The 72089-nt window shown below is 45.0% G+C and overlaps 1 protein-coding gene and 2 long non-coding RNA genes across 4 annotated transcripts; 1 reads left to right on the forward strand and 2 right to left on the reverse strand.

The window, feature by feature from the left end:
- Positions 1 to 7917: 7917 nt before the first annotated feature.
- LOC142153235 (E3 ubiquitin-protein ligase TRIM11-like) lies at positions 7918 to 41353 on the forward strand. 2 transcript variants are annotated; one of them, XM_075210626.1, is made up of 3 exons: positions 7918 to 7954; positions 32803 to 33027; positions 38684 to 41353. In XM_075210626.1, the coding sequence occupies exon 3, from the start codon at positions 38686 to 38688 to the stop codon at positions 40252 to 40254; it is 1569 nt and encodes a 522-aa protein (XP_075066727.1). In that variant the 5' UTR covers positions 7918 to 7954; positions 32803 to 33027; positions 38684 to 38685; the 3' UTR covers positions 40255 to 41353. The 2 variants fall into 2 exon arrangements, with proteins under 2 accessions (XP_075066727.1, XP_075066728.1); XM_075210627.1 differs by lacking the exons at positions 7918 to 7954; positions 38684 to 41353 and adding an exon at positions 22368 to 23379 and having other exon boundaries at positions 32803 to 33026.
- A 19884-nt stretch (positions 41354 to 61237) lies between these two features.
- LOC142150315 (uncharacterized) lies at positions 61238 to 62458 on the reverse strand. The gene is made up of 3 exons (XR_012691077.1): positions 62404 to 62458; positions 61982 to 62039; positions 61238 to 61272 (listed from the first exon to the last, which is right to left on the reverse strand). It is a non-coding gene; the product is annotated as an uncharacterized LOC142150315 (long non-coding RNA).
- Positions 62459 to 63731: 1273 nt separating this feature from the next.
- LOC142150316 (uncharacterized) lies at positions 63732 to 66801 on the reverse strand. The gene is made up of 3 exons (XR_012691078.1): positions 66715 to 66801; positions 65899 to 65949; positions 63732 to 63809 (listed from the first exon to the last, which is right to left on the reverse strand). It is a non-coding gene; the product is annotated as an uncharacterized LOC142150316 (long non-coding RNA).
- Between the last annotated feature and the right edge of the window lie 5288 nt (positions 66802 to 72089).

The raw sequence follows: 72089 nt of genomic DNA on the forward strand, positions 1-72089 counted from the left end.
CAGACTGTCCTACCTGTTCTTGTCACTTTCACCACCTTTAGTTGCGGCTTGTCTGGATCCTGGATTGTTGGGGACCCTATTTGAAAAAAAATGGGTGTATTTAGAAAATTGCAACCAGCCCGACGTTAAATCAATAGGACCCACGATTAATACTTAGGTCCAACATTAAAGTAATAATATTCCCATTTAATAAATAAACTAATTTCCCTCCTTCAAAACAGCCCCAGCAATAGATTAATAGCATATACGATTAATAAATATACCTATTTCCCGCAACCGTCACTCCCATTAAATAATTCATATTCACATTTAATAAATAGACCTCATGCTCCTCAAACTCAGCCCCACATTCAATTAATAGCCCCCAAGCCACCCCATCTTAAATTAATAGTCCCTACTATAAAACTAAATTGCCCCACCATCACTCCACAAACAAAATTGCACCCATTAGTTAGCCACCACCTACCACCCACACATTACAATGCCCCTTCATCACCATGCTGTGCCTCCTTATGATCACACTGCGCCCTCCATGCTGTTTATGCTTCCCCCTTCATCACAATGTGCCATGTTGCTTTTGCTCTCCCCTTCACCTGGCCCCCCTTGATCACCCTCTGCCATGCTGCTTTGGCCCCAATTCATCCCCTTCACCACACTCTGCCATGCTGCTTAGGCCACCCTTCACCACACTCTGCTATGCTGCTTTGGCCCCCTTCACACTCTGCCATGTTGCTTTGACCCCCTTCACACTCTGCCATGTTGCTTTGGTCCCCCTTCACACTCTGCCATGCTGCCTTGGCCCCCCTTCACACTCTGCCATGCTGCTTTGGCCACATTAACACTCTACCATGTTGCTTTGGCCCCCTTCACACTCTGCCATGTTGCTTTGGCCCCATTCACACTCTGCCATGTTGCTTTGGTCCCCCTTCACACTCTGCCATGTTGGTTTGGCCCCCCTTCACACTCTGCCATGCTGCTTTTGGCCCCATTCACACTCTGCCATGCTGCCTTTGCTCCTCCTTCACTCTCTGCCTTGCTAGATGGGACAATCTAACAATATCTTGGACAGGCAGAATCTGTTAAAATGAATGTCCTACCTCGTCTCTTGTACCTTTTCCAAACTCTCCCTCTTAAGGTACCCACCAATACCTTCAAATGTCTTCAACAACTGGCCACCAAATTTGTTTGGTTGGCAAGAAACACCATAATCCAAATGTACGTGCTGCATAAACCCATTCAGGAGGGTGGCTTTGGGTATGCCTCATTTTCTTAAATATTGTAGATAGAGTAACACACCTTACTCAATGTGTTATTTTACATTTGCTCCGTATTGTGAGAGTCTGGGTCGATATTAAAGCCGGTCTTTCCTAATCTTATTCACCCTCTACCCTCCTCTGGCTTAATCCGCAACATAGACCACCTCTAACTTCCTTACCCCCCTCCTTGACATTCTCCATACCAATGTGGTCCCAACCCACCCTCTCCTGTGACCTTATTCCTAATTCCTGGCGTATGACTCCTCTGTGGAAAACCCCTCAATTTCCAAGAGGCCTCACACCGCCTTGGTTTCCAGAATGGACGTGTCTTAATATCCCCTCCTTTTGCTTTTATCAATATCTACGAACCAGACATCTCTGATACCGTTCTTCGCTCCCACCCTGATATCCGCCAGTCTTCCTCACTAGTGTCCTTTTACTCACAATGGTCCCCATCCCGAGTCTAATCTCTAGTTTTATCATCTCCTTTTACAACACCAGCGCTCTACCAAGATCCCTCACAAACCTATAAGTAGTAAGATATAGCAGTAAGATATGAGGGAAACACTCGACCATGAGGATTGGGAGACTATCAGACTTCACATGGGCACTCTGTCTCACATTTGGTGGAACTGGCCGAATTTAATTTCCGCCTGGAGGAAAATCCACCATTTGATTGCCTCCATCACTGATAACCAAACACCCACAAAGGGGTTAAGTTCGGCGCTCTCAGGGATGGTCAATATGTAATAATAAAGATTTTTCACTGATGTAATCATTCCAGATTCTCTTTCCTATTCTCTGCTACCCCGCAATGTTCCCAATGTTTCCGCAGATACCCATTAGTTGATTTCTCATATTCTCAGTTCCACTCAATGCCAAATCGCATTATTTTGGAAGAACCCAGCACCGCCTCTTGTCATTTCCATTATTAACCAGACCTGGCAAGTTTATTGTATGGAACTTTTCTCTAGTGTCGTCCAACACACCCCTAATAAATTTCCCAGCACCCGGAGCCCGTGGACTGAGTCCATTGGAACCATTCCTGCTCTACAGGATTAATAATATCAGACAGTGACCTCTTTCTCCCCTCCTTTTGTACTTCTCCTTCTTTACTTTCGTCTCATAATGCATTAACCCCCTGCACCCTATTTTTTTCATTTTTGCATATTACATACCTGCATTGTATCCTGTTTAAATAAACTAGTCTGTTGTTAATTATTTGATGTTGAGGTGCACTTTGTTGCTCTTCGAACCTATGTTGTTATTACCCCCCCCCCATATTCCCCTTCTCTTTTTCTGTATCCCTACCCCTCTTTTCCTTAACTGCATATACACCTATGAAAAACAATAAAATTATTTTTTAAAAAAGAGACGGAGGAGTCTTTGTATGTGGAGTCTGAGAATAGATGAGTTGGATTCTACTATATATCACACTGAACCATGGCTCCCCATCCTATTAGATTTTCCACCATTAATGTGACTTCGACACAGTCCGAGCATGCTCATTATATGACCTCTGTTTTTATTTCAGCACAATTGAAGCTGATTTTATATTAAGAGACCAGGGTAGGTTGACTTACTGACCTCCACAAAGAGAAAACACGAGTGAAGCAGGGATGCACCTATCGGTCTTTTGCGGCTGAGCCATGTAGCGGTTGGCAGTACTTTCCTTTCCAGTATGGTAATTGTCCAGCCGGTTATATAGTTGGAAGTAGGTAGGTGAACGGTTTTGGATGTCAACCTGAAGGGTCATGACTTGAAACTTATTAATGTCTATTAATGTCCATAAACTAAAAGGGTCTCTTAAGGGAGATAAAGTATTTCCTTTTTATGGGCCAACAGATAGTTTTAGTAGTGATTTTAACACCATCATTAGGCCGAAAGATATGAGGACTACCCTGGGCTGTGATTTCAATTTTTTAGTTAGAATGGTAAGACAGGCAGGACTGGTGGATGTATATGTTCGTCATTCTGCAGACCACAAGGGTTTCACCTATTATAGAGCTAGGTGTAGTTCTAAGCTATATAGGTTTTTGGTTAAAGAGACTTTGGCACCTATGCTGAAGGCTATGGTGTTCTCACGTTTGTCTCTGTGTGACCTCGAAAGCCTCGGAAACCCATCAGAAGATCAGGGGCCTTTGGCGCTTGAACTCAAAACTTCTAAAGTAGGATGAGATTAGACCGTTCCTCATGTACTTCTTTCAATTGCAGGACTCCCTTTTAGAGGTGGGTGGGAGTAAGTCTGAGTAGAGGGAGATATGTAGGAAGAGAATTACACCTACTCTGCCTTGAGAGAGAAACTTGGTTTCCTGATCTCTGAGCAGGGAGATGGTGGGAAATTTCCCGGGTGACGGTCTTCAGACGAAGGAACGTCAGTATGACTGGTATGCTTCCTTGGTTCTGGAAAGGGATTATGGTCAGTACCACTCGCCTGATCCCTACCAGAGCAGCAGGAAAATGGTCATCTCTAAGCGAGAAATCAGAGATCTGTTGGATGAGTAGGTGCTCTCCATGATGAGCATCCTCGGTGTTGTCAGATCCTTTATCCTCTAAGACAAGGAGCTTAACAGAGACAAGATGGAAAGGTTTCTGATGGAGCCTCCAGGTTTGGATAGCCTTCCTGTTTCAATTGATTGCTTTCAATTGATCACTAGGCACAACCTGGACGCTATCGACCCTACCTCTTTCTCCTCCTCCATTGAAACTCTCCTATCACCCCTTCCCTCTCTCGCCTGTCCCGACCAGGCGTCCTCTCTCTATAACCTCTCCCTCACTACTGCCCTTGACGCGGTCGCCCCGGCCTCCTCTATCCGCCGACGCCGCCTTATCCCCCAACCATGGCACTCCAAACTCACCCGCTTCCTCCAAAAGTGCTCTCGCACTGCCGAACGCCTCTGGAGAAAATCTCGTTCCCTAGCTGACTTCCTTCACTTCAAATTCATCCTCTCCTCTTTCTGCTCTGCCCTCTCCCTCGCTAAACAAACCTTCTTTAAGTCCCTCATTTCTTCTCAGTCCTCCCATCCCCGCCGCCTCTTTGCAACCTTTAACTCCCTACTCTCTCCCCCCCCCCTCTGTCCCGCCCTCCCTCTCCGCTTCTGACTTCGCCACCTTTTTCTCATCCAAAATTGAGGCCATCAGACTGAACACCTCCTCCTCCCCTTCCCCCGCCACCCTCATTGCTTCACCTCCCCCCAACAACCAACTCTGGTGTTCCTTTTGCCCCACTACAGGTGATGAAGTCAGCTCCCTTATTCTCTCCTCCCCACCCTCTACCTGTCCTCTCGACCCCATCCCCTCTCACCTCCTTCGCTCTCTCTCTCCCACTGCCTGTTCTTACCTCGCTCACCTCTTCAACTTATCACTCTCCTCTGGTTTTGTCCCCTCCTCTTTTAAACACGCTCTTATCTCCCCTATCTTGAAAAACCCCAATCTCGACCCCACCTCTCTTGCTAACTATCGCCCTGTCTCACTACTCCCCTTCGCCTCCAAACTTCTCGAGCGGATTGTCTGCAGCCGCCTCGACAAACATCTCTCTGACTATTCCCTCCTTGACCCTCTACAATCCGGCTACCGTCCCCTCCACTCCACCGAAACTGCCCTGGCCAAGGTTACTAATGATCTCCTAACGGCCAAGTCCAAGGGTCACTTCTCTATACTTATTCTCCTCGACCTCTCCGCAGCCTTTGACACAGTGGACCACCCCCTCCTGCTGCAAACCCTTCTCTCTCTTGGCCTCTCTGGATCTGTCCTTGCCTGGTTCACCTCATACCTTGCTAACCGCTCCTTCTCTGTATCTACATCTGGCTCCTCCTCCTCCCCCCACCCTCTCCCTGTTGGAGTCCCGCAGGGCTCTGTTCTCGGTCCTTTACTCTTCTCGCTCTATACTTCCTCACTTGGCGCTCTCATCTCCTCCTTTGGTCTTCAGTATCACCTCTATGCTGACGACATCCAACTCTACATCTCTTCACCTGATCTTTCCCCCACCCTCCTCGCTCAGGTATCTGACTGCCTCTCCGCCATCTCCTCCTGGATGTCGGAGCGCTTTCTCAAAATCAACATTTCCAAAACTGAACTCATTGTCTTTCCTCCTCCCAACCACCCATCCCACCATGACCTCTCCATTGTCGTTAACAACACTACCATCTCCTCCGTCACCCAACTCCGCTGCTTGGGTGTCACCCTTGACTCCTCTCTCTCTTTTGCCCCCCACATTCATTCCCTTGCCCAAGCCTGTTGCTTCCAACTTCGCAACATCGCCCGCATCCGTCCCTTTCTCTCTCAGGAGGCCACCAAAACCATCATACACGCACTCATCATCTCCCGCCTGGATTACTGCAACCTCCTCCTCACCGGCCTCCCCCACTCTCGTCTCTCCCCCCTCCGCTCTATTCTCAACGCGGCCGCAAGACTCATCTACCTCTCACGCCGCTCCTCCTCTTCCTCCCCTCTCTGCCTTGCCCTTCACTGGCTCCCCTTCCCCTACAGAATTCTTTTCAAACTCCTCACCACCACTTACAAGGCGCTCTCCCACTCTACTGCCCCTTATATCTCCAACCTCCTCTCCATTCACACTCCCGCCCGCTCCCTGCGCTCGGCCAATGACCGTCGCCTCTCCTCCACTCTGATCACCTCTTCCCATTCCAGAATCCAGGACTTTTCCCGTGCAGCCCCCCTTCACTGGAATGACCTCCCTCGCTCAAACCGCCTCTCTCCCACTCTGTGCTCCTTCAAACGTGCACTCAAAACTCACCTCTTTCTCAAAGCCTACCAACCATCCACTTAACCCCTTTCTCCTCCGCTCATTCTCCCCTCTCTCCCATTGCCTCAACCGGCTCCTCTTGTGCCTGGTCTGTCAACCCTCCCTTAGGATGTAAGCTCGAATGAGCAGGGCCCTCTTCCCTCCTGTCTCCTCACCTGTTCTTCTGCTCCATGCTTATTGCAGCAGCCTGCCTGGAGTTTCTGAAGTATTGGTATTTTTGTTTATTGTTCTGTACTGTTTCACCCTGTATTGTCTACTGTTTGTACTGTGTACGGCGCTGCGGAAATCTTGTGGCGCCTAACAAATAAAGGATAATAATAATAATAATAATAATTGCTTCCTTACACTTCATATATGATTATTTCGTCATGTTTTCAATGGGAAAAGAAGATGTTTTTGTTAAACTTCTGGAAGACATGAATCAATCTGATACCGCAATTGCATTTAGAAATAATTACTTGTCCTTGGAAACTTACTACCTAGATGTTAAAATCAAAAGTCAGGTCAATACTATCATCACATCTACAGAAAGTAACACACTTCTAGGATCCCAGAGTGTTCCCAAATTTTCAGGTTAGTAAGGATAAGTAGTGACCGTAATTTAAATAATGAACAGCTGGACATTGTAGTTCAAAATTCATTCCTAGGACATACCCTGCGAAACAGCTCCAGGAGCAAAAATCCAAGATGTTAAAATACTAAGGAATAAGTTATTATTTGGTAGTAAATAAGATAAAGGACACAATTGCATCCGCTGGGCAAACAATTATACTACAGCTAGCCCAATTATACAGAAAGCCAGTGGAGGCCTGGGGTTATCACGGATAGAGACCTAGCATGCTTTAAAAATAAGACTCCCATGGTCTGTTTCAGAAGAGGGAGAGACATCAGAGATTTAGTTGCACACACGAATATAACAGCATTTAATAGCCTCAAGGAGAATTTTGATTTTACCAAGAAACCACCTGGATGTTACAAGTGTCTGAATGGCGAGATTTGCCGTTATTGAGAGACTGATTATCCAATAGGCTGACTAGGCTGCCCTCGCAAGGCTTTTGGGGCAGGAAGGTGGGCACAAAATTGTGACTGGGAGAGGTATAAACTGAAATATATTTTAAAATATCAGACAATAGTTTTCTCTAAAGTACAAAGAAAACATGAAAGAAAAATGTAGTAAGGTTTTAATGTTGACATATTCCCATGGCAAAGGCTGAAGACAGTGAGTAATCCCTGGGGCGGGCGTTTGAGGATAAGTGAGTAGGAAAGACAAGGATGGTGACAGATACAGGCGTAACAGCCCCTCCCCCTTAACGTCTCCACCCCCAGTAGCGCTCGTTCCCTTCTCCATTCCGCTACATAGTTCTGATTTCAATGAAAATAAAATGAGTGATAAAGATTGACGTGACTCTTGTTAAAGGCGAGTGGAGCGGAGTTTTGAAAAACACGGGAACATAAACATTGTTGGGGGGTGAAGGAAGCCGGATTTTAAATTAAGTTAGTTTTTGCCCACCGCATATTAGCCTGGCATGAAATAAAACCCTAGGGCGGCCTGAGCCCTTAATCAGTCCCTGCATCCAAATACGGAAATAGTCTCAAACATTTTGTCACCATACAAGTTGTACTATACATCATCCTATGTCCAGGCGGAATCTATTATGTAGGTACCAGACAGTATAAAAAACACAGAGCTAATACAACAGAGGGATCGAATGAGACCAAGGTGATATAAACGCTGAGGGGGCAGTCAGAAGAAAAAGTACAGGCATACCAGGAGTTAACTTATCTGGGTTGTGGTAGAAACCTGAGTTATCCAATCAGTAGAGCCGGAAGGGGAGGGGTTTAGTTTTCCAGAGAAGGCTTATAACATATAGGAAAAGGATGTGACTTCCTCTTGCCGGATAGACTTGTTCAAGTGAGTAGATGCTCTGCTGTCCTGGTGAGTATTGCTATAAAGAATCTGTTTTTTCACTGCATTATACCATGCCTTACTGTTTTTTGACTGTTTGATACTGTTATATGCTGTGTTTTGCTGTTTTTTGTAGCTGTTTATTCTGTGTGCTTTGTCATTCTGTGTCTGTGTTTTTCTTTCCCCTTATTTTTATTTAGTTCCTCTGGTTTTGTCCCTGTTCCCTTCTCCATTCCTTCCTTGTCCTATTTTTCCTTCTCCGGGTTCCCTTAGTGTTATTTTCCCTTCTTTCCCTCCCCCCCTTTATTCTTTTTTTTCCCCTGTGCTCCACCATGCTCCGGGCCAAGCGTGTCCGCGTCCCCCTTCGCGGCTGCCATCCGCCCTGCTCCCCTTTCTAAGCGGCGGGCCCAGCTCCGGGACTCGCCGCAGGATGTTCCTGCTACTCCCCCCCCCTCCGCGGTATCGGGTAGGCAGGGTCCCTCTGCCGCCGTAGCGGCGGCGGAAAAAGCTTCTGCGCATGCGCGGTGGCGAGCGCACGGACACGGACACGCGCTTCTGGCCGCGCATGCGCAGTCCGGTGTGGAGGTTCCGGCGGCCATCTTAGTAGCGGGCGCTCCCGGAGCGGCCGCCTTTCCTCCCACTGTCACCAACGCACTGGGGGTCTCTGTTGATCCTCCCCCCGCCGGGGACCCGGTGGTCCTTAGTGCGGAGGGGGGAGATGCTGCAGGCTCTGCAGTTTCACAGGAGGGGTCTGTTGAGGTGTCAGAACCCCCTCCTTCCCACATATCTCTGGGCTGTCAGCTATCTCCGGCTGCAGTTTTATCCCAGGCAATCACAGCTAGTTCCCTGGTCTGTTCCCCCCCTCCAGCAGCTAGTGTCCCTACCCCCCTTGCCCCCCCTCCTGTCATGTCCAGCCCTGTTCAAGTTCCCCTTTCTTCACCATACCAGTCCCAGCAGTTCCTCCTCCCTACTTTCCCTTCCCCTGCCCTCCCTGGGGCATCCTTTCCTCCTGGGATTTCTATCCCTGCATTCCCCCCCCCCCCTTTTTCCCGTTACCCTAGTCCCATTTCTTTTCCTTTTCATGTTCCTCCTACAAGTGCGGCAGTTTCTGCTACACAGTGTTTCACTACAGTTTGTACGACGGGGTCGGGCATTCCTTATGCGGGGGGTCCCATGTCTTTTCCCCCTAGGTGCAACCCTGAGGCCGCTGTAGGGCCCGCAGCGATGCCTGCCCCTCCTGGGGCTGGGTTTTACCCTCCATGGGCAATGAGATATGGGCCGGGTCAGGTGCCTTGGCAAGGGGTTAGTCCGGACAGGGGGCCACAAGGTCAAGGGTTTCAGGTTTTTCCTTTTCCATTCTCATACCCACCTTGGGGATTCTTCCCATCTTATTTTCCCCCTCCATCTGCTTATGGGCCGTATTTCTCTGGTCCCGGCTTTCCGGGAAATGTTGTCACCCCAAGTGCTTCTTCCACAGGGGCCGTCAACCTCGGGGCGGCAGGATTGGAGGGTCCTCAGGTTCCCGTTTCCTCACCGTCAGTGCTGCTAGGGCATAACGACGTGCGGCTGATGACTGGGGGGCTGGTTTCGGGGCAGGGTTCAGCATCCTCCCCGGCGGGCCCTCGGGTTGTTCCTTGCATGCCGACGCCAAGTACACGGAGTCGGCAGACCGGTGCGGTAATGGCATCTAGCCAGAGTTTTAGACATCAGAGTTTAGCACTGCCGGTGAGCGGGGGAGCCGGGGGTCCTAGGCCGGAGGGTTCTTCTTCTGTTTCCCCGTCTGCAGGTTTGCCGGGGCGTGTGAGATCGGGTCGGAGATCTGGGCGCGCTTCTTCTGCGGAAGCCGCATCATCGGCCACGGTGGGCCCATCATCTAGTGTGGAAGGAGGTGGCCGTGTGTTACAACTCTGCCTGTTATTTGTACCTAGCAGCAGTACCTTATTCCACCAGAGGTGCTGCTGTTCTGTCCTAGACTCTTCTGCATGCCTGAAGGAGTTAATCTCCTTACCTGAGACCTAATTGGAACTGCACCTGTGGCACTGCTTTAAGTACCTGCCTCAAGCTGTGCTCTGAGCAGTTCATCCTTGTTTACCTGGCTGCTGCTTGTGTTCCCGTTTGTTCCTGCTCAGTTCCCCTTCTCTGCCTTTGGATTGATCTTGCTGTGTATGACCTTGGACCGTGTACTGGACTCTGCTGTATTGCTTATGACCTCGATCTCTGCCTGTTTCCTGAATTTGTTGTTTGCCGCCAGCCCTGACCATTTTGCCTGGACTTCACCACCGCTGTATGCTATTTCACAATATCCCTGGACTCTATCTACTTTCCTGAACAGCCTTGTGCCTTCTGGACTGGGGTAAAAACTTATATACCGGTTTATGAAAACCTGCATGTTCCTGGAACCATTCATTTCTGTGTACCTTCCTGCCATACCTGTTCATTATACCTGTTTATGAAAACCTGCATGTTCCTGGAACTGAATCCTTGTTTATATATTTTGCTGGAATAAAGACATTTGTATTATCCTTCCGTGGCTGCTTGCTGAGGTTACTAGGAATCATAACATGATGAACTGCCATACTATTTAGGCCTGCTGATTGCACGCCCTCTGCTTAGTCCTGTGATTCCTAGTATTTTTGTATTTGAACTGGGACAGTAAAACCAGCCCACAAAACAGCTTTGGAGTCAGGTGAAAGTTTTGTTTTATTCTGGGACCTTTTTCTGCAATCAAGTTTTCATTTGTGTTTGCAACATGTCTGTTTCACCAGTCTTGGAATTGCCACTGCTACAAACTTTACAGATGGACATTATATTGCTACGTTCCCAGCTGGCTAAATTTTCCACTTTGCTTTTGGACCCGCTAAGGAGACTGTCAGATTCTGTCTCTCCTAATTCAGAAGCTGCTGATCTGTCTAAATCCACCTTCTCTGCTGATGAACCTGTGCAAACAGCACCTCTTAAAAATACATCTACAAATTTGCTGTTTTCTATGAACTATGGGGTAACAAATTCCCAGTACACAGGTGGTCCACGCCCCCATCTGACCGAAGAGGAACGGCGGCGTAGGATAACATACAAGTTATGTCTCTACTGTGCCAGCAATGCACATTTCTTGCAGGACTGTCCTGTCCGTAGACCACGTCAGCCTACTGAACCATCTCCTGTTATTTCCTCTCCGCATTCCAAAATTATTTATACTCCACCATTTCTGTTCTCTGGGAAGAGACCCAATCTGCCAGCTCCAGCCTCTGTCTCCTGTGCCGAGGTGCCAGCCTCTGTATCCAGCTCTGAGGTCACATCATCTGCCTCCAGCTCTGAGGTCACATCATCTGCCTCCAGCTCTGAGTCTGAAGTCACATCATCTGCCTCCAGCTCTGAGTCTGAGGTCACATCATCTGCCTCCAGCTCTGAGGTCACATCATCTGCCTCCAGCTCTGAGTCTGAAGTCACATCATCTGCCTCCAGCTCTGAGTCTGAGGTCACATCATCTGCCTCCAGCTCTGAGTCTGAGGTCACATCATCTGCCTCCAGCTCTGAGTCTGAGGTCACATCATCTGCCTCCAGCTCTGAGGTCACATCATCTGCCTCCAGCTCTGAGGTCACATCATCTGCCTCCAGCTCTGAGGTCACATCATCTGCCTCCAGCTCTGAGGTCACATCATCTGCCTCCAGCTCTGAGGTCACATCATCTGCCTCCAGCTCTGAGGTCACATCATCTGCCTCCAGCTCTGAGGTCACATCATCTGCCTCCAGCTCTGAGGTCACATCATCTGCCTCCAGCTTTGAGTCTCCTGCTGCTGTGTCCGGTCCTGAGTCTCCTGCTGCTGTGTCCGGTCCTGAGTCTCCTGCTGCTGTGTCCGGTCCTGAGTCTCCTGCTGCTGTGTCCGGTCCTGAGTCTCCTGCTGCTGTGTCCGGTCCTGAGTCTCCTGCTGCTGTGTCCGGTCCTGAGTCTCCTGCTGCTGTGTCCGGTCCTGAGTCTCCTGCTGCTGTGTCCGGTCCTGAGTCTCCTGCTGCTGTGTCCGGTCCTGAGTCCGCTGTGTCCGGTCCTGAGTCCGCTGTGTCCGGTCCTGAGTCCGCTGTGTCCGGTCCTGAGTCCGCTGTGTCCGGTCCTGAGTCCGCTGTGTCCGGTCCTGAGTCCGCTGTGTCCGGTCCTGAGTCCGCTGTGTCCGGTCCTGAGTCCGCTGCCTCTACTCCTGAGTCTTCAGCGCTGCCTCTACTCCCGAGTCTTACAGTCTGCTCCAGAGGGGGCGCTGCCCTTACAGTCTGCTCCAGAGGGGGCGCTGCCCTTACAGTCTGCTCCAGAGGGGGCGCTGCCCTTACAGTCTGCTCCAGAGGGGGCGCTGCCCTTACAGTCCGCTCCAGAGGGGGCGCTGCCCTTACAGTCCGCTCCAGAGGGGGCGCTGCCCTTACAGTCCGCTCCAGAGGGGGCGCTGCCCTTACAGTCCGCTCCAGAGGGGGCGCTGCCCTTACAGTCCGCTCCAGAGGGGGCGCTGCCCTTACAGTCCGCTCCAGAGGGGGCGCTGCCCTTACAGTCCGCTCCAGAGGGGGCGCTGACCTTACAGTCCGTTCCCGAGTTGCCTGTCCATGCGGTCCAGCCCGAGTTGCCTGTCCATGCGGTCCAGCCCGAGTTGCCTGTCCACGCGGTTCAGCCCGAGTTGCCTGTCCACGCGGTTCAGCCCGAGTTACCACTTGGTGCTGTCTGCTCTGAGGCATCTCACAGTGCTGTCTGCTCTGAGGCATCTCACAGTGCTGTCTGCTCTGAGGCTTCTCACAGTGCTGTCTGCTCTGAGGCATCTCACAGTGCTGTCTGCTCTAAGGCATCTCACAGTGCTGTCTGCTCTGAGGCATCTCACAGTGCTGTCTGCTCTGAGGCATCTCACAGTGCTGTCTGCTCTGAGGCATCTCACAGTGCTATCCAGTGGGAGTGCTATGCCCAATCCAGGCTTCCCGTCAACTGTACTCAGCTTGCCGTCCCAGTCGGGGACCCCTGCCCTGCCGTCCCAGCTATGGACTCTCCAGAGTCTGCCATTGAGTCTGAACGCTCAAAAGCTGCTTCTGAATCTTCAGACCCTCCTCCAGCCTTCTTTGATGGAGACATCAAACAGTTTGTTACAGTACTCGAACTTTCCATGAAACAGTTTCAAGAATGTCCAGATTATTTTGTTGACCAATTTAACCAAGTGGGTTCAATCATTATGTGTTTTAGAGGGGAGCCACAAACCTGGGCCTTCTTATTACTAAAATCTGATGACCCCATTATTCATAATACCATGGACTTTATTAATGCTGTTTGTCAGAAGTACACTCCATCCACAGTCGAGTCATCTGATCACGATTTTTCTGTTCCCATTCCAGCCTGTGCGTCAGCTCCTGCTCTTGTCCATAAGACCTCTATGAATGTGTCTTCCATCAGACAGTCTAGGTCACCTAGGGAGAAGGTTAGCAAGAACGGGAAAAACCTTGCTTTGCCACTTCAGTCACAACAAACACCAACCTTGGTGACTGGCTTTTTGGGCATATCACCATCCTCTAATAGAATAAAAGGTCCTATCCCGACCCTTGGCTGGGACTCAGACTCTGAAAGTGAGTTCATTGAAGACGCTAGAGACTTAGTGGACGAACTTGGCAATTCTTCTTTTTCTTTTGAGGAATTGGGTCTTCTCTGTACTCCTTTGGAGAAGAGCCCAATTGTGTCTTCAGGAAGATCCCATAAAAAGAAAAAGAAGAGGAGGAAAACCTGAAGGGAGCTTGTATGGAGCATCTGGAATCTGCTCCTTAAAGGGGGGGCTATGTTACAACTCTGCCTGTTATTTGTACCTAGCAGCAGTACCTTATTCCACCAGAGGTGCTGCTGTTCTGTCCTAGACTCTTCTGCATGCCTGAAGGAGTTAATCTCCTTACCTGAGACCTAATTGGAACTGCACCTGTGGCACTGCTTTAAGTACCTGCCTCAAGCTGTGCTCTGAGCAGTTCATCCTTGTTTACCTGGCTGCTGCTTGTGTTCCCGTTTGTTCCTGCTCAGTTCCCCTTCTCTGCCTTTGGATTGATCTTGCTGTGTATGACCTTGGACCGTGTACTGGACTCTGCTGTATTGCTTATGACCTCGATCTCTGCCTGTTTCCTGGATTTGTTGTTTGCCGCCAGCCCTGACCATTTTGTCTGGACTTCACCACCGCTGTATGCTATTTCACAATATCCCTGGACTCTATCTACTTTCCTGAACAGCCTTGTGCCTTCTGGACTGGGGTAAAAACTTATATACCGGTTTATGAAAACCTGCATGTTCCTGGAACCATTCATTTCTGTGTACCTTCCTGCCATACCTGTTCATTATACCTGTTTATGAAAACCTGCATGTTCCTGGAACTGAATCCTTGTTTATATATTTTGCTGGAATAAAGACATTTGTATTATCCTTCCGTGGCTGCTTGCTGAGGTTACTAGGAATCATAACACCGTGTAATCGGTGAGCATGCCAGCGGGGGTTCTGGTTCTAGCTCCGATTTCAGTTCTTCAGCCTCGGAGAGTAAGGTTCCGGCCAGGTCTGAGAGTGCAGACGCAAAGTTGGTGAGGCTACTGAGAAGGAAGTTGCATAGTTCCCGCCGTAGGGCGGAGGTTGGAGGCGGGGAGCCTCGGGAGGACAGTGGTACCTCGGGAGGTGATGTTGTGCGCTGTGCTAATACAGCGGTCCTGCGGGATATCAGGAGCAGTGTGCGCAGTAAGATACGCGCTGGTTGTTTTGTGGACATGTTTGCCATCACAAAGAGGGCTAAGGATGGCTTAATAGCAGCACGGTCACGCTCTGGCGTGGGAGAGGAAGCATACAGGAATTTTCAGAGTTGGTTGGAGGGCTTCCTAGTTTTTGCTGCATGTTATCTTGAAACCAGGCCAGCTGAGCACATGAACGTGATTAAGTACATTTACTTAATACAAGGAATGTTTACCCGATCCAGGGGTATTATGTGGAGGCGGTACGATGAGGCCTTTCGGAGGAAGCAGGATGGAATATCATTAATGGATTTCGGGTGTAAGGATGTGGAGGTGTGTTTGGATGTCACACAGCCGAGGGTGGCTGGTAATGACGTGGGTGTGGCAAGACAGAGGCAGGCCCCGGTGCGGTTTGGTCAGCCCTTTCGAGGGAGGTGTTTCGCTTTCAACGGAGGCCAATGTGAGAGAGGTGCGGCCTGCAGATTCAGGCATGTATGTTCGGCATGCGGTGGGGGTCACCCAAGGAGAGAGTGCCCCAGGAGGAGCGGTCCTGCCGCTACGGATAGACCCACCACTGGAGGCGCGGCTCGGTAAGGCGGCATCGCCCATTGTATTGGTTGAGCTTAGGAAATGGTTGGGTTGGTACCATGACAAGAGGGCTGCTGAGTTTTTATGGAATGGTTTCAATGATGGGTTCATATTGCCGGTGACAGGTGTGGTGCAGACTGGTACGCCCCGGAATTTGAAATCGGCTACGGAATTGCCAATGGTAGTGCACGAGAAAGTGTGTTAAGAGGTGTCTTTGGGAAGAATGTGTGGCCCCTTTTCGGTTCCCCCAGTACAGGATTTAGTTCTTTCCCCAGTGGGGGTGGTGTCACGGGCACTAGGAGTCTTTACCCAGAATGTCACCAGATGATGGACTTACCAGAGTAATACAGTTGGTAATATGGTTCTCTGGTAGCAGGGTGACAACGGAACAGGAGAAACAGCAGATGGTGAGAGAATGCTCGAGGAAAGTCTATGACTAGCAGCAACTGGTAATGAGTAGATGAATGTACACGAGGAACCAGATGGACAAGGAAACGGGAGGAGAGTCAGTGGTCTGCGTATAGCAAGTTGTACCACTGCTATAGTGAAGTGGAATGTCCAGGAGTAGCGAGGAGGTAGTGAGAGTCAGCGGTCTGCGTATAGCAAGTTGTACCGCTGTCTAGGTGAAGGAATGGAATCCAGGTGAAGGTAGGTAACAGGGAAGTCAGTGGTCTGCGTATAGCAAGTTGTACCACTGCTTATGTGAGAGGATACTTGAAACTGGTGTCACAGGGAACAGGAGTCAGTGGTTTGCGTCAGCAAGTTGTACCACTGCTATATATATGTGAGGAGGGGCACGAGGAGATGAATGTAATGCAGAGTATACACGGGGCACACTGAACTTGATCCCACGATGATATCCACAATACAGAGATAACTGACCAGCACTGCTTAAGTATACAAAGTCACAATAACAATCCAGGCAATGGGAAACAAAGTCAATGGTAATAATAGCCTCAGTGGATAGGCTCCGGAGGAGAACACAACTCAGTCCAGAAGGATATGCAATACACAAGCAAAGTCAATGGGAAGTATGCATACCGCGGTTCAGGAGAGCAGGCTGTCAGAGAGACGTGCAGGGATACCTGAACGGCTGAAGACCGGCAGGAGGAGAGACCACTGGAGGGTGGAAGCGGTAATCAGGTTGGTGCAGCGCACGGCAGGTAATCCAGAATGAACGAAGCAATACTCCGGAAGCAGTAGAAAGTGGAACTGGAAACATGAAGAACACGGGAGAGTTGAGGCGGTCTGGTATCCAGTAGTAGAGATGGAAGCAGTGGAGCGCTGACACGATGAACACAGGAGAGTTGAAGTGAACAGGAACTCTGTAGAAGCAACGGAGGCAGTGGGTAGGAATCAGCTGAGTGCAGACACGATGAACACAGGAGAGTTGAAGTGAACAGGAACTCTGTAGAAGTAACAGAGACAGCGGATAGGAATCAGCTGAGTGCAGACACGATGAACACAGGAGAGTTGAAGTGGTCTGGAAACCACAATAGCAGTAAACAGGAATCAGCAGGAGCTGAATACACGAGGAACACAGGAACACCTTCAGAGGCTCATGGGGAATGAGACTCCAAGATCAGGCAACCAGGTAATGATCACAGGTGGTTTAAATAGGGAGGGTTGCCTGATCATCCAATCAATAAAAAGCAACAGGTACTGAAGGCTTGAAAGGGCTGCACATGCGCAGACCCTCAGGATGGCGGACGGCCACGGTTCCTGAATACACGGGAAGTGGTACTCACAGTCCGGTGAGTGACAGTGGGGAAGTTTCGGTTAATCCAGCATTTATCTCACCCACAGGGTGCATCGGTGAATGATGCGATTGCGGAGTCTGAATGTTCAGTTGGTTACCAGTCGTTTGAGGATGCATTGGCATTGGTTCAGGGATGTGGCGCGGGGGCGCTGTTAGCAAAGTTGGACATTGAGTCTGCGTTTAGGTTGTTGCCTTTGCATCCTTCTTCATTTCGGTACATGGGTTTTCGGTTGTCAGATGGGTATTACATGGATAAATGTCTACCTATGGGATGTTCAGTGTCATGTGCGTTTTTTGAATGTTTTAGCACTTTTCTCCATTGGTGTGTAGTGGCCGGGTCGGGGCACCAGAGTGTGGCCCACTACCTTGATGATTTTCTGTTTATTGGCCCAGCGGGTTCAACAGTATGTCAGGACTTGTTGTTTTCTGCTCAGGCGTTGTTTAGGTTGATGGGAGTTCCGGTAGCAGCGGACAAGTCAGAAGGCCCGACTGTGAGGTTGTCATACCTAGGTATTGAGATTGACACGGTCGCCGGTTGTTGTAGGCTTCCAGCAGAAAAGGTTGCTAAGTTGAGTGGTATTATTGATACGGTTCAGGATGAGTGTAAAGTACAGTTGAGACAGGTGCAGTCACTGCTTGGTCTCTTTAATTTTGCCTGTAGAGTCATTCCCATGGGGAATGTGTTTTGTCGAAAGCTGGAGAGGGCTACGGCTGGTGTTACAAAGGCAAAGCATTTTATGAGAATGTCCAAAGAGATTAGGGATGATTTAGCTATGTGGCGTTTGTTCTTAGAGAGTTTTAATGGAGTTTGTTTGTGGCCTCTGCCTGGCGCCAATAACGTGGAGTTGCAATTGTTCACAGATGCTGCTGGGTCTTCCGGGTTTGGGGCTTATATGGATGGGAAGTGGTGCGCAGCAGCTTGGCCAGGTACTTGGCGTCAGGAGGGTCTCACAAGGAATCTCTTGCTGTTGGAGTTGTTCCCCATCATTGTGGCTATCGAGTTATGGGGTGTTTGTCTGCATAATAGGAATATATCTTTCTGGTGCGACAACTTGGGGGTAGTCCATGCTATTAATAACCAGAGGGCCACCTCCCTGCCGGCTCTGAGGCTATTGAGACATTTGGTTTTTAGGTGTCTGACTCTCAACATTACTTTCAGGGCAAGGCATGTACCTGGGGTGGATAACGGGATTGCGGATGCTTTGTCTAGGTTTGATTGGAATAAGTTTCGTTTGTTAGCTCCGCATGCTGATGTGTCTGGTATTTCATGCCCCGATTTTGTCTGGCAGATTATAAGGCCGACGTAGAGGATCTTGCTAAGCGGTCAGTTGCACCTGGGACGTTGAAGAAATATCGGGAAGCTTGGTCGTCCTGGGAGGGTTTTTGTGGATTTGATGAGGCTAGAGGTAAGACGGGGCGACAGCGCATGCTCGCGTTTGTGTGGCATTGTTTTCAGGCGGGCAGATCTAAAACATATATGATGTCCGTTTTGGCTGGTATTTCGTTTTTTATGCAGATTTCAGGTAGTCGGGATGTTACCAAACAGGCATTGGTGCGTAAGGTTTTAAGAGGTTGGGCTAGAATTTCCCCTCCGTTAGTAGATAAACGCAGACCTATTGATAAGAGAATGTTAGTGAACTTGGTGAATGTTATCATGGTTGTGGCGACGGATGAGTTTGAGGCAGCCTTGTTTCGGCTGGCGTTTGTTATGGCTTTTTTCGGGGCTTTTAGAATAGGCGAGTTGGTAGCCTCGTCTAGGACGGCTGTTGATTCAGGTTTGCTTTACAGGAATGTTGTGGTTCAGGAGGAGAGTATTGCTTGTAAAATTCATAGATCAAAGACTGATTCGTTGGGTAGAGGGAAGTGGGTCACTTTGCAGCGGAACCAGGATATAGCGGTTTGTCCAGTGGAATTGACGAGATTGTACAGGGATAGGTCTCCTGCTCCCGGTGTTAATTGGCTTAGACATAGTGACGGTTTTCCCCTTATGAAGTTTCAATTTTCAGCAGTATTCAAAAGTTGCGTGGTTAAGCTTGGATTGAGTGCAGCGGACTATGGGACGCATTCATTTAGGATAGGGGCAGCTACGGTAGCAGCAGAAGAAGGAGTGTCTGAGCAGAGCATTATGGCTTTGGGTAGATGGAGGTCTAAGTGTTTTAAACGGTACATTAGGCCAGCTGTGGCGCTCTAGGCTTAGACAGTGAGAGGTAGTAAGGCTGACCCATGACGTTGCGTTGCTTACCTTGTTGAAAGGGAGCGCGGAGGGTTTTGCCATTTCTTTTCTCCGGGGGCCTGATTGGCTGTGGCACCCCGGGGTTTCCGGTTTTACCTTTGCATGGGTCACCCTGCGTTATGCGCGAATGTGGCAATTTTTTGTTTTCCGTATTAATTATATTAAGTTTGGTCATCTAATTTACATGCATTATTACTTCATGTTGCAGGTGCACGTCAGGATGGGAGGAATATTTGGCTAGTCCGCCATTCATTTGTTTTTTGGGCTGGTAAGAGCGGCCCTGCTCATGATTTGAGCAAATTTCCCCGAGCAGAGTCAATAAGATGGATAGGCGTTAGGGGTATGCGTTGGGCATCTCTGTTGAAGATACTAAAAGACACCGAGAGTAGATTTGGGCGCCCTTCAGAACTAATTATTCACCTTGGGGGGAACGACTTGGGTAAGTGGTCCAGTTTAGAGCTCATTGAACAGATAAGAGCTGATGTCGGGGCCATTAAATTTCACTGGCCAACAGTTCACCTTATATGGTCCGATATTATCCCTAGGCGCAATTGGAGAGGGGCGGATAAACCAGCTCGGATTGAGAAAGCTCGTGGGAAGGTAAATCGGGCGGTTCGGAAGATCTTTCAGGAAATAGGTGGTGACTGCATTAGTTATCCTTCCATAAGGGCTGTGTTGACGCAGTACTATAGGCCCGATGGTGTACATTTGTCTGATTTGGGTATGGCATACTTTTATAGAGCAGATATTTGGTTTTCTTGTTTGGCTATGAGAGGTCAGTTGGTGGTGGGCTGCGGTTCCTGGTGGGGAACCTTAGCTGTGGCGGTAAGCAGCCCAATCAGCGGCCATTTTGTTACATTGAAGGCGTAGTAGGCACTCTTCTCTTAAAGGGATTGGGCAATTACTTAAAATAGCCCTTCGGGGTTAATGGGCTCCGCTTAGGCGGGCGGGCCTAAGCTAATGTGCCAAATGGGGGAGTTTGGCATTTTACGCCTAGCCGGGTCCAATTTAGTTTGGACGGAATTTACAACTGGTAGGTGTGGCCTGGATGCTGATTGGTCTGTTTATATTGGCCACCAATTTTTCCCCAGCAGGTTCGCCTCTAATAAATTCCTGACCTTTCAAACGCCAATTCAAGTCTCCGTGTCGTTATTTTAGTTTGTTAAGTTAACTCTGGTAAAGGTTAAAGATGGTATTGTATGTGGTCCACTATAAGCGGTTTATTCATCAGTCTTCCATTAAGCCCAATGAGCAATCTGCAATGGGCATTATATGATGAGCGTTATAAGTTTCATGCTACATATATTTTTCTATCTTCACCCCTATGGAGCAGACAAGCTGCAAGTGTCCCTCTGTCTGTGTATATAATAATACGAGGGGACCTCCAGAACGGACATTGTATATTTACTGTGGTGAATGTGTTTATATGGTGCCGTCTGATTCATAATCGGGGCGTGGTCTCTTTAACTCTATAGAGACACTATTTCTATGTCTGGGTGCTGGTTGGTTGCCCACATTGCTTCTAGGTTACCCGGGTGATGCTGGAAGTGACGCTGTAGCCGCGCTAATTGTGTCTTTCCACGTTCACATGTGGTAGTTCAGGGTTTTGTATAAAAGCGGATAAATAATATATTTGATTTATATTCCTGATGAAAGCTTGCTAGACATTCTGAACCATTGTATCTAATTACTGTAGTGTTAAAACACTATATATATATATATATATATATATATATATATATATATATATATATACACAGATATATGTATGTCCTACTACGCTTTTGTTATGCACATCTAGTTGCTATCCAATAACGATTGTCGATTACCGAAATGTGTTATCAAAGCACAATGTTATTTAATAGCAGAATAACAATTTGAATAAAATAAATACAGCCGTTACTTATCGCAGGCGCCCTGGATCCAGTGTACGGTCATTCAGGTCTGAAGGCTGTGGTCAAGTAGACTGTCCACTAGGTCCAGAGCCCCTGTTTATATACAGTCAGTGAATACAGTAAAACAATGCAGATGATGTTGCTTGCTTCTATAGGTCCAGGCTTCAGGAGGGTCCAGTGTAATGCAGGTCATAGGCCAGTTTAAACAAAAATATTCAAAGGTGGGGGTCAGCTCTCCAGGGGATGCACTCCGATTTTCCCGCCAAGAATCCAGTTTAAACTAGTCCATTTACATTACACAGACAATATCATTTTACACATTTATTCCCTATCATCGCTAACTAGAGTATGCAATGTGCAATCCCTACGGCGAATGAACCGGACAACTGCGGATAAATAGGGGATTAAAATGATACTAAAAATGACATGTTTTCTGTAACCTGAACCTTTGATTTCACTAACATGTATATAACTTATAATATTAACCGTAAACATTGCTACATTTTGACATAAATAACTATGTGTTGCAACTACAATTAATGTGTACTAATTACAAATGTGTATGTTCGTGTGAATGCGTATAAATGTGTAAAACCTGTTATTGCCACGTGCTGCGGCTGGATAAGCTTCTTCACGCCGTAGCGTGCTGTACGCATAATTTTCAGATAAAGACGATCAAGTTGTTAGATATTAATTGAAATTACTTTATCCAATTAGCTGACTTCGACACTTTATATAGCAATTTCTGCAACACGATGGTGTTAGGGGGTCCCCAAACTATCCTACACTCGCCAACCAATAAACATGATATATTTTGTCATAGATCAACCAGTTTCTAGAAATGTCAGAGAGGAAGATATATTAAAGAACAATAGTGGTAGATTGTTCCTACTTACATAGCCCTAGCAATATAAGACTGTTTGCTACATGATCAGGAATGAAAGAAATGCATTGTTATTTATGCCTTCATCAATATTTTAACAACAAAATAAATAACTGTATTTTTCATAAAGTACCTGAGTAATTCCTGCAAAATTAATAATTTTTGTTAGCTTATTAAGTGACCTTTACAGTTTCTAAAATAAGTACATTTTTCTGCATGATGTCCCTTATGTATTAGCTGTGTCCCTTAGTATAACTGAGCCTATAGATATAATATGAGTGACAACCTCAGCCTCGCCCTGTGTGGAGAATGTGAAACACACCCACTGGTGTCTGAGTGTCAGAGAGTTTCACTTTCATTTCTCTCTTCTGCTGTCAGCGATGGCGTCTGCTGATCTGAGACAGGAGCTGAAGTGTTCCATCTGCCTGAACATTTATACAGATCCTGTAACACTGAGATGTGGACACAACTTCTGCCGGGTCTGTATTGATCGTGTGCTGGATACACAGGAGGGGTCTGGAGTTTATACCTGTCCTGAATGCAGAGCAGAGTGTCAGGAGCGTCCTGCACTGCAGAGGAACATAACTCTGTGTAACATAGTGGGGAGATTTCTTTCTACTCGGCCAGATCAGGAGGAGACTGAGATCTTCTGTACTTACTGTATTCACTCTCCTGTACCAGCTGCTAAATCCTGTCTGCATTGTGAGGCTTCTCTTTGTGATAATCACCTGAGAGTACACAGCAAGTCAGCAGAACACGTCTTATGTGATCCCACCACTTCCCTGGGGAACAGGAAATGCTCCGTCCATAAGGAGCTCTTGAAATATTACTGCACTCAGGACGCAGCCTGTATCTGTGTATCCTGTAATTTGGCCGGAGAACATCGGGGACACCGTGTGGAGATGCTGGATGAGGCCTCTGAGAAGAAGAAGGAGAAACTGGAAAATGTTCTTCAGAAACTGACCATAAAGAGAGAGGAGACTGAGAAAAGAGTCCAGAGACTGCAGAAACGCAGAAGAGAAGATCAGGATAAAGCAGCTGGTGTAACAGAGACAGTCACTGCCCTGTTTAGAGACATCAGGAGACAGCTGGAAGACCTAGAGAAGAGAGTTCTGAGTGAGATCTCCAGGCAGGAAGAGAGCGTTTCACTCTCAGTCTCTGATCTGATTCAGCAGCTGGAAATAAAGAAGGACGAGCTGTCCAGGAAGATGCGTCACATTGAGGAGCTGTGTAATATGTCTGATCCAGTGACTGTCTTACAGGAACCAGACACAGGTGACTTGTGTGATACTGAGGACAGAGAGAGACATGATGACCAGGTCCATGATGTAGGAGATCTGGATGTGGGTCTCATCTCAAGGAAATTACACACATTATCTGATATAATAACAGGTATAAATGTTTTCTTCTATATGCAGGAAGCTACAGATATATTACTAGATGTAAACACAGCTGGTAATAATATACACATATCAGATGACAGGAAAACTGCATCCAGATTCGAAAAAACCCAGAATCATCCAGAAACACCAGAGAGATTTCAGTATAATCAGGTAATAAGCACCAGAAGCTTTTCCTCAGGGCGACATTACTGGGAAGTGGAGATCAGTAACTCAGTGAGCTGGAGGGTAGGAATGTGTTATCCCAGTATAAACAGGAGAGGAGATCAGTCACACATTGGAGATAATAACAAGTCCTGGTGTTTGTGTGGGAGGTATAATAATCAGTATACAGTGATACATGAAAGGAAAGTGATCCAGTTACCTGACAATATTCCCTGTGATACAGTGAGGATATATCTGGATTATGAGGCTGGACAGATGTCCTTTTATTCTCTGTGTGACCCGATCAGACACTTACACACCTTCACTGCCGCCTTCACTGAGCCCCTTCATGCTGCATTATGGGTAGGGAGAGGTTGTATAAAGATATCTGGGGGAGTCAGGAAATTGGAGAAATGATCATAAGAAATCTGCCCAGAGACTGGTGACATCAAAGGGAGGGTAAATGGATTGGTGGAACATTATCCAATAGAATGAAGCAGTGGGTGGAGGTACAGCTGAGCCCCTCCTCCTTTGTAACCAGGTGACCAGTGTGTCTGGAGTTGTTCCTTTGTTGGTATGTTAGAAACTTTAATTATAAATATATAAATATACATGTATGCATCTCTGATTCACTGATAGCTGTGATTGGCTGCAGTAACTGTCAGTCAGTGTATATCCTATTACAGTAGTCATCCTATTGGCTGATAGCGGTATCCAGGGGCAAGGAAACAAAAATTTTCAAGGGGGGGGGCTAAAGGCCGAGGATCACTATAGTGCTTGGAGCCCCTTTTTCTCGCGCTTGGTATCTCGTTTTACGACAGTTGTGACTGTAGATATACAATCCTATGTTAATTTTTGTCAGTGTTTCAGGGATTTATTTTACTACAAAAGTTTATTCATACATTATTAAATAAATATTATTTTTAATATTAATTACCAATTAGTACAATCACTGTTAGAAAGATAAATTCAATTGTTCAACATAAAAATTTACATGTTTCATAGTCATTAACCTAGTTTTTATTCAGATTTCGTTGACAGCATAATCTTATTTGATTGGAGGTATTTTTAAATCTATAGTCACCGCCTCACTGGTTATGTTATGTGTTATAGATTTAAATTGCTTTATCTCACGTTTGTTACTGGACGCACCGTACAAAATTCTGGGTAAAAGTAAAGTGAATAGTTGTTCATCATTAATGCATGTTATATATTAAATGTTTATGAACGGAACACTTTTGAATAAACAAATTAATCAATCAATCTGTATTAAATCTATACTAAGTCAATTTATATTACAGAACATTTGGTGCTTATACTAAGACAATATATAATTACATTTTTTTTCACAAAGTTTAAAACAGATACCGTGACATCATAAAGTAGCATGAAGGACCCACTCCTACACTTTGCCAAAAATACATTTCCTCTCTTCATTTCTGGTTGCAAACTGTCTCAATACATCGTACAAGTTCAGGGCAGTTGTGTGTCCTCGATGAACAGGAAGTATCAGGATCTGCGTTAGGTGTTTCTGTGTCATGTTAGACCTCAGATACGTTTTCAGACTGTGACGTGCGCTAGAGGTGCGCTCCGATGTCACAGCTGAAGTGGGCACAGTCATGGTGAAGGGTGTAGTACGAGTTATCGATGATGTAAACACCGACAGTGTTTATTCCTACATAATTATTACGATAGTGAACAGAGCGACATAGAAAAAATAACTACTTACCTGTAAAGAGACACAGAGGAAATCCGATGTGAGGAGAGGGCGACACTTCCAAATTACGTCACTTACATGTGCAGCTTTTTTTTTGTTTATTTAAAGTGGCAATGCACGGACCCATTGAATTATGGTAATATTAATTGGATTCCTAACCCTAACCCTTGACCCTTAACCCCTAACCTGCTGCCTAACCCTAACCTCTAACGTAAAGGTAATACTTACATGGGTCCGTGCATTGCCACTTTAAAATCTGAAATTTACAAGTCGCAGTTGTAAGTGACGTCATTTGGATGTGTAGCCCTCTCCTCATATCGGATTTCCTCTGTGTCTCTTTACAGGTAAGTAGTTATTTTTGCTATGTCGCTCTGTTCACTATTGTAATAATTATGTAGGAGTAAACACTGTCGGTGTTATATCATCAATAACTCGATTACCACTGATGATGAGCACAAAGAGCAATACCACCTGCTGAAGAAGGGCTTTAGTTGTGTGTCAGACTCCTTACTGAACTATTCAGTGAAACCACTGCAGGAGGTGGGTGCTTCACCGGGCATATTTTTCAACAGCTAGAGTTGAGTATGCATACTCGCATTATCAAAATCTTCAGCGAATAGGCCCAGTGTCTCAATGAAACTACATCTCCCACAAGGCTACTGTGAGAAGGGTCTGTGGGTGGGGAGACTGAAAAACCCCAGAGCAGAGGGGGAGGGAGATAAAGAGCATCCTGAGAGATCACTGGGTTGGTGGTCTGGGCAGAGAGAACAGACAGTTTGCAGGAGGAGGTTTGCATGCACCTCTGAAGAAGGACATTTTGCAAGTCAGCCATTTTGGAGGGAATCAAGTTCAGACCATGGGACCCACACTGGTGAAGATAGATGGGTGGGCAAGTAAACGTGCACATAGTTTTTGTTTAATCATCATTTGAGCTTTTAACACAATGTGATCCCTCTGGTGTTAAATTAAAGTTGTAGAACTACATGTCCCAGGATTCTGCAAGGATACAAGCTGAGGATTTTACATTTGTTGCTACAGGAAGGTTGCATTCTTTGCTGCAAGTGATTTGGTTAAATATTTTATTCCAGTTAGTCCTGATATTACTATAGGTATAGTTAAAGCACAGTAGCAATGTAATCTATAAATTGTAAACAATTTATTATTACTTAAACAAATACAATTCAATTATTTTAAAATGGATTTTTAAATTGATGCTCGGCTGCTGAGCACAGGTAACTTTCCTCGGTGAACAGATCTAATTTTACCAAAAGCTCACCTTCATCTGGTGTTTCCACTACATGGAGATCATCATCAGGCTGAGGGTCTGACTCAGAGCTTTCGTGTCTTACATTAATGGAACTGACTCGTGGTCGCTTTGATGATGATTCAGTACTTAGACCGCCCAAAAAATCTTTAATCCTTTTCTGTGCCGTGACTTAGTCATAGATGGCTGCTACTAACAGGCTGGGACTCCGTGGAGAGGACCTGAGATGGACGGGGTGGCCACTCTACTGCCTGCATGATCCATGTCACCAACAGTGGCTGCAGTGTAGTGCAACGAGGTATTGGGGGAGAGGGGAGGTTTGGAGGCTGATCAGAAGAAACTTTCTGGCTGTCACAACAGACAGAGAGAGAGATACTATGGTCAACTTGTTAGCAGCCAATGAACCTACCAGTATGTCTGTGGAGTGTGTGAGGAAACCAGAGCACCCAGAGGAAACCCACGCAAACACGGGGAGAACATACAAATTCCTGACAGATAAGGCCATGGTTGGGAATTGATTGAACTCCTGACCCAAGTGCTGTAAGGCAGAAGTGCTAAGCACTTAGCCACTGTGCTGCCATAAATGTGTATATGTTTATCTATCTATCGATCTATTCCTAAATATCAAACAGATGGGGGCGCTTCCTTAGTGCATTAACCAAGGTAAAAGATTTAATTTAAAAGACAAAGTTTACACATACCAGATGAACAGGTCATTCAAGCATTGATCAATCAGCTGACTCCTCTATTTTCTAACAGCGGACATCATATAAGAAGTTGTTCGTCTGTAGAAATGGATCCACAGCCGCCTCTACGCGTTTCACCTTATCAGACTTCATCAGGATAAAAAGAAATCTAGTAAATTCAAATGCTCGTTTGTTACTACTTTTAATGCAGCAAGTCATAAGATCACTAGAATCCTGGAAAAGCATTGGTTGGTATTGAAACTTGACCCATTATTATCAGACTTATTACCTATTAAACCTCAAATTATTTTTAAGAGACCTTAAACACTGAGAACATTTCTAGCTCCTTCCCATCTAAGAGAGGTATCTATTAAACATAATAATTGGTTGATCCTGGCTAAGGGTTTCTCTCCTTGTGGGCATAGTAATGCTTACACGTATGTGCATAAAGAGCACAAAACATTCTCAGACGCATCTGCAATAAAAGTGAGGACTATTCAGTCCCTGGTGAACTGTAACACCTCCTTTGTGGTGTACTTACTAGAATGCTGGTGTGGAAATGCACTATGGAAGCCCCCCCCCATCTGATTCATATTTAGGAATTGATCTACCGGTGGAGATGGGGCTGTGGAAGGGGAGGAGGCGCAGATTACTTGCTGCTGGTGCTGATGCTGTTCGTGAGAGAATACCAGTTATCACGGACAATACCAAGTACTTTTTATAATCATTATTGCACCTTGGATAGAGGTACAGACAGGAATTGGATTGTCTGAGCGCAGTTTTTTTTATATATATAATTGTTTGTAATCGGCTTAATCATCCTAAACTCCTTATCTGTGTCTTGCAGCTATGTGGTATAAAGCATATTGTGTGAGACACGGGGGGAGAACATGTATGTGTGTGTATAACATTGTGCTGTAAGAGGCTGTGATATGTTTCTTCAGTGTTAGACTGGGGCATGAAGGGCCCACCGGGGGACTGCAACGCTAGGGGCCCACCAGAGGGGGTGTGGCCAGCCATCATAGAGGCGAGACCAGACACTAGAGGGGGATTGGTCAGTCCACGAAGGACAGCTAGCTCTATAGTGTAGTATATAAAGAATGCAGTGTATATATAAAGAATACACAGTCTTGACCTGCCCCTTAAAATGGGCAGAACAGTCACCAAAAATTCCCACTATACTCAGAACATTTAACAGACTGTCCTACCTGTTCTTGTCACTTTCACCACCTTTAGTTGCGGCTTGTCTGGATCCTGGATTGTTGGGGACCCTATTTGAAAAAAAATGGGTGTATTTAGAAAATTGCAACCAGCCCTGGCGTTAAATCAATAGGACCCACGATTAATACTTAGGCCCAACATTAAAGTAATAGTATTCCCATTTAATAAATAAACTAATTTCCCTCCTTCAAAACAGCCCCAGCAATAGATTAATAGCATTTACTTTTAATAAATATACCTATTTCCCGCAACCGTCACTGCCATTAAATAATTCATATTCACATTTAATAAATAGACCTCATGCTCCTCAAACTCAGCCCCACATTAAATTAATAGCCCCCAAGCCACCCCATCTTAAATTAATAGTCCCCACTATAAAACTAAACTGCCCCACCATCACTCCACAAACAAAATAGCACCCATTAGTTAGCCACCACCTACCACCCACACATTACAATGCCCCTTCATCACCATGCTGTGCCTCCTTATGATCACACTGCGCCCTCCATGCTGTTTATGCTCCCCCTTCATCACACTGTGCCATGCTGCTTTTGCTCCCCCCTTCTCCTGGCCCCCCTTGATCACCCTGTGCCATGCTGCTTTGGTCCCCCTTCATCACCCTGTGCCATGCTGCTTTGGCCCCCATTCATCCACTTCATCACACTCTGCCATGCTGCTTTGGCCCCCCTTCACACTCTGCCATGCTGCTTTGTCCCCCCTACACACTCTGCTATGCTGCTTTGGCACCATTCACCCTATGCCATGTTGCTTTGGCCCCATTCACACTCTGCCATGCTGCTTTGGCCCCCCTACACACTCTGCTATGCTGCTTTGGCACCATTCACCCTATGCCATGTTGCTTTGGCCCCATTCACACTCTGCCATGCTGCTTTGGCCCCCCTTCACACTCTGCCATGCTGCTTTGGCCCCATTCACACTCTGCCATGCTGCCTTTGCTCCCCCTTCTCTCTCTGCCTTGCTAGATGGGACAAACTCACAATATCATGGAAAGGCTGAATCTGTTAAAATGATTGCCCTACCACCTTTCTTGTACCTTTTCCAAACTCTCCATCTTAAGGTACCCACCAATACCTTCAAATGTCTTCAACAGCTGGTCACCAAATTTGTTTGGTTGGCAAGAAACCCCAGAATCCTTGGCTTTGGGTATCCCTCATTTTCTTAAATATTGTAGATAGAGTTACACACCTTACTCAATGTGTTCTTTTATATTCGCCCCGTATTGTGAGAATTTGGGTCAATATCAAAGCCGGTCTTTCTTAATCTCATTCACCCTCTACCTGGCTTAATCCGCAACATAGACCACCTCTAACTTCCTTACCCCCCTCCTTGACATTCTCCATACCAATTTGGTCCCAAACCACCCGCTCCTATGACCTTATCCCTAATTCCTGGCGTATGACTGTGGAAAACCCCTCAATTTCCAAGAGGCCTCACACCGCCTTAGTTTCCAGAATGGACGAGTCTCCATATCCCCTCCTCCTGCTTTTATCAATATCTACAAATTAGACATCTCTATGATACCGTTCTTCGCTCCCACCCTGATATCCACCAATCTTCCTCACTAGTGTCCTTTTGTTCACAAAGGTCCCCATCCCGAGTCTAATCTCTACTTTTATCATCCCTTTTTACAACACCAACGCTCTACCAAGAACCCTCACAAACCTATATGGCAGTAAGATATGGGGGAAACACTCGACCCTGAGGATTGGGAGACTATCAGATTTCACGTGGGCACTCTGTCTCACATTTGGTAGCACTGCCCAAAATTAATTTCCGCCTGGAGGAAAATTCACCATTTGATCACTGATGTAATCTTCCCAGATTCTCTTTCCTATTCTGTTACCCCGCAATATCCCCGATGTTTCCGCACATAGCCAGTAGTTGATTACTCATATTCTCAATTCCACTAAATACCAAATCACATTATTTTGGAAGAACCGAGAACCGCCTCAAGTCCTTTCCATTATTAACCAGACCTGGCAAGTTTATCATATGGAATTTATCACTAGTGTCTTCCAACACACCCCTAATAAACTTCCCAGCACCTGGAGGCCGTGGACTGCGTACTTTGGGACCGTTCCTGCTCTGAAGGATTAATAATATCAGACAGTGACCTCTTTCTCCCCTCCTTTTGTACTTCTAATTCTTTTCTTTCATCTCACAATGCGTTACCCCCTGCGTCTTATTTTTTCGTTATTGAACATTACTTACCTGCATTGTATCCTGTTTAAATAAACTTGTCTGTTGTTAATTATATGATGTTGAGGTGCATTGTGTTGCTCTTCGAACCTATGTTGTCTTTTTATTGCCCCCCCCCCATGTTTCCCTTCTCTTTTTCTGTATTACTACCCCTCTTTTCCTTAACTGCATTTACACCTTTGAAAACCAATAAAAAAAATGTTTTTTTAAAAAGAGACAGAGGAGTCTTTGGATGTGGAGTCAGAGAATAGTTGACTTGGGTTCTACTATATATCACCCTGAACCATGGCTCCCCAACCTATTAGATTTTCCACCATTAATGTGACTTCGACACAGTCCGAGAGGCCACAGCTGATTTTATATTAAGAGACCAGGGTAGGTTGACTTACTGACGTCCACAAAGCAAAAACACGAGTGAAGGAGGGGTCCACCTATCGATCTTTTGTGGCTGAGCCATGTAGCGGTTGGCAGTACTTTCCTTTCCAGTATGGTAAATGTCCAGCCGGTTATATAGTTGGAAGTAGGTAGGTGAACGGTTTTGGATGTCAACCTGAAGGGTCATGACTTGAAACTTATTAATGTCTATGGTCCACAAACTACATGGGATAGGAAGGATCTCTTCAGGGAGATAAAGTCTTTCCTTTATAGGTCAGATTGTCAGATCACTTTTCCTCTCTGGCAACAGCTTAACAGAGACAAGATGTTAAAAATACCAAAGAAGAAGTTATTATTTGGTAGTAAATTAGATAAAGGGGGCCGTGGTTTGGACGTTATCGATGCAGGACGCGTGTCTGATGAGCTCCGGTGATATTGGGCTTAAATAAAGTGTATTTGAGTTATTTAAGCGCCACAAAGCACAGGTGGAGTGTTTCCATTGTCCCTGAACATCGAGGGCTCTTTCCGGACACAGGCTTTTGGATGTGACTGGCGGGACGACGGGCTTACTGCAGCGGTGAAGTGACTTGGAGCCTGTTTCCTATCACAGGCACAGCATTATTGAAGCTCCGTCTCTGTCCCCCGATAGGTCTTCCTACAAATTTCTATACTATGCAACTGAGAACTCTTGGTGACCTTTGGACTGTCTTATTCCACTTGGACGTTCTCTACAGAGGGGCTCATTCCCGTTCCTGTATCCCTCTTTTCTGGCTAGGCTAGAGAGCTTGGATATCTAAACCAAGTATCAGGTCAACAATAGCCTTATATGCTGACTGTTTTTTTTTGTAGTCACTCAAGCCCTTTATTGTCAGAATATAAATCTCAATGTGACACCACATCAAGCGGATATGATAGTTCAGTGTTCCTGTTGGTGACTCAGATCTCTTTGGTTTACACTCGCTGGAGGTCCTACTAACCATGAGACTTGCTAAGTTGTTACTGTTATTGTTATTGCCATTACTACTTCTACTGGTCTGTTTAGGCCATTGCAATTTTCTGATATACTGATAAGATGACTCTGTTAGTCACTGTCGTTTACCCCCCCTTTACCCCCCACCGCTGGAAGGAGCCCGAGAGATGGTTGTGGCTCCTCCACACCAGTCTCCCTGGAGCGGTTTGATGGTATACTATCTGTTGTGTTTTTCTTTGTTTGTTTGTTGGTGTCTGTTAGTGTTGTGTTTTCCCCATGTGGCTTTCCTACCCCTCTCCCCCCCCCCTTCCCACTAATCTCAACTCATATAATGTTTTACTTATTTGCAAGGTTCAAGGTCATCTATTGCTTACAAATGCCAACCCAACTGCTCAGTAATGAGAGTGACAGAAGTGCGTTTCTGAGATACTCAGAGCCACCATGACAGATAAATTTAAATTAGTTTCAATTAATGCCAAGGGTCTTAAACTCCCTGAAAAAAGATCACGGGCGTTGAGAGAAATGAGACATCTGGGAGCAGATGTTTTTTTTTTTTTCAAGAAACCCATTTTAAGCAGGGATCTGCCCCACGGCTCTCAGATGGCTTCTACCCTTCCTCATATTTTAGTAACAATAGAGAGGGCAAGACTCTGGGAGTGGCCACCCTGTTCTCTAAGAGATTACCCTTCTCAGACTTTCAGAAAATTCGTCTCGCAGAAGGAAGAGCACTTCTGATAAAATGTCGGTTATTTGATGTAACATATACTTTTGTGAACTTATATCTGCCTAACCAAGGTCAACCACTGTTTATTTCACAGGTCTTAGATAAAGTCGCAGAATATGCGGAGGGAATTCTGATTGTGGGAGGCGATCTCAATTGGACCCTTCAACCAGAAATTGATACCTCCAATGGCCGGACGGGGGTGCGCAGATCGCAACATTGTAAGGTTAGACGTACACTTCATGAACACCAACTGGTCGACACATGGCGCCTGCAACACCCAGGGTAGAGGGACTATTCCTTTTTCTCTCTCCCCCATGAGGTATACTCACGGATTGACTATCTGCTCCTTTCACAAAGGTTCCTCCCTAACCTACTAACAACATCTATTGGTCAAATAACTTGGTCAGATCACGCCCCCATATCATTGACTTTCCAACTCTCTCATTTAAAGACTAAAAAATGCACTTGGCGCCTAAACGAGCTTCTCCTCCAAAATACATATTGTAGGGACCAACTGACTGCTGCATTAGATGATTATATTTCTGACAATGTTACTCCAGACGTCTCGAGAATTACTATCTGGGAGGCGCATAAATGCGTTATCAGAGGGAAACTTATTGAGTTAGGCTCCCGTCTGAAGAAAGAAAACATCGCGTATCGAGATCACTTCAGCAGATTAGGGACCTAGAGACGACACATAAATCCAATATGTCTAGGGACCTGTTGAATAAGCTGACGGAGACGAGGGCAGCACTTAACAAATTACTTTACGATAAAGTTAAGCTTGACTTCCAGAGGTGCCGCCATCGCTTCTTTCGGTGGGGAAATAGGCCGGGAACTATGTTGGCTAGGCCTCTGCGTAAACAACGAGCTAAGGCTTACATTGCCATGATTAAGGACAGTAATGACCGTGAGTGCAAATTAACTGCCGACATAGCTGATGCATTCCATGCATACTACACCAAATTATATAATCTCGAAACTCAAGAACTTGACTCTGTAGGTGCTACACGCTCAGCTCAGATTGCGGCATACTTAAAGGAGATCAGTTTCCCCACTCTCTCAAGATCAGATAGGGATAAACTAGAACAACCTTTCACTGAAGCGAAGTTGAGGGAGGCAATTAAATCAACACCTTCGGGTAAAAGTCCGGGCCCTGATGGCTTTTCCATTGCATACTATAAGACCTTTAAGGATGAGTTGATACCCCTGATGGTGCTGGCCTTTAATGTGATCTCCAGCAACTTCGCTTTCTCCCCACAGAGTTTGGAAGCCCATATAACGGAGATCCCCAAAGAAGGAAAGGACCCCTCTCAATGTGCAAGCTATAGGCCTATTTCCTTGCTGAACGTAGATGTTAAGCTGTACGCGAAACTTATCGCAAATAAATTAAAATACCTACTTCCAGACCTGATTCACTCAGATCAGGTGGGCTTTGTCCTGGATCGTGAGGCACGGGACAACACCACCAAGGTGATAGATTTGATTTATACAGCTTCATGCTCAACAACGGCTTCAATGCTCTTATCTACAGATGCAGAAAAGCCATTTGACCGTGTGAGTTGGCCGTTTATGAGATGGCTCCTGGAGCATCTTGGATTAGGCCCGTTGGGACTTCATAGAATCTTAGCACTTTATCGACAACCCAGGGCTAGAATTAAAATTAATGGCGATCTGTCGGAATCGGTGATGATAAATAATGGCACTAGGCAGGGGTGTCCGCTATCTCCACTCATATTTGTGTTGTGCATGGCGGCGTTGCCAAGAGCAATCAGGGCCAATCCGAATATATCTGCTGTCCAGGTAGGTGAGAGAGAACATAAACTCGCTTTATTCGCGGACGACCTTTTGGCTGTTATTACCAACCCGGTTGTTTCCTTACCCAACTTGGTTAAAGAATTTCAAAGGTTTGGTTTACTATCTAACTTCAAAATTAACTATGGCAAGTCAGTGGCTTTGAACATTAATACCCCGGCCCCCGTGGTGGAGGGCTTAAAATGCGCCTTCCCTTTTATTTGGCATCCCACCCAATTGAAATATCTAGGCGTGGCACTTTCTAGCGATCTCTCGCGCCTATACGACCTCAACTTTAAACCACTTCTAGGGAATCTCCGGGCTGACTTGAGAGAGTGGCAGAGCAAGAATTTCACATGGATAGGTAGAGTTAACATTATAAAAATGAATGTCCTGCCTCGACTTCTCTACCTCATACAGACATTACCTATTTTAATTCCCGACTTCTGGTTTCAAGGCATCCAGCGTCTGGTGCGGGACTTTGTGTGGATGGGAGGTGCCCAAGATTCAAGCACGAGACTTTATTCAGACGAAGACACTTGGGGGGTCTCCAGCTTCCCCACATACCCTCGTACTATGATGCTGCAATCTTAACCAGAATAATGGAGATGTCAGTTCAGGAGGGAAGGAAACAATGGGTAGAGATCGAATCATCATATCTCGACTCTTCTAGTACTACATTAATCTGGCTAGCCAAATTACCCAAGAATTCACACCCGACCTTAGGGCCCACTCTCGCTAAATGGTCTAAGCTAAGAACTCTTACTCACATTTCATCTTTAATATCCCCATTAACGCCATTGTTCAATAACCCTAAGTTCCCTCCCGGAACTACTCCATCAGCGTTTAACCTGTGGTTGCGGGCAGGAATCCATTGTGTCAGCCAGTTGGCGGGAGCTACTGGGGTCCTCTCATTTGCAGAGATTCAATCTAAGTGGAAACTACCGAATATAGAGATCTGGCAATATCTTCAGCTTAAACATTTTCTCTCTTTTAGTCTCCCAAAACAGGATATTAATAGGAATTTAACAGTTTTTGAGTCCCTTTGTAGCAGACCTCATCACATCGCACACTCTTTATCGATTATCTATAAACTCTTAATTGAGTTTCTCTTTAGATCTCCCCCGAAATTTCTCTTAGAGTGGGAAAGGGATCTGGGAATAGATATACGAGAGACTGATTGGTCGAAAATCTTCCAAGCAATCCATGCTTGCTCACCTAACGTCTCAATATTAGAGACCCACTTTAAGGTTCTTACCAGGTGGTATAGATGCCCGGAACATCTTGCAAAAATATTTCGCGGACTGTCTAGTGCCCGCTGGAGGTGTAATCTAGGACCAGGTTCTTTACTACATATCTGGTGGGACTGTCCCATATTGCAACCCTTTTGGTCGCAGGTTAAAGGCATCACACGGAAGTTGCTTGGCCAGACTATTCCCGACACCCCAGTGTATTGGCTCCTCAATAAAGTAGATATGCCTATTTCTTGCTTTAAAAAATCCCTGTTAAAATTTGCGATATCAGCCGCCAAGGCAGTCATACCTGTGAGATGGAAAACAACCACGCCACCAAATATTCGGGACTGGATTAGGAGATTAGAATATTACAGGTCTATGGATGAATTATATTTGTCAGATATGGAGTCTTTTGTAACATATTATACTATATGGGGACCTTGGTTAAATTTTATGGATTCACCAGAGTTTGCGGCCTTGCGTACACCCACCTGAACCATGTATCTTTAGGTACAGTGGTGTATCAGCCACATGTGATTGTTGGATTAGGCTATGTTTTATACCTCCTCTGTGTATGCTGTAGACCTTTTACTGTTAAGACTTGCATCATGCCATCCCCCATTCTTTCCTTATGTCTCTTTTGTTTTACCTTCCCTCCCTGTCTGTCTTTGTGTCCTATGTGACAGGTTAGCTATACCCACCTTTTCGTGGATGGGAATGTATACTCTCTTTGATACATTTAATCTTCTTTGGCTTAGTGTTATGTTGTTATGATGTTATAATTTCTTTATCACTCGCCATCCAAAACGAATACTGTTGAAAATACATATGTATAACCTGTGTTTGTTGTTAAACCTCAATAAAAACTTATTTCTAAAAAAAATAAAATAAGATAAAGGACACAATTGCATCCCCTGAGCAAACAATTATATTACAGCTAGCCCAATTATACAGAAAGCCAATGGAGGCCTGGGGTTATCACGGATAGAGACCAACCATGCTTTAAAAATAAGACTCCCATGGTCTCTTTCAGAAGAGGGAGAGACATCAGAGATTTAGTTGCACACACGAATATAACAGCATTTAATAGCCCCAAGGAGAACTTTAATTTTACCAAGAAACCACCTGGATGTTACAAGTGTCTGAATGGCGAGATTTGACGTTATTTAGAGACTGATTATCCAATAGGCTGACTAGACTGCCCTATCAAGGCTTTTGGGGCAGAAGGGGGGGGGGGATTCGTCACAAAATTGTGACTGGGAGAGGTATAAATTGAAATTAATTTTAAAATATCAGACAATAGTTGTTCTCCGAAGTACAAAGAAAACATGAAAGAAAAATGTAGTAAGGTTTTAATGTTGACATATTCCCATGGCAAAGGCTGAAGACAGTGAGTAATCCTTGGGGCGGGCGTTTGAGGATAAGTGAGTAGGAAAGACAAGGATGGTGACAGATAAAGGCGTAACAGCCCCTCCCCCTTAACGTCTCCACCCCCAGTAGCGCTCGTTCACTTCTCCATTCCGCTACACAGTTCTGATTGCAATGAAAATAAAATGAGTGATAAAGATTGACGTGACCCTTTGCAAAGGGGAGTGGAGCGGAGTTTCGAAAAATACGGGAACATAAACATCCAAATACGGAAATAGTCTCAAACATTTTGTCACCATACAAGTTGTACAATACAACATCCTATGTCCAGGCGGAATCTATTATGTAAGGTACCAGACAGTATAAAAAACACAGAGTTATTCATCAGTCTTCCATTAAGCCCAATGACCAATCTGCAATGGGCATTATATGATGAGCGTTATAAGTTTTATGCTACATAAATTTTTCTATCTTCACCCCTATGGAGCAGACAATCTGCAAGTGTCCCTCTGTCTGTGTATTTAATAATACGTGGGGACCTCCAGAACGGACATTGTATATTTACTGTGGTGAATGTATTTATATGGTGCCGTCTGATTCATAATCGGGACGTGGTCTCTGTAACTCTATAGAGACACTATTTGTGTCTGGGTGCTGGCTGGTTGCCCACATTGCTTCTAGGTTACCCGGGTGATGCTGGAAGTGACGCTGTAGCCGAACCAATTATGTCTTTCCACGTTCACTTGTGGCGGTTCAAGGATTTGTATAAAAGCGGGTAAAATAATACATTTGATGCATATTCCTGATGAAAGCTTGCTAGACATTCTGAAACATTGTATCTAATTACTGTAGTGTTACAACTCTCTCTCTCTCTCTATATATATAACCTACTACCATTTATACATTTATATAGCAATTCCTGCAACATGGTGGTGTTAGGGGGTCCTAAAACTATCATAGATGCCCCGACCAGTAAACATGATATATTTTGTCATAGATCAACCAGTTTCTAGAAATGTCAGAGGGGACGACATATTAAAGAACAATAGTGCTTGGTTTTTCAATTTAAATAGCCCTAGCAATATAAGACTGTTTGCTACATGATCAGGAATGCAAGAGATACATTGTTATTTATGCCTTCATCAATATTTTAATAACAAGATAAATAACTGTATTATTCATAGGGGCATATTCAATTGACGGCGGGATCGCCGAAAATCCCGCGCTCAAAAAATATTACCGTTAAGAGTAAATTACCGTATTAACGGTTTTCCCGCGCAGGATTACCGTAATAACGGTAATATTTTTTGAGCGCAGGATTTTCGGCGTACCTGAGTAATTGCTGCAAAATAATTAATAAGTTTTGTTAGCTTATTAAGTGACCTTAACAGTTTCTAAAATAAGTAAGTTTTTCTGCATTATGTCCCTTTATGTATTAGCTGTTCCCTTAGTATAACTGAGCCTATATATAATGTGAGTGATAAGCTCAGCCTCTGTTCTGTTTGGAGGATGTGAAACACACCCACTGTTGTCTGAGTGTCAGATACTTTCACTTTCATTTCTCTCTTCTGCTGTCAGCGATGGCGTCTGCTGATCTGAGACAGGAGCTGGACTGTTCCATCTGCCTGAACATTTATACAGATCCTGTAACACTGAGATATGGACACAACTTCTGCCGGGTCTGTATTGATCGTGTGCTGGATACACAGGAGGGGTCTGTAGTTTATACCTGTCCTGAATGCAGAGCAGAGTGTCAGGAGCGTCCTGCACTGGAGAAAAACAGGAAGTTGTGCAACCTAGCAGAATGTGTCCGTTCTATTCCAGAGGAGAAGACTGGGATCTTCTGTATTCACTCTCCTGTACCTGCTGCTAAATCCTGTCTGTATTGTGAAGCTTCTCTGTGTGATAATCATCTGAGAGTACACAGCAAGTCAGCCGAACACGTCTTATCTGATACCACCACTTCATTGGGAAACAGAAAATGCTCCGTCCATAAGAAGATCCTGAATTATTTCAGCTCTGAGAATGCTGCCTGTATCAGTTTGTCCTGCTGTCTGATTGGGAAACACAGAGGACATCAGATGAAGTCGCTGGATGAGGCCTCTGATAAGAAGGAGAAACTGAGAAATGTTCTGCAGAAACTGACCATAAAGAAAGAGGAGACTGAGAAAAGAGTCCAGAGACTGCAGGAGCGCAGGAGAGAACACCAGGAAAAAGCATCTGGTGCGATAAAGAGTTTCACTGCCCTGTTTAGAGACATCAGGAGACAGCTGGAAGACCTAGAGAAGAGAGTCCTGAGTGAGATCTCCAGGCAGGAAGAGAGTGTTTCACTATCAGTCTCTGATCTGATCCAGCAGCTGGAAATAAAGAAGGACGAGCTGTCCAGGAAGATGCGTCACATTGAGGAGCTGTGTAACATGTCTGATCCAGTGACTGTCTTACAGGAACCAGACACAGGTGACTTGTGTGATACTGAGGACAGAGAGAGACATGATGAGCAGGTCCATGGTGTAGGAGATCTGGATGTGGGTCTCATCTCAGAGACATTACACACATTATCTAATATAATAACAAGTACAAATGTTTTCTTCTATATGCAGGGACCTACAGACATATTACTGGATGTTAACACAGCTGGTAATGATACATATATATCAGATGACAGGAAAACTGCTTTCAGGACAGAAAAAAACCAGAGACGTCCAGATACACCAGAGAGATTTCAGTATTATCAGGTATTAAGCACCAGGAGATTTTCCTCAGGGCGACATTACTGGGAAGTTGAGATCAGTAAATTAGCGAACTGGAGGGTAGGGATGTGTTATCCCAGTATAGACAGGAACGGAGATCAGTTACACATTGGAGATAATAACAAGTCCTGGGGTTTGTGTGGGGGGAGTTGGTATAATAATCAGTATACAGCGAGACATGACAGAAAAAGGATCCGGTTACCTGACAATATTCCCTATGATAGAGTGAGGATATATCTGGAATATGAGGCTGGACAGCTGTCCTTTTATTCTCTGTGTGACCCGATCAGACACTTACACACCTTCACTGCCACCTTCACTGAGCCTCTTCATGCTGCATTATGGGTACAGGGAGGGTTTATAAAGATATCTGGGGGAGTCAGCAGCTGTGAAAAATGATCATAAGAAATCTTCCCAGAGACTAGTGACATCACAGAGAGGGGAATCTGATTGGTGGAACACTTATCCAGTAAAATGAAGCAGTGGGTGGAGCTACAGCTGAGCCCCTCCTCCTATGTAACCAGGTGACCAGTGTGTCTGGATTTGTTTTATTGTTGGTGTGTTAGAAACTTTCATTGTAACTTTATAAATATACATGTATGTGGGCGTTCCCCATCTTTGATTCACTGATAGCTGTGATTGGCTGAAGTAACTGTCTGTCAGCCATTGTATACCCTATTACTGTAGTCATTGCTACGCTTGCTCCTATATGCTGCCATGTATCACAGTGATACTCAGCTCCCCCGGTGATGCAAACTGGCAGCGGTAACAGTAGTCTTACTGCTTCGCCAGTTAGTCTTGGATGCTTTTGAGAATGGGTGACACAGCTTATAATTTCATGCATGCACATTTAAACTAGAAGCCTAACTTTCCATAGAAAATTGTTATTAATATTATATTAGTGTCACCTGTAACACACCTTGTAGGGAGGGGGGGGGGTCACTAACATTATAAACAGTTTAATCATCCTAGATTCCTTACCTGTGTCATCAGCTATGTAATATAAAGTATATTGTTGAACACATGAGGGAGCACATGTATGTGTATGTGTATCGTTGTGCTATAACACGGCTGTGACATGTTTCTTACATTGTCAGGATTTCTGTGTTATAATATTCTTTCCTGTACAGTTATTTCTACACAGACCTCTTACTGATAAGAGGCCTTACCACTGGGTATTTACTTTGCATGGGAGAGCTTTAAAATGTAGTAGTGATATTACAAGTCATCCTCACTATAGCACCAGTTTTTACCTTGTCTGGTGTTATAAACAGGAGCACATAGATCAAATTCAATATATTCATATATATACCCTGGGACTACACTAGATCAGCTATGTAATATAAAGTATATTGTTGAACACATGAGGGAGCACATGTATGTGTATGTGTATCGTTGTGCTATAACAAGGCTGTGACATGTTTCTTACATTGTCAGGATTTCTGTGTTATAAAATTCTGTCTTGTGCGGCTTTATATAAACAACACTTCAAAGACAACTTTTTCTGAATCCATTATTTCACCAACAGGCGTCTTACTGACAGTTGTAGTCCAAACCAACATGACTTGAATTACAACTCCCATCAGTTAGCATTCCGAAATAGGTACAAAATAAGCCCCGCCCCAAATGTGCTTAAAATGACATCCACTGTTTGTTAAGCTCCGCCCCTATTTTAAGGCCCGTGAAACGATGTCCTGCCAAAATTGGGACAGTTCGGAGCTATGACTTAGCTGTAATATCTTGATATTTTGCAGAATGACAGTATAATTATTATTATTTTTCTTTATATTATTAAAGTGCTTGTTATACAGTATTCCCTCCTTATACCACCCCCTTTATAACACCACCAGGAACTTTCTTGGCATAAGAGTGCTTTAAACTGTAGTAGTGACATTATAAGTCACCATCGCTATGACACCAGTTTTTACCTTATGTGACGTTATAAACGGAGTATCGTACATAGAACAATGTCAGCAGTCACTTTCAGATGGCTGCGCACAGTGTGGAAGGGTTAATGGCTCTATAGGGGGAATTCAATTGGCCGCGTTACTGTCAAAAGTAACGTGGCTGGCGCACCATTATCCTTAATACGGTAATTTTAACCCCGATTTCTGCTCACAACTAAGGGAGCTGCAAGCAAAAATATAGTGTTAATATTACCGTGCTAACGGTAATAATGTGCACTATTACGGTATTAACGATAAGAGTGCGCAGGCCGCGTTACTTTCGGTGGTAGCGCAGCCAATTGAATTCACCCCTGTATGTGGAATCTAAGCTGTTACTACACTTGATGAGGGTGTATCTGGTATATACCCTGGGACTACACTAGATGGGGCTGTGTCTGGTATATACCCTGGGACTACACTAGATGAGGCTGTGTCTGGTATATACCCTGGGACTACACTAGATGGGGCTGTGTCTGGTATATACCCTGGGACTACACTAGATGGGGCTGTGTCTGGTATATACCCTGGGACTACACTAGATGGGGCTGTGTCTGGTATATACCCTGGGACTACACTAGATGAGGCTGTGTCTGGTATATACCCTGGGACTACACTAGATGAGGCTGTGTCTGGTATATACCCTGGGACTACACTAGATGAGGCTGTGTCTGGTATATACCCTGGGACTACACTAGATGAGGCTGTGTCTGGTATATACCCTGGGACTACACTAGATGAGGCTGTGTCTGGTATATACCCTGGGACTACACTAGATGAGGCTGTGTCTGGTATATACCCTGGGACTACACTAGATGAGGCTGTGTCTGGTATATACCCTGGGACTACACTAGATGGTGCTGTGTCTGGTATATACCCTGGGACTACACTAGATGAGGCTGTGTCTGGTATATACCCTGGGACTACACTAGATGAGGCTGTGTCTGGTATATACCCTGAGACTACCAGGGCCGCCGAGAGGGGGGGGGAGCGGGTACTAATTACCCGGGCCCGGCATGTCAGGGGGCCCGGCCCGGGCCCTTGCGCTGCTGATTTTTTTTAATTTTTTAATTTTTTTTTTGAAAACGTTTTTTTTCCTTTCCTTTTTTTTTTTTTTTTTGGCGGGGGGTGGGGGGGGGTGGGGGGGGGGCTCGGTCGTTGGTGGGGGGAGCAGGCTAGTTTAAAAAAAAAAAAAAACATACTCACCTGATCGCGGAGCCGGCATCCCTCCTCTCTGCTGCTCTGTGCTCTATTCAGACTGTCTGAATGCTGGGTGTGATGTCATCATGTCATGCCCAGCATTCAGTCAGTCTGGAGCAATGGAGCACAGAGCAGCAGAGAAGACCAAGAGAGGAGAAAAGGTAAGTGAAGGGAGGAAAACGAGGGGGGCACAGAGGGGTTAAAAAACGGGGGGGGGGGGCAGCATGACAGAGGGGTTAAAAAATGAGGGGGAGCACAAAGGGGTTAAAAAACGGGGGGGCAGCATGACAGAGGGGTTAAAAAATGAGGGGGCACAAAGGGGTTAAAAAACGGGGGGGCAGCATGACAGAGGGGTTAAAAAATGAGGGGGAGCACAGAGGGGTTAAAAAATGGGAAAGCAGCATGTCAGAGGGGTTAAAAAATGAGTGGGGGCACAGAGGGGTTAAAAAATGGGAAAGCAGCATGTCAGAGGGGTTAAAAATTGAGGGGGGAGCACAGAGGGGTTAAAAAATGGGAAAGCAGCATGTCAGAGGGGTTAAAAAATGAGAGGGGCACAGATGGGTTAAAAAATGGGAAAGCAGCATGTCAGAGGGGTTAAAAATTGAGGGGGGAGCACAGAGGGGTTAAAAAATGGGAAAGCAGCATGACAGAGGGGGTGAAAAAATGAGAGGGGCACAGATGGGTTAAAAAACGGGGCAGTATGGCACAGTGGGGTTAATAAACAGGGGTCAGCATGGCACAGTGGGGTTAAAAAATGGTGGGCAGCATGACACAGTGGGGTTACAAAGGGGGGGGGGGAGGCATGGCACAGTGGGATTGAAAAAGGGGGGGAGCAGCATAGTATAGTCTGATGAAGGGGAGCCAGATGAAGGGGGCAAAAACAGCATGGAGGGCACAGTGTGATCATAAGGCATGGCGATGATGAAGGGGCACATTATTGTAATATTGGAGCTGGAGGAAGGCCTAATTATTAATCGTGGGTGCTATTGATTTAACGCTGGGGCTGGCTGTAATTTTCTAAATGTAGCCATTTTTTTTCCAAAATAGGTCCTTCAACATTTCTGGATCCGGACAAGCCACAACTAAAGAAAGCAGCAGCCACAGGTGGAGAAAGTGAGAAGAACAGGTAGGAGAGAGCAGCACAGTGTGTGAAATGTTGTGATTCTAGTAGGGACAATACCAATTTTTGGTGAATGTTGTGTCCAATGTAAGGTGTAGGCCAAGACTGAACTGTTTGTGTACACACTGCATTGTTTGTATACTACCCTGTGGTGGTAGATGTCCTGAAAGTCAGGAGTGCTTAAACATATGTGACGCTCCGGCGAATTGAGAGCCTAGTGGTTTTTATGTTAGCCACGCCCCAATGGCACGTTTGCCACGCCCCCAAATGCATGACCGCACCTCCCAAAATTTTTGCACTGCCGTTTGGCTAGCCACGCCCCTGAATATATGACCATATACCTAATCTACCATATACCTAAAAATTTTGGGGCTTACTTCACTATGAGGGGGGCCCCATGAATTTGTTGTACCCAGGCCCTGAATTCTTCTTGGCAGCCCTGGAGACTACATACAAGAGAACTGGTACTGTGCATTTGTTCTTACATACAGAGTAAGCGCAGACACTGAGCATTACATCTAGCATACAAAAGAAGAGACACTGTGCATTTGTTCATACACAGTAAGACAGATACTGGGAATTTCATCTAACATAAGAAGTTGTACTGTGCATTTGTTCATATACAGTAACCAAAGACACTGGGAATTACATCTAGCATACAAAACGGCAGGTATTACCTGTTAAACTGGTTTCCTCTTCTCCTGTATAGCGGCATACACTTGGCGGTGGTGCCAAAGCTGCATGTGAGTCATATTACTGCACTTAACACCTTCCTTCCAAACGTGGCATCTGCTGAAGCTTGGATGTAAATATAATAGGGTTTTGATGAAAGTATGTTTGGAGGAACAGACTGCGGCCTTACATAACAACTACAACAACTTTCCTTTGAGCTCTTGAGGTTTTGGACATAGCGAGGGTAAATTACCTTCATTGTTAAGTATTTCATGGAAATTTATTGTGATGGTTCAGAAGGTGATTCTATCGGGGACCCTAATACCTGGTACAAGTCCCATGGAGCCAAAGGAGAGCGATAAAAGGGTCTGATTCTCCTTGCCGTCTACATAAACTTTATTTTATTCATTCACAGTTCATAGCTATATTATAATATGGTTCAAATTAATAGCGTAGTATATCAATATACAATAAACCCTAGGTCCAACACCTTTAATTCCCTATGCTATTTACCCTTACATTATATCTGCATTAATTCCTTACACATGTACCTTTAGTAAGATTATTATAATTTATTATTTATAATATTGATTTAACTATTCCAGAGAATGTATGTCAAGTAATAGTAAGGTGAGCTAAACAGTTAATTCAGTATTATAAGTAATTGAGGCAATAGTTATTTGTCTATATATACATATATATTTCAAATTCCTTTTTGTTTTCTGTAGTATAAGGAGATTCCTAATACATATAAATTTATATAAACAGATATGTTACTTATCAAATCCTTGTATGCGGGATCCAATTCTTTTTCCATAATGTAGGGAACGTTCCTGTAGTATAGAGTTCTTGTCTGTAGTGAAGTGGAATCTTTTCTGTAGTGCAGGGAGATGCTCGTTGTCCAGGGGTAGGCAGCAGAGTGAGAGAGGGGGGTCCCGGGTCTGGCTTTTATAGTCCAGATCCGGAAACTCCCAGCCTCCCCAGCAGCTAGGTGTGTGTGGACATGGGCAGCACGGTAGCTAAGTGGTTACAGCGCTGGGGTAATGAGTACAATTCCCGACCATGGCCTTATCTGTGTGGAGTTTGTATGTTCTCCCCGTGTTTGCGTGGGTTTCCTCCGGGTGCTCCGGTTTTCCTCCCACACTCCAAAAACATACTAGTAGGTTAATTGGCTGCTATCAAAATTGACCCTAGTCTCTCTCTGTCTGTGTGTGTTTGTGTTTATGTTAGGGAATTAAGACTGTAAGCTCCAATGGGGAAGGGACTGATGTGAATGAGTTCTCTGTACAGCGCTGCGGAATCAGTGGCGCTATATAAATAAATGGTGATGATGATTATGATGACATGGGGTGACGACGGCATCACCCCTGGGCGCCTCTCCCCAATTTGAACATGCCGACTTAAATAGGCACGCACAGTGGGCTGCCTTTATATATGCACAGTCCGTCGCTATGTCCATGCACAAGCCTGAATTTGTACACCAGTAACTACACGCGCCGCACCGGTGGGCCCCTTCACAATTAGCCCAGATGCGAAGTGCACAGCAAAGAATTTTCTGGTTTTTCTGCAGTTTTCTCCACAACCTTCTCAGTCTGAGTTTCTGACCTAGAGACAATATTGTAGGCTGATATCAGCCCGTACACTAACTAGCTACAATATGAGCTACTATAAAAAATATTGTTGTTGGTGCTCACCCTGACCTGCATCCTTGGCCCTGTTTGTCCTTCATATTCGCCTTAGTTGTTTGTTTCACAGCATGTGGATATCCTGTCGTACACAACGCCTCACTAACCACTTCTGGTGATATATTTGCAGGCCTCTCTGCTCCCAACATGCACCTTATGTGCACGACGTCACAATGTCAATTCCCACAATGCATTATCTTAAAGGCTCAGAGGCAAGAAAACAGCCACTATTGCTGTGGAAGAATGCACAAACAGCAAAAGGTATCACCAGCGCCTTACATTATGCAGCTCTCCTAGCTGCCGGAGGGTGCAACCCCTATAAGGAAGGCATCTCTCCGAATATTGGTGTCATGCAGCTTCTTACGGATGCAAACACCAATGAATAGGGCATCGCTCCTTGAGTAGGCCTCTCTCACGATCGATGCTCTGTTAACGCTCCAAGGAGTGCAACTACCAGACCTTCCGGAGGAGCTCTCCTCCAACTCCTTCAGACAAAATAGAAGTGTGTAAGCACAGAAATAATAAACCTGGACTGCCTGGCTCTACTACAAGGACAGGAAGACACAGAAAGGAGGGAGACGTGGTCCTATATACCCTCCACATAGGCATACCAGGGGGGGGGGGTTTCTTAGTGCCTGGAAACCCCCTCCAAGCCTGGGGCACTGTATAATTGAGGTGGCTGGATCCTGCCTCCGCTTCACACGGCTCTGTTTGAAAAGGGAGAGCTGCGTGCACCTAACAGTAGTGCACGCAGCATTGCCCATGTAAATTATGGGGATAGGATAGGAAGAGTAGGAGAGCAGCCAAGCACTGTCTAAAATTATAGCTATGCCCCCATGCATGCTTGTCACGCCAACTGCAAATCCTGCGTTTGCCCCTGCACCAGGCGTGTATTCTTTCCTGTCCTCAGTCACATGCAAGAGGTGATTAATCCCATAGAGTATACTGCCATGGAAGAGCAGGAAAGAAGTGATACTGTGCATTTCTTCATACGGAGTAAGCACAGACACTGTGAACTACATTCAACATACAAAGCAAGTGGCAGAACTCATGTCCTGAGCCTGAGGTGTTAGACGCTGGTTCTGTAGCTCTGGGGGAAACAGGGCAGGTTAGGTCTACTGCCGGTGCCCTGAAAGAGAAGACTCCCAAAGAGAAAGCAGATTTAGATACTAAGTATATTAGTCGGATAAATTCAGTAAAGAAGACAGCTATGGCGATAGCCTGTCAGGTGATGAGGCCTTGTCTCCTGGGCTCATAGATAAGAGACTGGGGTCTTCGGATGTGAAGCTAAACAGAAAAGAGAGGAGTTGAGTCCTACTATCTGTCACCCTGAAGGGGTGCTACCATTATTGTGGCTTCCATATAGTCTGAACATGCTCATTATATGTTTTTTTATAGCACAAATGAGGCTGATTTTTTGTCAAGAGACCAGGGTAGGATGACTTACTGACCTCCACAAAGATAAATGTGAGTGAAGGAGTGGTAACTCCTATTGGTCTTCTGCGGCTGAGCCGTGCAGCGGGTTGGCAGTGCTTTTATTTGCAGTATGGTAATTGTCCAGCGGGTTATATAGTTGAAAGTAGGTAGGTGAACGGTTTTGGATGTCAACCTGAAGGGTCATGACCTGAAACTTATTAATATCTATGGTCCACAAACTAAACGGGACATGAAGGGTCTCTTAGGTAAGATAAAGCCTTTCATTTTTACAGCCCGGCAGATAGTCTTAGTAGTGATTTTAACACATTAATTAGATCTAAAGATAGGGGAGGCCCAAAGACAACCCTGGGCTGTGATTCTAATTTTTTAGTTAGTATGGTAAGACAGGCAGGGCTGGTGGATGTATATGTTCGTCATTTGCCAGGCCTCACGGCTTTCACCTATTATAGAGGTAGATGTAGGTCTAGGATATATAGGTTTTTGGTTATAGAGAGCTCCATGACTCTGTGTGACTCTGTGTAACCTCGAACGCTAGGGAAACCCATCAGAAAGGCAGAGGCCAGTGGCGCTTGAACTCAAAACTTCTAAAGGATGAGATTAGACAGTCCTTCAGGTACTTCTTTCAATTGCAGGACTCCCTTTTGGAGGTGGGTGGGAGTAAGTCTGAGTAGAGGGAGATATGTATGAAGAGAATTACACTTACTCTGACTTGAGAAAGAAACTTAGTTTCCTGATCTCTGAGCAGGGAGATGGTGGGAGGGCTGACGGTCTTCAGACGAAGGAGCGTCAGTATGGCTGGTATGCTTCCTTGGTTCTGGAAAGGGATTCTGGTCAGTACCACGGTGCTGCGGAAACCTTGTGGCGCCTAACAAATAAAGTATAATAATACCACTCGTCTGATTCTTACCAGAGCAGTGGAAGTTAGAGACTGGATCCAAATTCAAGCAGCCACACAGCGCCGGATTATCAAATTTTTATTACTGATTTCTTCAATAATGTGTAGTACCTACCTCATGTATGTGTGTCTGTGCGTGAATCAAGTTCCATGATATACACTATATGGACAAATGTATTCGGACGCTCGACCATTACACCAACAGGGACTGTAATGGCATTGTATTCAAATACATATACTTTAATATGGAGTTGATCCCCCTTTTGCAGTGATAACAGCTTCCACCCTTCTTGGAAGGCTTTCCACAAGATGTTGGAGTGTTTCTGTGGGAATTTGTGCCCATTCATTCTGTAGAGTATTTATGAGGTCAGACACTGATGTTGGAAGAGAAGACCTGGCTCACAATCTGCGTTCCAGATAATCCCAAAGTTGTTTGATGGGGTTGAGGTCAGGGCTCTGTGCGGACCAGTCAAGTTCTTCCACACCGAACTCATCAAACCATGTCTGTGTAGTACTTGCTGTGTGCACTGGGGCACAGTCATGTTGGAATAGAAAAGGGCCTACCCCAAATTTATGTCCCAAATTTGGAAGCATAGCATTGTCCAAAATGACTTGGAATGCTGAAGCATTAAGATTGCCCTTCACTGGAGATAAGGGGCCTAGCTAACCCCTGACCCTGAAAAACAGCCCTATACCATTCTCCCTCCTCCACCAAACTTCACATTTGGCAAAATGCAGTCAGGCAGGTAACGTTCGCCCAGCATCTGCCAAACCCAGACTCACCTATCTGACTGCCAAACAGAGAAGCGTGATTTGTCACTCCACAGACCAGTGTCCGTGTGCTTTAAACCACTCCATTCGACGCTTGGCATTGGTCTTGGTGATGTGAGGCTGCATGCAGCTGCTAGGCCATGGGAACCCATCCATTAAGCTCCCTCCGCACAGTTTTTGGGCTTACATTTATATCAGTGGAAGTTCGGAACTCTTCAGCTATGGAATCAGCAGAGCGTTGGCGCAGTCGTTGACCCCGCTCTGTTATTTTACGTGTTCTTCTGCTTTGTGGCTGAGTTGCTGTTGTTCCTAAATGCTTCCATTTTCTAATAATATCACTTAAAGTTGACCGTGGAATAACCAGCAGGGATGAAATTTCACGAACCGTCTTATTACACAGGCGTCATCCTATCACAGTACCACGCTTGAAGTCACTGAGCTCTTCAGAACAACCCATTTGTATCACAAATGTTTGCAAATGGAGACTGCGTGGCTAGGTGCTTGATTTTATACAACTCTGGGAAAGGGTCTGATTGAAACACCTCAATGCGATAACAAACAGGTGTGGCCAAATACTTTTGTCCATATAGTGTATCACAGATTCCATTATAATTCCCATGTTAACAGCACTAACACACTATTCTCATATATTGCAGCGATATCCTAATATAATCTAGCATACATTCCTTATAAACAATATAATAATCTTGCACTGGCCATTCACCAATCAGAATAGTGAGTCTCCACACTCTGATTGGTGATTGGCTGGAACTATCACTAGGGGGAAACTGCATATGATACATTCTAGTAAGATCTTGGGTTAAATGTATTAACCTCCAATTCTAGCAAATTACAGATATTCAACGACTTTGTCAGCATAATTTAGAACGCCAATGGAACCATTCCTGAACAATTTTTGCAGTGTGGCAGGGTACATTATCCTGCTGAAAGAGGTCACTGCCATCAGGGAATACAATTGTCAAGGGTGACTCCAGGTAGCAGACTTGAGTGACAGGAGAAAGAGTGATGTTGTCAACCAAGAGGGAGATATTGGGAGGGAAAGATGATTAGCTCGGATTTGGAGATGTTGAGTTTCAGGAAGGGCAGTGACATCCAGGTAGTTACAGCAGAGAGACAGCTAGATATCTGGGTTAGAAAGGCGGGAGAGAGGTCAGGGGAGGAAAGATAGATCTGTGTGTTATCATCATAGTGGTGGCATTGGAGGCCAAATTATTGAATGCGTTCACTGAGAGAGGTGGTGTAGTGAGAGAAGAGCAGAGGCCCGAGGACAGAGCCTTGTGGGACTCCAATAGAAAGGGAAAGAGGGGGAGGAGTCAAAAGCAGATATGCTAAAATAGCGGCCAGAGACGTAGGAGGAAAAACAGGAGAGAGCTGTTTCGCGAAGTTCTAGGGAGTGAAGGGTGGTGAGTAGAAGAAAGTGATCAACGGTGTCAAAAGCTGCAGGGAGGTCAAGGAGTATGAGAAAGGAGAAGGGATGTTTGGACTTAGCTGAGAGTAAGTAGTTTGTTACATAAGTGAGGGCAGTTTCAATTGAGTGAAGGAGACAGAAGCCAGACGGGAGAGGGTCAAGAAGAGAGTGGGAAGAGAGAAAGTGGGTCAGTTTATTAAAGACAAATCATTCAAGAATTTTAGAAGCAAAGGGAAGCAGAGATAGGGGGCATTATTTGGAGAGAGGATGGGTCAGGGGAGGGTTTCTTGAGAATAGGGGAGATGAGAGCATGCTTGAAGGCCAAGGGGAAGATACCTGTGGAGACAGGTTAAAGAGGTGAGCAAGGTGACAACACGCATTGGGAGAGAGGGAGCAGAGGAACTTGGAAGGGGCAGGGTTGAGAGGACAGGTTGTAAAAGAAGAGGAGGGGAGAAGAGGTGACCTCAGGCACAGTTACAGGAGGGTAGGAGCCAAGGGTGGTGGGTAAGTGATAGAGAGGACAGGATGGGGGAGGTAAATCTGACAAGAACAGATTTCATTGTGGATAGAGTCAATTTGTATCTCAAGTCGGAGTCAAAGTCATGAGCGGTGATGGACGAGGGGGGAGAAGGTGGGGTGGAAGAGAATTAATGGTAGAAAAGAGACGTCTGGGTTTATTGGACAAGGAGGAGATGAGGGATGTGAAGTAGGTTTGTTTGGGAAAAGAGAGGGCAGAATAATATGAGGAAAGGATGAATATAAAGTAGATGAAGTCAGCAATGGAGTAGGATTTCCTCCATTGGCGTTCAGGAGCGGGAGCACTTTTGGTGGAGATGAGTAGGAAGGGAGTGCCAGGTTTGGTGTTTAGATTGATGAGGACGAAGCGGGGTGGCTGGGGCGGAAGTATCAAGGGCAACAGAGAGTGGAGTTTTAAAGAGAAACAGCAGCGTTGGGACATAATAGGGAAGAAATGGGAGCAAGTAAGGGTCCGAGGGAGGATGCAAAGATGATGGGGTAAATGCTGTTGATGGGACACAGCATGCGAGCGACTTTGGGTGGGAGATGGAGGGCAAGTGAAGAGAGGGTAAATGAAAGGAGATTGTGGTCAGAGCGGGGGAAGACAGAATTAGAGAAGTTGGAGATGTCACAGAGATGGGAGAACACTAGGTCCAGGTCCATCACGGTGGTGGTGGAAGATGTCCATTGGGAGAGGCCATAGGAGAAAGTAAGAGTTAGAAGTATAGAGACAGCGGTAGTAATAGGAGAGTCGATAGGGATGTTAAAACCTTAATAATAATAGTGGGAAGATCAGAAGAGAAGAAATGGAATAGCCAGGCTGCAAAGTTATCAAGTAATTGGGAGGATGGACCAGGGGGACAATAGATGTCAGCAACATGAAGGTAGAGAGGGAAGAAAAGGCAACTTCAAAGAAGGAGAAGGAGAGGGAGAGGAAGGGTTCAGGAGGAATAACACTGAAGGTGTAGCCAAGAGACAGCAGGACACCTACACCACCTCCTTGGTCGTGCCCAGGATGGCGAGTGTTGGAGAAGGAGAGACTCCCGTTGTAGAGTACAGCAGGGAAAGCAGTATCAGAGGGGAGATACATGTTTCTGTAAGGGCCAGGAGACCAAAGGAATGGGAGATGAAGAGGTCAAGAATGGGAGTGAGTTTGTTGCAGACATATCTGGCATGCCAGAGTGCGCAGGGCAGGGGAAGGTGAGTAAGAGGAAGGATGGGAATAACGTTGGCGGGATTGGATGTTCGGGGGGACGGACGGGACAGGATGATATATGGTGGAGAGGGAGCGACAGCAGATAGAGGGGATAGGCTTGGGTGTGTAGTATGGAGTAATGATGTGGGGAGACATGTGAGGGAGTGGGTGGAAGTGTTGAACGTAGATTAATAAGGAGATGTAGTAATTGAGACCTTGCAGAGTCATTAAATAGGAGAGAGGGCCAAAGTTCAGGCCAAATCCAGTAGAAACTCAGCTACAACTCCTCATACTTGTGATGCAGGCAAAGCCTTAAGTAGGATTATAAATACAATGAATTAGATAGAAGACTATGTTGCCTCTGTCTGTTCAAAAAGTGAATTAACCCCCAGTAATAGCACATTAAAAATACAGTCATAAACTATTAAGTAAACTATACATTAAATACCAATAACAAAAAACACCTCAGTTCTGTAGGATTATGACCTCCTGTAGCAGTGGTATTGGGTAGCATGTTCTTCTCCTTTTTATTTCCTGTGTAACTCCAGAATAATTCTGAATTATGCTACATGCTTCTAATACACTTGTAACCAAATACACTTAGAACTAGACGCAAACTAGCTAATGCAGCCATAGTACACTGATTACATATGGTTAAACACATCTGATCAGTGACATCAAACAGACAACAAATAACTCACAGCAAAGGTTAGCAATACAATTCTTAAACAGTGATATAACAGCATAACATGGATTAAAAAAGCACTTTCAGATATTCAGTTTTAACACTAGTGTAAGCATGGGATAACAATTACCTGTAGATGAGAAGAAAGATGAAGAGATTAGTCACTTCTCCTACTCTCTGTGCCTTATGTAGATATAATAGTAGCAACTGCGGAATAACTCAGATTTAAGCTATATTAATTCTAGTACACTTGGAACTAGACATATACTAGCTAAGCAGCCAACACGCTGCAATAAATGTACTGTTGTATTTTTCGAACTGCATTTGCCTGAGTGACTATAAGTGCCCCAGAAGGTACTGGGTAGGCTTCCCTGACATAGTAAGGCACCACTGGGTGGCCAGCCAGCTTGAAGTAGGTATAATTGGGCCAGATAAACCCGGTATCTTCACAACCAGGGACACCCCACAAGACCTGCCGTTTTGGAGATGCTCTGACTCAGTCATCTAGCCATCACAATTTGGCCCTTGTTAAATTTGTTCAGAACTGTAACGAGCCGCAGCGATCTGCGGACCGCTTCCTCTATCTATGTCCCGGCTGTCATGCCAACGGCCGGGACGTCACTTCCCCCTGCTCTGTCCCGGCCATCACTATGGTAACGGTTGGGACGCGTTTACTGTTAGCATCTGTGGCACCTGGGCGCGTGCGCATATACAATTAGTTCATTAGATGCCTAGGTTTTGATTGGCTAGTGTCAGTATTTAAGGCAGGAAGGGCTTAGCTTCTCTGCTGGTTATAGCCTCCTGTGCCCTACATTGGTGCTGACCTGCTCTGAATTAACCCTTGTTATTCCTGTGGATTCTCTGCTTTGGACCTGATACCTGTTGTGACCCTTGGCTTGTTTAAGACCCTGCTTAATCTCTCTTTGTCCCTGACCTCTGCCTGTTTCTGGATTACCCCCTGCTCCCTGCCAGCCCTGACCTTTTTGACCTGTTCCTAACTACTGTTGCCTGCTGTGGACTCCTGACCCCGGCCTGTCTTTGACCATCTGCTCATATCTTGGCTACCACCTCCTAACCACCTGCTGTATAGTATATAAGCCTCCACTACGTAAGAGTGTAAGACCTGGGGGCATCCAAGTACCTGTGAGCATATAAAGCTCTACGGGCAAGGCGGCTGCTATAGGCAAAGATCTCTGTCTAGTGTTCTGGAGGTTCATATCTATAACTGCTAGCGGTGACAGCTTTGGTAGCTCTAAAAATCTAATAACGCTTAAAATGAAAATATTTGTCTTTTATAATGTACACAAATCATATAGAAATGTTTATGGTAGATGTCTTTCTTAACATTAATGAATTAATTTAACACAGGGAACCGCAGTTGGGAGCAGACTATTCTGTAGCAGGTGAAATGGGTGTCGGATGGTTTGTGAAAATGTGAGTTAGTTAAATATACTATATTTTAGTTTCCAGCCATCACCTCTTAATTTACAATGGGCAAATTGAAGTTTCGGCGGCACAAATGCAGCTCTGGAACCGCAGTGGTTTTTGCAGCTGCAGTCTCAGTTAATGTTATAGGTTTGCAGGGCAGAACGGTCACAGTTATAGAGGAAATGACATCTGCACACAACGGGGAGGAGTTTGGTGGAGTCAGGGCGTTCGGTTCCTGGCGCGTCACAGAGTAGGTACAACGATGCATCTCATCTTGCAGAGCAGCACATGAACGAGATTTGAAATGATTGTAATGAGGTGTGTCCCTTGCCAGGTGCGGCCTTTCCCACTCTGCAAAAGAATTTTAATTTTACACCAGCTCAGAACTGGGAGTACTCAGCCGTCCGCACTAGTATTCGGAACTTAAACTAGCCCCTTAGTTGGAGCAAGAGATACAGCAGAAAACCAGCGTTCTTCTGTGTGCACCTGAGTTTGTCTTGGACATGACTGTACGAGAACACCCTTACTGTATATTGCCTACGTGTGCTCGCCCATTCCCCACCCTGTTCACTCCCCTAAATCAGTGGCTGTAGTAAGTGTCTTTGCACTCAGAGGTGACTTGGACGTGGCTGCGTTCTATTACGTACCGTCCGGGTCTGGGCAAGCGCAGGGTATTTTCTGCTGACGATAGCACCCATTTGCGGGATACGTTCCTTAATGACTTAAACCAGGGTTGTCCAACCCGCGGCACGCGGGCCGCATGCGGCCCAGCACGCCTGTAAATGTGGCCCAGAAGGAGTTTTGGTTGTGGCAAGGGGGCAGCGCTCTTAATGGAAAAAAAAATCCTGCAAAAAAAAAAGAAAAGAAACTACTTACCTTGTGGTCACGCGGTCACGTCAGCTGGTACTCCGGCTCCCTCCCTTGTCTCCTCCTCCGTGCGGCGCTCGCAGTGAATGTCGGGCGTGATGTCATCACGTCCAACATCCATTGCGGAGCGCAGCACAGAGGAGACACCCGCGCGAGAAGAACAATCGGCAGCACAGAATTGGAGAAAAGAAGAGAAGAGGACAGGAGAACAAGCCGATTAAAAGGTAAGTTAAGGGGGATTTTTTTTATTATTTCAAGGGACACTGACAAGTGAAAAAAAGTCACCTGGTCCTGGAGCATCATGGACCTTATCTCCCTGCTACATACTTCTACTTGTATTACTAATGGGGCATTATATATTATTCTCTTTGGCTCATTATAAGTTGTTATCCCTTAACTAACATAGTGGTGTAATTATCGAAACAGGCCAGAATTTGGGGTCACAGTGGTGTATATGTCAGGTACCGCAGGCCTGGTCAGGGCACTCTAATATACAATGCCTGGCTTAAATGATATTGCATCGAAACAATAAAAAAAGTGATTATAGTATAATAACTAGAGAGGATTTTTTGAACAGGGCGATTGAAAGGTAAGTATAGAGGGATTTGAAAAAAAAGTGATATCCCTCTCTCTCTCTCTCTCTCTCTCTCTCTCTCTCTCTATATATATATATATATATATATATATAATCACTTTTTTCTCATATATATATATATATATATATATATATATATATATGTTAACTATGTTTTCTATGTTTTTTTGGATGATCAGTTATCGTTAGTGTATCTTATGTGCGGCCCAAACCAACTCGTCGTCTTCCAATGTGGCCCAGGGAAGCTAAAAAGTTGGACACCCCTGACTTAAACCTAAGGTGTGCATTGAATGAGGCACCTGATTGGACCTGAATCACAGCTATCAATTTAGATGCTTCATTTTTATCCACATTACTGACCATAGGAGATGGAATACCCTGGACAACTGCATTCCTCTGTACTGAAAACAGTCTTCCTTCCCAAGCTTCACTTCGACAACCCAAGTCCCCTGGAATCTGCCATAATCCACAGACTAGACTAGCTTTAGAGAGTCGCAGACATATGCTCACATTGAAACAGTGTAATAGTCACAAATAGTCTGGGGTATCTGCAGTATGCATGACCAGTATCCTTGAAGAGGGGCAAGTGCAGCATTTGGAGGGGGGATTTGAAATGTAAATGGTGTCGTAAAATGATCACAAGGGAAAACACATGATTTTCATTTTCCCTATTTTGTCATCTCTTTTTGGCTATTAAAAGTATTTACCACTTTGAGATTTTTACACATTTTACTTTCTAACATCATAGAATCATAATGGATTTATCCCAGAATCCCTCCCACTGATAAAAACATAACAGTCCACAATGCCGAAACAAAATAGCTAAACATTTTTCTTAAGTAATTACAAATATAAAACAGACAACGATTGCTTGAGCATTTTGCCCAAGTAAACTCTGCTGTAATTAGTTGTCTTCAGAGGTCACATAAGTAATTGGATCCCACCTGTGTACAATTAGTGTTTCACGTAATCTGAAAATAAACACACCTGTCTGTGAGAGGTCTGTGTTGGTCAAAGCTTCATCACGAAGTTCAAAGAAAATTCAAATAGAACATGTTAATGATCAGCACTGGTCAGAAGAAGGTTATAATTAGATTTCCAAACTGTTTACCATCCCCCAGAGCACTATCACATCCATCATAAAGAAATTAAGATAATGTGGCACAACTATGAATTCGTCTAGAACAAAACTGAATATCCCTCCGAGAAGGGTACTTGTCAGGGTACCCACCAAGAGGAGCCTGGCAGCTCTGACAGTTTAGCTTTCCATTGCAGAGTTGATAGAAACTATCCATAGGACAACAGTAGCCTGGCTACATGAAATCTTGCCTAGAATTTGTCTGAAAGCATGGGGAAGATCTTTATACCAAGTGGAGAAAGATTATCTGTCCTGATGAGACCAAGATTGAACGCTTGGCTTCAATGCTAGGCAGAAATCTAACGCAGCACGTGATTCCAAAAGAACGATCCCTACATTGAATCATGCTGGTGGTATAATGTTATGGGATTTTTCCTCTGCATCAAGGACTGGAAAACTTGATAAAATCGAGGGCAAATTGAGTGGACTAAGATGTAGCCAAATCTTGCAGAAAAACCTGCTGCAGTCAACAGCCGGTCAGTGAGCCGAAGCGTACAGCAAATGCCACATTGGAGTGGCTTAAATACCGAGCAAATCATTGATCCAGAGTAGCCCGGTCAAAGCTAAGTCACATTCCGAATCTGTGGAATGGTTTGAAAATTCCCCACCAAGGGTCCGCTTGTAACCGAAAATGACAAAGCAGAATTGGCGAAAATTGCAGTTTCTTGGTGTGCAAAGCAGGTAGAAGATTGCCCAAATATACTCACGGCTTTAATTCCTGCTAAATGAGTTTCTACCAAGTATAAAAATAAGGGTGTGAATATATATGCAACCAGTCATTTTTTTTTGCAATTATTTAAACTAAAGCTTTAGAGATGTATTTTATATTTGTCAAATGTATTTAGATCGGTGTTAAGAATTACCATATAAATTCATTTTGATTACATAATATAAGAGAAGAAAATAAAATAAAATGGGAAGAGTGGGGGAGGGGGTGAACACTTTTATATAACACTGTATATAACAGACACACATGGATGGTATATATGGGTCCTGATTAGTATAATTTACAAATAGCATTATAAAATAAATATACAATTTTCACTCTGCATCTTTTGAACAATGTTTCATGATTTGGGGGGATTTCGATCATCTGTAATAACTCCCCAATGAAGAGCAATTACCGGCACAGACTTGCTAAAGCTCCTAGCAATAAAACGAGTTCGAAATGTTCTTGTTCCACCTCAACTCTCATAGCGCATCGATTTCTGGCCACAGGAAACGTATAAATGATGTGACAGTAAAAGCTATTTAAATAGAGAAGGTTGGTTCTCCCAGGTTTTGTAAGTTACTCAGTATTGTTTAATCGGAAACATATGAAAAAGGGTCGACGCTTGATGTTCCCCTTTGGAAAGTAGCATGGATGAAAGAAAACACCTCTTGTCTGGTCAACCACGTTATTAAGTACAGTCCATCGTTATACAGCGATCTACATTACAATGAAAGCACTGACTAAACATACACTAGGAGGTCTTGATGAAGTTTGATTTCACATGATTGCCCTTTTGTGCATATAATTTACATATAAAACTGTTCTCTCTGTACTGTTAGCCATTATGCAATGTGTTATTTTGTTATTATAATTATAACCAGGCTTGTTCATCAAAGGGTTTTTAGCTGACAGGAGTTGAACCCAGTACGGTTTTCTGCTGCTGCAGCCCATGCATTTCCAGGCTCTACGCGCTGTGCAGTCAGACATGCCCCTCTGCCTACCACCGCTATAACACATTGGTTATTTGAGTTACTGACGCCTCCCTGTCACCTTGAACCATTGCACACCGTTCTCTGTAAACTCCAGAGGGGATCAGCACTTTCTGAGATGATCAAACCACCCGGTCTGGCATCAACAATCATTCCACGATCAAATTCACTTGGATCACTTTTCTTTCCCATTTTGGTGTTTGGTCTGAACAACAACTGAACCTTTTCAGAATGTCTGCATGCCTTTATGATTGTGTTGCTGCCACATGATTGGCTGATTAGATATTTGCATTAACAAGCAGGTACACAGGTGCTTCTTGGCCTTTTGGCTAAGAGTAGGTGTACATGCCCATGGATGCAGTGGGGCTTAAAGACACCCCCCTGTAGGCGATGGGGCGTCACCTGGTCCTCTGGCCAAGAGGCTGGCTGCCTGGAGCCCGAGTTGCTACATGCCCAAAAATGCATTGTGGAGACAGAGGCACCTGTGCACAGAGTAAGGCCCTCTGCACCTTTAATTTTCAGGCAGCACCATTTTTTTCGCCCTAGCCTGTTGGCCGAGTGCAAGCATCATTTTTATATTTCCGTCCGATAGGCTGGGGCCTTATGGCACTTATTTATTTATTTATTACACTTGGTACCAAGCACTTTTTTGATTATGTGTCTTTGTTTTTGCCACATTTGGTAGGGGTTTGGGTATAGGATCTTATGGGCGACCCTCTTTCCCCAAGTCATCTGAGGCTCCCTCCTTTTGGAGGGAGCTTTTTATGTCGGTGATATAAAGGGGCCCTCCCTAGCTTCAGCAAAGGAGGGACTGAAGATCTCCCTTTTTTTCCCCTCTCTGGGGCCTTTTGGCTTCTACAGGATGGGGAGGCACAGGGCCCTTTCCCTTTTGGGAAGGGTCCAAAGTCCCAATTCCCCAGCACAGTTTGCACTGCACCGGGTGATTCCGAGTCATGTACCTTTAGAAATAAAAAAAAATAATAATAAAAAAAGAGTAGGGTGGTATTGGTTCACATTATGAGAGGGGGTCTCCATGCTCATTGACCCCCCCCGCCCCCCTGCTCTAGTGGGAGCCTGCTTCTAGCTGTAGCGCTGGTTAATGATTGGGGAGAGGAACTTATTTAAAGAAATGTATATCTATATATTTAATTAGACATTGTAACAATAAATGACAGTATGAAATAAACAGTACTAGACTCTGGTTCAATGGGTTTATTGCGAGCTCCTGCAGATGTTATGGATCTCCTGTGCGAGCTCCTGAAGATGTAATGGATCTCCTGTGCGAGCTCCTGCAGATGGTATGGATCTCCTGTGCGAGTTCCTGCGGATGGTATGGATCTCCTGTGCGAGCTCCTGAAGATGGTATGGATCTCCTGTGCGAGCTCCTGCAGATGGTATGGATCTCCTGTGCGAGCTCCTGCAGATGGTATGGATCTCCTATGCTGGTGCAGATGTTTTAGAGGGAGGTGCAGAAAGTATAGGGTGCTGGGTCTTCTACCCGGTTGGTCTGACTCACAGGTCCAGTTCTTACCTTAGTCATCTGATACGGTGTAGATGTCCTGCTGCAAGGAAGCAGTGACCAACAGGAGAGGTCGTCACTCTCTGTAGAGATCCATACGTCCCAGCTGGAGCTGGAACGAATGGGTCTCTACAGAGAGCGACAACCTCTCCTGTTGGTCACTGCCTCCTTGCAGCAGGACATCTACACCGTATGGACTGGGGGACAAGGAGTAGACCAACCAGGTAGAGGAGCCTGCACCCTTTCTCCTGATGGGACAAGCTATTATATGGGAACTGGGCCCTCAACCTTGATAGCAAGGTAGGGCCTCAGGATTAACTCCATAGTCTCCATCATCCCTCTTGTGCAGCTCCTGCAATTGGTGGTAACGGTCGCGTATGTCTGCAGGAGCACATAGAAGAGCAGGAGCAGAATGCCAGACAGGAGCAGCAGCTTGCAGGACCAGCGCATGAGATTGCATATGATGTTAAATAGCAATCTGAAAGAGAAACTATGTTATAGCGATGAACAGTTGCAATCATTTTGAAATAATAATAGGAGAATAATTTACCTCAGTCCTGCAATGTTGCTCCTTTTCTGCTCTTTACGTTTTACAGCACTTTTCATCTGCAGTTGCCGCTCCTAAAGGAAAATCAGTGGTGGGATTATGAGGAGTACGACACAAGATCAGCCACTGAAGTTAGGGAAGTCAGAGTTGGCCGGCCATGCTACGATATTGACCATTTGGTCCCATATTGCAGCAAGTTGCCCCAAAATGAACAGCACATTATTTGCTAATAATCCAATTGAAATCAACTAGTTAAATATCCTGCATGGTTAGGTGTGTCTGGTCATCACCCAACTGTACTAACAGACCCTAGTGTAAGCCAGAGGTAAACTGGCTGCTTGGCCAGAGTGCCTGGATCTTGGCCACAATTTTGTTGATGGTGGTCTTGCTGCAATGTACGCCCAGCTTAGAGAGCTTACAGCCTGTAGGGAAAAGAAAGAGAAGTCCTTCCTCATGGTAATGACTGTAACCACCAGGTATCATGCTAATCACTGCCATTGCTGGCCTCCTGCTCCACGTCAATGCACTATACTAGTGAGAGCTCTGGTGTGGTGCAGGAGACCTGGTGAGGTAGGGTCAGAGCACGTATGTTATTAGCACACAGAGCGTCTTAGCTATCTGTCCCTCTCCTGGGATGGGAACCTTTCTTTCTGATAGAAGATGTTTAGTAGTAACAAAAGATGACCTGTGACAGAGGTGGCAGGTACAAATGTCTTACTGCTGACAGTAAATATGATGTCACTTTATATAACATAGAGGAAGGGGCTGATGACATGGACTCACCAGTTCAGTCTTCACCATCTCTGCAGGATCTTCCGCAGCCTCCTCCACAGGTTTCATCCTGAAGGACCAGAAAATATTATTATTTAATCTTATGTCTTCTATTCACAAGAGTTACTGACACAGTCCATGGTCATAGTTCCTATCTGGAGGTTTCTCTTATACGATTTTTTTAATGTAGGATGAGCAACAATTTAACAGTATATAATAGATATTTCTGGAGTTTTTAGAAAATTACAGACAGAGCCTGAATGCAATTAATAGAACAGTATAGACAGAGCCTATCTGGAGTCACCAGTACAGGACTTAAAGACTTCCTGATATTTCTATTGCAGTATGGACAGCACTGATTATATACACAAATGTTCCTCTTTAGAACCGTATAGAATGTATGTGTACATGGAATAAACCATATAGATACTAACAGAGAAGGTGCTTCTGGCTGCGGCTGCCACTCCCGCAGGTTCCTGTTGATAATCTAGGGAAAGAGACACAGAGTGAAATAAATTATACACAACAAATCTTTAGGACAAGTTCCATGGGACTCGGATAAGTCGGCCACAGTCTGTCCCCGCAGGTTATTACCAGGTTACTATACATTTTACAGCAGAACGAGAGAAAATAATTTAATGGAAAAATTAACAAATTGGTCTTAATAAAAAAATATATATTTTGATTTGGTCTAGAAATTTGTCTTGAAGAGTTCATTTAACAGCAACTTATATAGAACATGAAACAAGAACCCACTCTGATATTATGCAGGATTACAACCATAGAAATATCACTCAGGTCAGACATCCAGTATGATCTCTATATCTGATATATCAGATACTGGAACGTGGACCTATTGTGGGTCAACCAATCCAGACTATGAAAAATGTTTCGCCGCTGATTACACAAAAACTTTAAGCGACAAGTCCCTGTCTGTGCTGTGACGCCCCGTCCTCCTTAACGCTTTATATTTTTTGCTGGTTTTCAGCAACTTGTTGTCACTGACTAATCCTAGTTTCCCCATTGGCCAAACTAAACTAAACGTATCCCGTGTTTTAGGTGGGTAATCACTGTCACCACCAAGCTCCATCACCAGCCTACCAGGAGCCGCTTACACTTCTCTGTGGGGTGTAGCTGCTGCAGCACCTCTTTGCTGGTTGCTAAAACCTTCTGACCGTTTACATTGGATTGGTGCTGCCGGGTAGATGAACGCAGGTAGACAGGAGATGGAATAAATGGTAAGTTGTTGGTCCCAGGACACAGCTGGATTTTATAGATGGAGCAGAATATCTCTCACCCAGACTGACATTATTTTGTCCCTGATGTCTAGCACCATCTACACTGGGCCCCCCAGATCTCTACTGGACCATTGGGTGAGTGGAATCCATAAGTGTTATACACAGAGGTGGATGTGGGGGTGTATATGGTGGTATCGCCATATCGCCACTTCTTCTACTGTTTATACATAAATACATTACACATTTACATGTCTGTACACTTTACACTGGGCACACATGTAATAAACACAATAAAATATTTCCGGCAGCAAAGCACCTGCTCCTCCATCCCGCCCGGCTATCAGTTACTACATACATGAGTCCATGTTATTTACTGGTCACACAGATGTGTCATGTTCTCTCTGCACCTATGAACTGAGTGCCGTGTAAAATGTACCCTCAGCTCTGAAGTGACGGCACCACGGGTACTGTAAGCAAAGCCACCACCTGAGCGCCACCTCTTTATAGTAACTGTTATACTGTACCTCCTGCTCTGTGGCCAGCAGCCGCAGCCTGGTGAGCCTATTCTTCAGGAGATCATTCTCCCGCATATAGCTGCTGAGCTGCAATAGAGAGAATTACATTTAGATCTGAGTATATGAATACGTAGCGCACACCATATTGTATATTTGTGTAACACATTGTGTAGTGCCCTCTCCTCGCACAAAGGGGCTTATTTGCAGGGTACGGTTATGTTACTGCGCCGCTGTGTCCAAGTTTCTAGGAATCTTTCATTTGTAGATCTTATCTTACCATAAATCAGACTATAAATGAACAGAATAAGTGCGGATCGTTCCCTGTCACTGTATAACATTATTTGGCAAACAGAAGACTACGTAGGGGATTTTTTGGACGGAGTAAACATAAGACCACCTGGATGCCCGCTATTTTATTAAACAAATGACAGAATTTGACCAATTTTACTGTAACACTGTTTTACTGTAGAATTTTACTGTACAACTATTATTATATCTGGAGTTCTGTAGCATATTCTGATGTGATATTATATAAATATCTACTTATATATCACCGCAGCCATTTATTCCAGAAATTATGACTTTTTTATGCTAGTAAGGCCCAGTGTGGGCATTAGATGGAGGACACAGATTCAGCGCACTGTCTTGTAGGATAACGAGAACGATGGGCCCTGGTACAATAGCAGTTAGGACACTGGGGCAATAATCCAGAGGACAGAGCGTCTCCATGCAAACTACTGTGGAAGACCTTGAAAAAATATAAATAAAGCTCTGGGTTGAGAGCATAGTTAGTTGTCTACTCTCCCGAAATTTCCGGGAGGCTCCCGAATTTCGTGGCGTCCTCCCAAGCTCTCGGAAGAGTAGGCAAACCTCCCGCACCCTGTAAAATGTTGAAATTCACGGCATTAAATAGCGGGGGCAGGGCTTAATCGTGTCATTAAGTCCCGCTATTCAATGCCTTGAATTTCTGTATTTTATAGTAGGGGCAGGGCTATAGTGACGTAACGACATCGCAACGCCTCCTGCTACCCTCAGTCACATGATCTGTACTCTGGAACTCCTGGATTACAGATTTAAAAAGTAGGCAAATATGGTTGAGAGTGTTTATGTTCTATGAAATTGGGAGATATTACTACTTGATGTGTTTATATGAATACACCCGGGGTGATTGCTGGGTATATAATACACCCGGGATGATTGCTGGGTATATAATACACCCGGGGTGATTACTGGGTATATAATACACCCGGGGTGATTGCTGTGTATATAATACACCCGGGATGATTGCTGGGTATATAATACACCCGGGGTGATTGCTGGGTATATAATACACCCGGGATGATTGCTGGGTATATAATACACCCGGGGTGATTGCTGGGTATATAATACACCCGGGGTGATTGCTGGGTATATAATACACCCGGGGTGATTGCTGGGTATATAATACACCCGGGGTGATTGCTGGTTATATAATACACCCTGGGTGATTGCTGGGTATATAATACACCTGGGGTGATTGCTGGGTATATAATACACGCGGGGTGATTGCTGGGTATATAATACACCCGGGGTGATTGCTGGGTATATAATACACCCGGGGTGATTGCTGGGTATATAATACCCCCGGGGTGATTGCTGGGTATATAATACACCCGGGGTGATTGCTGGTTATATAATACACCCAGGGTGATTGCTGGGTATATAATACACCTGGGGTGATTGCTGGGTATTTAATACACCCGGGGTGATTGCTGGGTATATAATACACCCGGGGTGATTGCTGGGTATATAATACACCCGGGGTGATTGCTGGGTATATAATACACCCGGGGTGATTGCTGGGTATATAATACACCCGGGGTGATTGCTGGTTATATAATACACCCGGGGTGATAGCTGGGTATATAATACACCCGGGGTGATTGCTGGGTATATAATACACCCGGGGTGATTGCTGGTTATATAATACACCCGGGGTGATTGCTGGGTATATAATACACCCGGGGTGATTGCTGGGTATATAATACACCCGGGGTGATTGCTGTATATACTACAGTAATAAAGTGTGTGAACAAAGCTTCAGTTTTGGTCTTATGGGACACTTGCGAGGAGAGAGTGCACCACGGCTGTGACTATCATCACATTGGAATATTAAGTGATATAATGATGGACTGACCAGGCTTGATAGCAGCTCCTCTCTTCCTTCAAGGATGTCGCATTTTCTTTCCTGTCCAGGGAATAATACAGATATAAGGTCAGTTTTAGAGTGTGAGAGAGAAATAAGAGAGAAAGAGAGACAGAGAGAGAGTGACAGAGGGCGAGAGAGAGAGAGACAGAGGGTGAGAGAGAGACAGAGGGTGATAGAGAGAGAGACAGAGATGGAGAAAGAGAGAGAGTGACAGACAGTGAGAGAGAGACAGATAAATGTATGTCACACTTTCCGTACTTTTATTTTCCAGTACAGACAGTGGGCATCACATTATTAATCCCGTCTATAATGTGATTAGTAGGAAACTGAATCTGTACCGTGAGTCAGTTTCCAGCCATTCGTATGGTGAGGGATATTAACCTTTTAGTGTCCCACTGCCATGCGGATGTCGGAGCAGGAACTGATGTGAACGTACACATGACGATATAGTGTGGGATCATGCACAATGACATGTCACACACATGGTTCATAGAATCACAATGGCCATATTCCAATCATACCTCCCAGATGTCCTGATTTAGGTGGGACAGTCACGAATTGACGCCACTGTGCCGCCATTCCACCAGTCGGCACTTTTGTCCCCAGACAAGTTGGGAGGTACGCAGCAATTTTAGGGGTTTGTTACAGAAGGGGAATTGGAGGCAGCCTAATGCTTCAGAAGCGCTTAGCACGGCCCCAGAGACCGTCACACACCCCTCAGCCTGGCATGACCACTCCGTGTCGTGATTACCTCTGTACGTGTATGTTTGTATGTATACAAATGGTTATAGATAGTTGTCATACCAACTGCTGCTTGATCCACAGTTCTTCTGCCTCCACTTGCTGGCTCTCCCCCAGTTGTTTCCACAGGGTCTCAAGCTCATCATTATTAGACCTGGATAGACAAGTAGAGAATACATTCTTATTTACCTGCTTATTTAATATACACCAGTGCCAGACAAACAGCCAGGCATACTCCGATCTGTGAGCAACAGGAAAAGGGATCCGTGGCTACAAATAACTATCAGTTACAGGTTGTGACTGTGACAACTACGGGGGGAGGGCCCTTGACAACACCACTAGAACTTTGAAAAAAAATCCCACCCCAACCATAATAAGGGATTTCCTGTTTCAGCCGTTACAGGCATCACAGGACGCACCAGATTGGGTGAGTGCAGGTACGTTTAATTTTTTTCTTTTATTAGAATATAATTTTAGCTTTTTGTGGCGTTTTCACTTTAATGTTTGCTGATAATACAAATCTTTCCCCTTTGCGATAAGATGATAGCAGGGTTCAGAAACAGCACGTAATAGAAATCATCTCTGTAAAGAGCGAATGATGGAATATTTACATTTAATTATTCACATTCAATGCAGTTTAAAATGTGCAACATAAAATAAAACAAATATTTAAACTTACATACAGGAAAGGAGAATCTACACTGGGCAGTGGGCTATATATTATTATCAGGGAGAGGACAGGTCACTGCCTCCCACAACTTCCACAAAATCATCTAATTAAATACTCTGTGCTGCTGGGGCACCTGCTCCTTCTACTATATAACTCTCAGTCTGTGGCTTCCTGCTGCCTCCATTCCCATCCACACATCATGTCACTGCCCCTGTCACATGCAGTCCTGTCCTCACTGACACATCACTCATCTCCTGATATACTCTGTGCTGTGCTCTAAACATTAACAGGTTCTCTCATACTTATCACATGCACCTTCACAATTAGACCTCACCTCATAACTCCTGTAAACAGCTTTCAATTAAGAGACTTATGAAAAACACAGCTGTGTGTTTGACTTCTTCGCTCTCTCTGAGCTGCCTCTCTGCACTGTCCCTGGGCAGTGTGGTCACTCACTATGATGTCAAGTGCGTGATGTCACAGTGCGTGATGTCACCAGGGCCTGTTGAAAGAGGCAGACCTGATAAAATAGGGACACTGCTGTGGCAAATTATAATGGGGGGTGTTTAGGAGCTGCCCATCCAAGCTCAGTTGTGTAAGAATGACCTTGGAGTGTGGAGCTCAGCCCATGTTCCAATGAACATGGGGATATGTTCTTAATGTGGGCAGCACGGTGGCTTAGTGGTTAGCACTTCTGCCTCACAGTTCTGGGGCCCAATGGGGCAGGGACTGATGTGAGTGAGTTCTCTGTACATTGCTGTGGAATCAGTGGCGCTATATAAATAAATGGTGATGATGATGAATGTTCATTGTTGAATATATGGAATATATATCATAGGTGAAGGGGTTGCTGTATTTCCTTATGACAATTAAGGTCCAGGAAGGGCCCACAGTACATATTATGGAATTCAGAGTGAGACACATGGAGTGGGGTGACGTTATCTCCACCCAGAGTCCACAGGGTTTAATCCACCACATTAGAGAACTCTATATGGGCCCATTTCCAAAGAGGAAGGACAACTATGGCCTTACCCATATGCCCCGGCAGTCCCTGGTTATGTAGGACAGTCGCCACCAGAGTCATGGCTGCGTAGATAGGGGGCGTAGTTAGTTTTATCACGAGGGAAGCAGAAGGAATGATTATCAATGATTGGGGAGCGGGGATGTCTGACAATAAACATTGTTTACAAACTGCAGACTATGTGGGGTGTAATACATTTCCATTTGTCCCCCTTCACATAAGAACACTCCTACAGTGCTCCATTTATTCTGGGTTTTGGAACTGCCCCTATAAAAGCACTGTTTTCAGGTATGCAGATTCACCTGTGTAAGGTGGAGAGAGAAACATCCAAACTTGTAACACATAACTAACCCCCCCCCCCTATTCATTAATTTCCACTACTTTTGCATCCTTCACCTAATATACTGCACGATGGTTCAGTGGTTAGCACTTCTGCCTCACAGCACTGTGGTCATGAGTTCAATTCCCGACCATGACCTTATCTGTGAGGAGTTTGTATGTTCTCCCCGTGTTTGCGTGGGTTTCCTCCAGGTGCTCCGGTTTCCTCCCACACTCCAAAAACATACTAGTAGGTTAATTGGCTGCTAACAAATTATTGACCCTAGTCTGCCTGTGTGTTACAAATTTAGACTGTAAGCTTCAATGGGGCAGGGACTGATGTGAGTGAGTTCTCTGTACAGCGCTGCGGAATTAGTGGCGCTATATAAATAAATAAATGGTGATGAAGATGATGTACTGCTCTGTTTAGACTTCTATATAATGTCAGACATTCCTGCTTTTTCTGCCTCGCTTCTGGCAGACCCGGGGGCAGCTTGATGCTGGATTTCATTCCCTCTAGCAGAGGCAGCTTACTGGGGAAAACAGGTGCTTATTAATGATAATAATCATGAAAACGTGTTCTCACCATTAATGTAAATGTGCTAAACATGGACTTCTGAGTCCTTCTCGATGGTCATACCTGGAAACCGGAGCACCCAGAGGGTAGAACATACAAATTTCACACAGATAAGGCCCTGGATGGAAATTGAACTCATGAGCCCAGCGCTGATCACCATCATCAACATTTATTTATATAGCGCCAGCAAATTCCGTAGCGCTTTACAATTGGGAACAAACATTAATAAGACAATACTGGGTAATACATACATACAGAGAGGTAAGAGAACCCTGCTCGAAAGCTTACAATCTATAGGACAATGGGAGTTAGAAACACAAGGGCATGTGCTACATCATATTGCACAATGGACCAGCCAAACTGCAAAGGTAAAATTATTGAGTGGGCTATGTGTGTTGCAATGTTGGTCAGAAGGTTGTTGTCTTGCGTTAGCAGTGTAGAGGATGGTAATAGGGTAATCTAGGGAAATTAAGATGATGGTTGAGGAATATCATAACCTTGTCTGAAGAGGTGGGTTTTCAGTGAACGCTTGAAGGTTTGAAGACTAGAGGAAGTCTTACTGTGCGTGGGAGGGAATTCCACAAAGTGGGTGCAGCCCGGAAAAAATCCTGTAACCGAGAATGGGAGGATGTGATGAGAGTGGAGGAGAGACGTAGATCTTGTGCAGAACGGAGGTGTCGAGTAGGGAGATATTTCGAGACAAGTAAGGAAATGTATGTCGGTGCAATTTTGTTGATGGCCTTGTATGTTAGTAGAAGAATTTTATATTTGATTCGTTGAAATACAGGCAGGCAATGTAGAGAATGACAGAGTGGCTCAGCAGAGGAATAACGGTTTGTATGGAAAATCAATCTAGCCGCTGCGTGCAAAAAAGATTGTAGGGGTTCAAGTCTGACTTTGGGAAGACCAGTAAGGATGGAATTGCAATAGTCGATGCGGGAGATGATGAGTGCATGAATTAAGGTTTTTGCGGTGTCTTGCGTCAGATATGTGCGTATTCTGGAAATGTTCTTTAGGTGTATGTAACATGATTTAGACATAGAGTTGATGTGGGGAATAAATGACAGTTGTGAATCAAGGATTACACCTAGGCAACGAGCTTGCGGGGTGGGATTTATGGTCATGTTATCAATAGAAATAGAAATGTCAGGCAGGAAGCTTCTGTTTTTGGGTGGGAATATTATTAATTCAGTTTTTGAAAGATTGAGTTTGAGTTGGCGAGAAGACATCCAAGATGAAATGGCAGAAAGACAGTCAGTAACGCGAGACAACACAGATGGTGAAAGATCAGGAGAGGATAGATAAATTTGTGTATCATCCGCATAGAGATGATACTGAAATCCAAAGAAGCTTATTAGTTTTCCAAGAGAAGTGGTGTAGATAGAGAATAGCAGAGGACTTAGGACTGAGCCTTGTGGAACTCCAACTGATAAAGGAAGCGGAGCAGAGGTGGATCCAGAGAAATTAACATTGAAAGAGCGATTAGATAGGTAGGATGAGAACCAGGATTGTACCGTTTTTATGAGGAGAGAGTGGTCAACAGTGTCAAATGCAGCAGAGAGATCCAGGAGAATTAGAAGAGAGTATTGGTTATTATTTTTTGCTGTGATCAAATCATGGACAACTTTGGTCAGCGCAGTCTCTGTGGAGTGTTGAGAACGAGAGACTAACTGAAGAGGATCCAATAGGTTGTTTGCTGTAAGAAAGTGTGTGAGGCGGGTGTAGGCAATTCTCTCGAGAAGCTTGGAGGGGCATGGGAGCTGGGAGATGGGGCAGTAATTTATGAGAGAGTAAGGGTCAGAATTCTGTTTTTTTAAAATGGGAGTAATCACTGCATGCTTGAAAAGTGATGGAAAAATACCAGTAGAAAGAGATAGATTACAGATTTTAGTTAGAGGGGGAATGAGCACAGGAGACAGGGACATACCAATTTGAGAGGGAATGGGATCAAGAGGACAGGAGGTAGAGTAGGAAGATGAGAAGAGAGTAGAAACTTCCTCTTCATTTGTGGGATACAATGAAGAGAGAGTGTCAGAGGGTGCTACAAAAGAATTGAGCAGATTGCTTGTCAAGGGAGATATCATTTCCAGCCTGATCTTATCAATTTTGTCCTTGAAATAGGAAGCAAGATCCTGTGCACTGATGTTAGTTGGAGGATTTGGGGCAGTAGGATTCAGAAGAGAGTTAAATGTGTTAAAGAGGCATTTGGGGTTAGAAGCCTGAGCATAGATGAGAGATCGGTAGTATGCTTGTTTAGCAATGTCCAGAGCATTTCTGTAGGAGTGGTAGATATCAGTATATGTTATGAAATCATTAGAGGCACAAGATGTACGCCAGTGATGTTCTGCTTTACGAGAAAGTTTTTGTAGAGTTCGTGTTACTGTAGTGTTCCACGGTTGGCAACGAATTCTACAGGAAATATGTAGTGTCGCTGGATCCACTTGATCCAGGGCAATTGCTAGGGTTTGATGAAAATGGGGTACTGCCCAATCAGGGGAGGAGAATGTAGAAATTGGGGAGAGAAGGTGTTGGAGAGAGGTGGAAAACTGTTGAAAATCAATGGAGTTGATATTCCTGTGGGTACGAGGAGGCTTGGAAGAGTTTGACACTAGGGAGGGTAAAGAACTGGGGGTGAGCAAGTATCTAATAAGGTGATGATCCGAGAGGGGGAAAGGAGTGTTAAGGAAATCAGAAACTGAGCATAGTCTAGAGAAAACAAGATCAAGACAGTGGCCATCCTGATGAGTAGCGGATTCAATCCACTGGGAGAGGTCAAGTGTGGAGGTTAGAGAGAGTAGTTTGGAAGCAGCATTGGAACGTGGATTAGAAATAGGGATGTTGAAATCACCCAT

This window comes from Mixophyes fleayi, chromosome 4 (genome assembly GCF_038048845.1).
Source record: "Mixophyes fleayi isolate aMixFle1 chromosome 4, aMixFle1.hap1, whole genome shotgun sequence".
In the NCBI taxonomy this organism is placed as follows: domain Eukaryota; kingdom Metazoa; phylum Chordata; class Amphibia; order Anura; family Limnodynastidae; genus Mixophyes; species Mixophyes fleayi.

Bases quoted from the DNA above. Each gene is read 5' to 3' on its own strand.
- LOC142153235 (XM_075210626.1), top strand. From the start codon at position 38,686: ATGGCGTCTGCTGATCTGAGACAGGAGCTGGACTGTTCCATCTGCCTG.